Source organism: Anopheles cruzii, chromosome 2 (genome assembly GCF_943734635.1).
Source record: "Anopheles cruzii chromosome 2, idAnoCruzAS_RS32_06, whole genome shotgun sequence".
NCBI lineage: Eukaryota > Metazoa > Arthropoda > Insecta > Diptera > Culicidae > Anopheles > Anopheles cruzii.
The window spans coordinates 17963177-18031766 of record NC_069144.1 but is presented as its reverse complement, the minus strand read 5'-3'; the positions used below and the strand labels follow the sequence as shown (position 1 = coordinate 18031766).

The 68590-nt window shown below is 49.5% G+C and overlaps 1 protein-coding gene across 1 annotated transcript; it reads right to left on the bottom strand.

The window, feature by feature from the left end:
- Positions 1 to 7919: 7919 nt before the first annotated feature.
- LOC128278159 (somatomedin-B and thrombospondin type-1 domain-containing protein) lies at positions 7920 to 25224 on the bottom strand. Its single transcript, XM_053016827.1, has 4 exons — positions 24789 to 25224; positions 13672 to 13866; positions 9887 to 10007; positions 7920 to 8983 (listed from the first exon to the last, which is right to left on the bottom strand). Exons 1-4 carry the CDS (start codon positions 25045 to 25047, stop codon positions 8647 to 8649), a joined length of 912 nt encoding a protein of 303 aa, XP_052872787.1. The 5' UTR covers positions 25048 to 25224; the 3' UTR covers positions 7920 to 8646.
- Between the last annotated feature and the right edge of the window lie 43366 nt (positions 25225 to 68590).

Below are 68590 nucleotides of genomic sequence, written 5' to 3'. Positions count from 1 at the left end.
TTCGTGTAATTTATCATTTTTTGCCTCAATTCTCGGAAGCACTTCTTTACGGTGCTGAAAGTTGGCGGCACTACAGTGGATGTGTGCCGCCTTTTCGGGATTCCGCGGATCGTTTGCAGATGCATACCGCGGCAATGGTTGGTAATGTCATGGTGGCGAAAAGCGATGATGATGCCGATAGTTTTACAGACCACCGCCTGTCGTGTCAATTCATTTTGGGTCCGACACTCCGAAGCAGACGCTCCCTTCGAAAACCACATGGAACATGTATTTGACTGATATTATATTGCTTTTAATGTAAATGCAGCCTGAAGTAGTAAATGAGCATCATTTTGGTTGTGGTTCAAAACGATAGCGGTTACATTTTGTTTCTATGTTATGGAGTCTTGAATGAACTGACATTCTACAGGGTAATATTATTATTTAAAAATATAGAAAGTGTTTGAATCTTATTGAACTGTTTGTAATCACAAACAAATTGAAACATTGTTAACAAATTCTGGAGGAACCCAAGCATAATCAAACCGATGTAATAGTTGTAGTCTAGATGTGATAGATCCTGGTTCCATAGATAAAGAGAGAGAAAGACTGCGTTGAAATATTTCATCGCAATGCAATATTTCAGTAGCATTTCCGTTGTTGTTTCCCGATTCTCGACAAGGAAAGATCGAACGTTCCAGAGGGTTTTCCCTGGTTTATTAGGCCCGTTTTATGGCCCAACAAACAAACATGGCCTCATAGCATAGATTTTGTGACATGGATGTTTACACGAAACAACCGCAGACCAATCCTACGCCGAAGGAGCCCCGCCGTGGGAAGGTAAAAACAGCTTCCGATGTAAAACACCGGATCAACCGGGACACCGAGAGCCCTGGTTCGCTCGAGGATATTCCGTCCCGCAACCACCGGAACGTCGATGGAAATGATGGAAATGGTTCAAAATTAATCACGACCCCGACCATGGCCCGGGGCCATTCTGGCGAACACGGGCAGCTGCGAGTGGAGAGCTTCGGCTCATCCCAAGGTACGGTATTCCTCGAAGATGGAGCACCGTCAGGCCCGGTCTCTCGTCCGGGCCGTAATGCTCTCATGAATAATGTTCAATCACTGCACCCGGACCACCCGGTGGAATCAATAATGAGAGGATTTTTATTTTCCATTTTAGAAAACATTCAAATTATCGTCGTGCGGGAGCGTCTTTGGCACTCGGCAGCGTGCGCGCACTGTTCTGGTTCCGATCCGATCCAGGCACTCGGGGTCAACAGTAGCAACCCATCAGCAGCAGCATCATCCTCGGTCGATGATGAATAATTTACATTGTAAATCCGAAGCTTCCGTGCCGAATCCGTTCCGCCAGGAGTTCCGTAACACAAATTTTGCTCCGCAAAGTAGCAAACCCAATTGGGTGGGATTTGCTTCCCGTCGATGGTTCCGTTTTAAGCGAATGATTATTTACAATGGGATTATCGGCCGGAACAACGTCGTTAACATATGCCATTGGGTGCGTGCTTTCAAACGGAAGCGCCCAGCACGATTCCGCCAGATGAGCAGGAATATTACCAAGGGCAAGAAAATCGAATTATCCCAAAGAGCTTATTCTTTGCCATGCTACACAGTGAACTGCTTCTTGGCCTGTCTGGCAGGCTTGAGAAAGTTTTGCTTTCAGCGGTACAGTTCGGTGACCACTTCATTCTAATTATGCAAATGTCTGACCCCGTTCCATTATGAATTGCACTCCTGATTGCAGCCTCGGCTGTGCGTTGGCCTTTACAGCGTTTTAATTCGATTCGATTCGACATGCATAATGCACGCACAGTGCTGGCCGTGTTATTAGCAGCCCGGCGGATTGGATTGCAAATGAAAACGCATTTGAAATGTAGAATTGAAGGACTTGAAACTAGGTGCCATCCGGTGCAGGGTTCGATGCGTTAACATTCCCGGACCGTCGTCGTCGCCATCGCCGCCCGTTCGTGGTTGGTCGATAAATTGAACCCAAATCCGTTCGCTTATTTATGGATCGAGCCGTTTCGCTGCTGCAAGGCCATCTGTTGCACCGATCGGCGGCCCCGCGAGCCGACTGCAAGCTGTTGCCACTACGAAGAAGATCGCTGCAGCATCGGTCACTCCGATCGGTCGGTCGATAGGTCGTAATCGAAATGAAATACGACGGCACCGACGAAGATACCTGCGATTCTGGGCCGGTTTCCACGAAAACTGTAGAACCCAAATCGCACCGTATGCATTCCTGGTGCAGGCGTTTCTCCGCTGTTTGCTTAAGCTGCTGTCGTTTGGTTTTCTCTCTCCCCGTTTCTTACTGCTTTGACCTTCCGCTGCAGAGAAGGGCGAGCGTCTTCGGTGCCAGGGGCCGCCGCTCGAGGACAACGCCAAAGGTTGTTAATTGCAATACACGAAACCATCGGAGCAAGCGAACGAATGGAGGACTGCAAACGAGTGCCCCTGCCCAAGCTGCTTCTGGCAGCTTTTCTTAATAATAATTTATCTCTGCCGTTGGTGCATCTTTGCGTTGCGATTGAGAAACTGTTGTCGGGGGCACTGCGGATCATCATCCTTGAGTCACTGCGGTTTCTTGCTCACGCCCTCTGTGGCTTTCTGTGGTATTGTTTTGCTTTTTGGGCTCCGTTTCTTTGGAACTGTCTTCGGTCGGGGCCTTGCAGACGGTTCCCAGACGGTTCGCTCTCTTGGCTGGCCTGTTGACGAGGGTGAATCGGGAATTATAACGTCGCTCACACCCACTGCCCGCCGGACCCTATAATTAAAGCAGCAGCAAGGATCACGTCGGACGCCACGGTCGGGAGTCCACAGTTTCGTTTTCAATCTGTTGCGCTGTGTGCTTTACGCTGTGGTAATTCCCAGCGAGAGTTATGTCTGCGATAAGAGCTGTCGATGCGACATGTTTCGCCATTTTATTCATCTTATAATTACGTCAATAAATTCAATCGGATTAATCAACTGCATCCATTGGTTGAAAGTGGGTTGTGCTATGCGTGACATAATCGATTGATTGATTAACGTGTCGAAAGGTTTCGAAAGCTTAATGGTGTCTTTCTGCTTGGGTTTTTATTGATCTTCATTCTGGTTACAAATTTTCCAAGAAACATTTCGAGGATCTAGAAGAAGCGCCTGAAGTTATGCATTTTGAATGATTACACATTAACTAGGGATGCTATGTTCGCTCGTTGCTTTCGCTAAATTGACAAACAAAGAGGTCTGTGGTTTGACTGGAATCTTGGAAGGACAAAATTTGCAGCCAGACTCCAGCTTCGATTAATACGTTACGCATCGGCAATTCAACGTTTCAATTATGCTCCCCAAGTGCCGCGAAGCCACCACAAAAGCGCCCACAGAGCTCTAACGCTAATTGAGCGACATGACGGGCGCGATTAATTTGAATATTTTGTTGATCGAATTTCAAATGAATGTCCAACACGGCGAACGTTGCGGCGCATAAAAAAGTTACTGTCTTTCTCTCTCTCTCTCTCTCTCTGTCAATGGAGCCTTCCACCAAATCAATCACCCGACAGCCGCCGACGAGTACATTTCTCATAGCCAGCGGGCCAATTGCTTCACAGTCTGTGGCCGCCCCTGCTGAAGTATGACAGCTCCATGACAGGCGCTTCGATTTTCCGCAGATTTCGTGTTTTTTCCGCGCCAAATTGCGTGCCGAAAGACGGACAAACGAGAAGAAGCCCACAGGAACCGCGATTCCACAATTTTGTGTGTGTTTTTTTATTGTTTCTCTACCTTAGCACACGACACATGCAGACGACCGTGCCTCAAGTGCCATTAGTCTTGTGTCTTGGTTGCGAGGATTCTACCGGCGAAGGTAGGTTTACCGTCTCTCTCGCTAGCGCGCTCCGTGAGGGCCAAGGATCGTCTTTATTTCGCCTCATCTCGGTCGGGGCCGTTTTTATTTGAATGAAACATTGACGTGGTAGGCAAAAAAACCGCCGATGGGGCAAAAATAAAAATACAGCCCTTCGAAAACACGGACCACAACCAACGAGAGCAGCACGACGACGCCTTGTGTACGGGGAGGAATTAAATTGATTTTAGATTTATTGACTTTTCGGTGGGTGGGTGGCTCATGGTGGTTGGCCCGAGTGAGCTTAAAGAGTCTGCCACGGGCGCACCGGTGCGGATCTGCGGTTCGGTCGGTAAAGTTGCGCACAAAAGCGTTCGCCAACTTTTATAACAAACTTTTACTCCCGACCGTGTGGCCATCCCTCCAGCCATGGACGTTGTGGGAGGACGTTTTTAGTGGCGTCTGGTTTCGATACCACTTAGAAGCCTGCGTGAAGAGCGCAGCGCGCCCTAGTGGCCCTCGGCGTGCCGCACGGAATTTGGCAATTTGTGGTCCGTGGCACGGGAAACGGGAAAATTCCTGCTTCTTACCTATTATTTTTTTCTTCACTTCGTTCAGGCTTTCAACCTTCTGAAGGTATGGTTCTAAAACTCAACTGGAATCCGATAGCGGGAAAGTGCCGATCGATGGCACATAAAGTGACGCTCCGGCCAGGCCCGGTGCGGAAGGTGTGCGAAAGCTGAGATAATTTTCGCACCCAGCCGCGAATGCGAAAAAGAAAAACACAGAAAAGGAGAACTTTTTCCGTGCGAGTGTTTTACGAACTGTGCGCGCCCGGGGGCTGGGGTCGTCATGTGGCATGTGTGTGCCGTGGCGAGCAGAATTAGGGACGGAAAGAATTATTTTCATCATGTAGGGGCGTTGCAGGATTGTGCCCAAAGCAGGTGGGTCCATTGACGAGCACGAGATCGAAGGGCAGACCATCCTCCATAATCCGTTTTGTTATTTAGTTTAAACACACAGCGGTAGGGTACGATGGAAAAATGTGGTACAACATCAAAAAAGTTAGAACTTGTGTTTATTTAGCGCATTGTTAAGTCTTCAAATTTTAGATCCATGCTTCAAACCGATCACTAAATTACCGCCTTTGCTGGCCAGTAATATGGTCACTTGTGATTTCTAAAAATTGCTCACCAAGTACCCAAAGTGAGTTGTTTGCGAGCAAAACAAATTAGGCTTTGTGACGCTTTCAACACCCAGTTTCGTTATTTCAACGAAAATATTAAACAACTTTCAACAACATCGCCACACCGGGGCTTTCGGTAATGCTTGGGCTCGGTAGAATGGATGCTGTAAGGACTAAGAAGTAGCGGGCTGGAGTTGTTCGGTTCCTGCCGTGTGCCAATATCGCTTGCTTATGCTGTGCTCATTATGCTATGATTTGTTTTTTTTGTACGTTGTAATTTAACACACCCCGCATGAAGCAGAGTATCCGAGAGATCCGAGGGCGAAAAAAGTAGAACCATGCTCGCGTTCCACGCGGCACGCTTGATGAATTCACGAAAAGCTTTCCACCTTTTTCCCTACTCCCCGGGAACTCATCACTCCGGATGATGGGGCTCACCGACCCGGGCTCGTTAGACGCGTAATTTTCGTTGTTTTCCACACTCTATTTTCCTAGCGCCCCCCCGGTTCTATTTCGATCCACTTGTCGGTGGATGTCGGTCTGTTTCGCTTCTTTTTCACGCGCAGAAAAATGAAACGTACTCTGCACGGCCTGCGAACGTCGCGTATGGAAAGTAATCATATCCTCTTCTCGTACCGTCAGCGTACGTAGCAATTGCAGCGCACTGCGGCATCAGCGTCAGCATCCGTGATCCGACCACCCGAGATCCGACCACTTGTCGCACCGGCGTAACATGAGCAGCTCCGTTCCGGCCCCTCAAAGTGCGCACGATATTTGCTTTTGGTGAAAACGTAAATAAAAGATGCCCCGGTGGATGCTCGGTGAAGGCGCAGCGCGCACGTCGGCAAACGTCGGCAGCCCTACCTACTTAGGTAAGGTGGGGCTGGGTAGCCGGGTTCATATTTTAATTTCATTCCCCCGACTTGGCACACGGGGAGAACAATCGGGAAGCGTCGTGGCGATGTGTAGTCAAATGTAGGCCAACGGGTTGGACCCGCCGCGAGGGTCAACACCACGGAAGGCGTCGCCGTACCGTGGACCTATCCCTCCAGAGTGGCACCAGTTTGGCACCTTCCTCGCCGGGTGCGCCAAGTTTTCTCATTTCCCTCAGCCCACCCTCGTGTGTGGAAACCACAGATCGGTCCCCACAGGGTGTCCGCAGTGTGTTGATTCGGTGTGCGGAAGCAGCAGCAGCAACAGAAAGTCGAACCAACCCATTGATCAAGGTGATAGTACAAAGTCCGCCCAAACTTCCGCCAGCACAGGGGACACTTTGCTGCCTTCGCCACTGCAGGGTGCATAGGCACTATAAACTTTATCCAGCCACAGAACTGGAATAGGACAAATGTTTGCCTGCAGTGTTTGAGACCGACGAGAAGTCGAGCAACACGTTGGCGCTTAGTAATTTGCTCGGCTGGCAACGGAGGAAGTTTCTTGTGAATTGTTTAGCCCGAAAGACTGTACTGTTTATCTGCCGAGCCATACCAAGCTACGTGCTGCACAGAGAGGCTAGTAAATGGTCTTTATTGCTAGATAAATCAACCCATTCTGGTGAATGATAACGGTGGTCAGACCAATTAATTATGCACCCGTGCTTTTTCCAGAGTCACAATTTATACCGAAACTAGTAATGGGGGGCCTTCGGGTCGTATTCTGCAGCTCCTGCAGCTCAAGGTACCTAAATGGGTGGACCAATGTGGCCCATCAATTTAAACGAGTAAGGGAAAAATGTGACAAGTATCGAACAGTGTCCGATGGCCGATTTCAGCCGTAGCGGGGAATCTGTACTAAATATGAAGTTTTTGTACTAAAACCATATTCCCGTCGGGGTTCTCCGTCATCAGTATTTATGAGGCCAGAAGCTAACCCAGTCCCCGAGGTGAAACCCAACCGGTGTAGAATTTGTAATGCCCGCATCTCTCAAGGCTCGTAATCCAGCCAAGCCATAAGCCACGGTCCACGGCTAATCGAAGATACATCCTTATCTGCTCCGAACCAGATACTTCGGGCAAAAAACAAACTAGTTATCCCGAATCAACCTCCCTATCGATCGGTGCCGTTCGCCACTAATCGACATCGGACCGTTGATGGCACTGATCTCCCCTTCGCCGACGCCGGAAGTGTTGCATTATCGATTATGCTTGACACTCCATCGAGCAGCTGACCCCATCCGGTTCGAAGAAGGCTTCGTGCATTAATTAACCCATCACCGAGGGACCGAGCGACCATGGCCAGCCATGGCTTCGTGGGTTTGTCCCTATTTCGTGGGCTTTGCCAAACATATAATTAGCATAATCAAATCGTGTGTATGCATAACGGTCAGAGACTGGTAGTCAGCGAAAGAAGACACTTCCCCAGGCGCAGGTGTTTTGCCTTCGTCAACACTTTAGTGGCTGGCGGGCTAACGGCGTGCCGTACACCTCGTTTGGGGGAGGTGGTTCGAAAATCACCCATTTTCCATCATTTCCGGTAAGGGCCTCGCTTTTTTGTGAGGTCTAATTGAATTGGGCGTGCAAATGGGTTTGGCCCACTTTTTGGGCCCAAGCCGAGGCGAAACAATAGACTCCAGGAGGAGGCCCAGAACAACCGATGATAAGCGTGGCGATGCTAGTGAGGTTTTAAAACGAGGTATCACGGCCGGGCGGCGAGAAAGCGACGCTGAATAATTCGCCCATAAACTCTACCGTTTTTGGCCGTCCATCGGCCCGAAATGGGCAGGCCTTCCTTTGTCGGTTCCAATCCACGATGGTCGTAAGGGGAAGTTACTTTCGGATTTTCGACGGCTAGGCACAGGAAGTAGGAAGTCCATAGGTTTGTCTATTTTAATAAATACTTCAGTTTCTTATTTAACCGGCTTAATGGCATATAAAAATAGTCTAATAAAATACTATTTACATGTAAGAGTGTAGATGCTGCCATGTACGTGTGTGTGCGTGTGTTCGGGGGAATCGTGTTCACGTGTTCGTGTTCTTCGATCCGATTCTTCGAAATGCAGATTTGACAGGATTCCCTCCGACGGATGCCTGGCCTGGCGGTCGAGTCAAAAGGCCGCGAAAGGAAAGAACAGAACCCTTGCGCCCGTGGTATGCCACAAGGTAGGGCACCTTTTCTCCAACCTCCTCTTACACACGCAACCTGCCGGTTTGCGATGAGGATCCTTAACGGATGTGTAACGTGTAATAACGCATCGCTACCGTTGTGTCCACTCCCTTGACTGTTAATGCTTTTCGGAAAGAGTGTTTTTATGGTATATATGTTGTAGCGGGTTTTTCTGCTTTGTTTCGCTTCCTGTCTTGCGCTGGTAGAGAGATGTTACAATTTACTTAAACGTGTGTTAGTAATATTATTTATCTATACACCTATAATACGCCTTGCCCCCCGTTTTGGGGGGCCCAAAGAAGAAATAAATTCGAAATTAAATTCGAGCGCAGTGCTCCAAGTGAAAATGGCCAACCATTTGGTGGCCAGGCTCTGGAACACTGCCCTGACCAAACGTAAAAAAAATCGAGCAATAGACCGCGTCGGTCAGTTACTCCAGTGTGTGTCTGTGCGTGTATGTGTTGGTCAACATGATATGGCGCGATCGGAAGGATCAGAGATAGCGGGTTGGCTGGGGCTGGGAACGCAAGGACCGCACTTAGATGAAGATAAACTGGGCATCACTCGAGGGACACTTTTTGGGCTGGCCCACCGTCAGGCGCATCCACTTGCCCCGGCAGGCCGGCATGGCCAGTGTCGTGAAGCGGGTGTTCCGTCCGGTCAACCCATCGCCCCGGCAGCGGTACTTTGGCGTGTCTTCCGGTTCGTCCTCGTCCTGGACCGAGTTGCTGGCGAGCGTGTCGACGGTTTTGTCCTCGTGCAGGGCCTCCAGATCGCAGCGCACGATGACGCGCTCGCCCTCGGCCAACCCACGGTAGGTGGTGTCCTTGTGGCACGCCTTCGTCGCTTTGATGACCTCGAACTCGACGCAGTACCTGTGGCGGGGGGTGAAACAGAACGAAAGGTGAAACGTGTGTGTCACCGGGCACGGCCACTAATCATCTACCAAAACTGAGATGAAATTTCAATATCGCAACACCCGAGGTGGACATGAAGACCTGATACTCCGACACTCGAGCGTCGAGTTCCACCAGCGGACCATAACCTGCGACCTGGCGGGGCTCACAGCGTGACCACGGGTCGGTAAACACCGCAGTATCGTCTGAACCTCGTCGGAGTTCCAGTCGGGACTAGGGAAAAGGAGTACCCAAAACCACGCGGGCCAGCCACGAACTCTTGGACAGAGTGCCGATAGTAGACTAGATAGTGGACCACCACCGGGTGTTGGATGGCCGCTTCAGAGTGGTGATTTGTGAGACTGCAGACTCCAGACCACATGAAACGGTTCTGGGGATCGGATCTTTTGTTGTGAAATTAATTTTCCAAATTCTTTATCAAGTTGGGATTCCGGTTCGGACTTTATCTGGATCAGCTCTTGGAGAACTAGTAAATTCCAGTTTTAGTTCTAGTTGGTCTTTAAACGGAATTGAGTTCTACGGGCATGGCAGCTTCTGTTACCCCAGGAAGGAGAGTGATTCCAATCCGCGCTGAAGTTAATTAAAGCTCACAGACTGGCCTGTGGCCCTTGGAATAACATCCATTAGAGGTTTGCACAACGAACAGGCCGCCAGAATGGCCTAACACAGCCCTCCCGGAGTTTATTGCAAAATAGATCGGCTGAGGGATCCGCCCATGTCCGACCGTACGCAATATCTTCAGCGAGCAGCTGGCGTGCTGGTTGGTCAGGGTGGTCCACTATCGGTCGTCCGCCGGTCGAAGGCTCGGCCAGCGAATCGGCCAAATTGATTGAACCGCCACCGCCAACACTGGACACTTACTCATTGCCCCGGTTGTGCTTGAAGGCGTTCTTGTAGCGCAGTCGTAGATTCCGCCGGATGTCGCTGGTGTCGTTCTCGTGACGGCTCTTGGACAGGGCCGCCGGCAGCAGGAGGGCCGTTTCTGCGAATAGAGAGCGAGCGAAAGCGAGAAAGAAACAGTGAGCCAAGTCAGTCAAACTGGAGGATGTGTCGGAGGTATTCTCGGCCGGCCGGAGTTGGAACCACTCGCGTCGCGTGCAAAGTTTTGATTATTTTAGAAGCCTGGACGGTGGGGACGGGTAATTCCGGGCGCGCCGGTTCCAGTACCGGTTCCAGAACGTCGGACGAGAGCGAAGCAAAGTTGCCGTCGAACCGAACGCTGGCCAGCCAGCGTGACTAGCCTTCGGTGGCTGTCGTCCCGATAAGGGCCGAGAATCAGGTTGCGGAAAACGTTGCGTTCTCGCTTATGATGTCCATTTTTGGCGAACGTCATGCACAGAACCGACCGACCGCACGGGAAGTTATGGGGGCTCGAGCGGATCACGAGCGAATACGGTCCACGGGGCGCTTACTGCACCGAACTGGACCCGATGGCATTGGCTCAAGCGTTTGTGAGTCGCTTTTGGGCTCTGCTGGCCCCCGAACCCCGGGGGCTTCTGTTTTGGGGCCGATAAATTCTCGATAAAGGGTTCGCCGAGCGTCAGGAAGGGAACACCGTTCTTTCGGAGGCTCGCTTTTTCACAGGTCGTAAAACGTGAATGGCTTTCCAATCTGCACCGCGGTGAGGCGTACAATATTGCGCATCATTTGTTGCCACCGTTCCGTTGTCGCTTTTTGTATTATTAGTAAATTATCGCCTTTCTATAAATTGCATACGAGGATACGCCGTTGGGGGTTTGGCGAAACCAATTTCATAAATCACTGGAGCCGACCGGCCTATGCCTTGTGCCTTGCAGGGGATCATAAACAGTGGTTACGCGAATGAGAGCGGCCGAATTCTAGAGGTCGGTTTAACCCTAATACGTACAGAAAACAACATGATCAATTCCGTGGGTTGTCTGCAATATCTGCAAAAATGGTTATATTGTTAACGTTAGTCGAAAGGTAATCGAAGCAAACCGGTTAACTGATTTTTAAACTACCCATTTAAGATTACATAGATTGAATAATTCAACTGCTAGAGATGTGAAACTCTTTGTAAAACAAGGATAAAGGATCGAGTAAATATTTATTCGATTTTTTATCGAGTTTTGTTGGTAAGCAACTAGACCTTCAGTATACGATAGCGGCAAAACGGCTCAACGACTATTATTAACATCATTTGGCATTCCGAACGCATATTGCGGGCATGAATTCTTCCTCCAACTACTAACAGTCTCTCTTCTGAATTAGGTTCCTTTCGGTCGAAAATATCATATTCGGTTCATTGGGGTTCAAACATTTGAGCCATCGTCTGTTTTCGGAATGCTTAATCACATACACAATGTTGCACAATGCACAATAATTTCAACAAAACTCGAACGGTTTTCAAATAACTTCAGCCAAACTCTGCTGGCGCAAGTTTTGCCATGTTCGCAAGGGGAAATGAAAAGGGAAGTTTTCGTAAATAAATGCGATGAATCAATAACAAAACACACTCCATTCAATTCTGAAGATCCATTGAAATGCTCCAGATAGAACGTTGCTGTATTTTTTAATCAGGATTTGGTCCCCCATTTTCATTAAGCTTTTACTAGATCCTTTATTTAGAGTAGAGTCTCTTGGCTCCATTGCTGTGTAGTACAAAGTACAGCGTCTAATTGGCAAACCTAATCGGTACCAAAAGATCCAGGAAGTTTTCTTGATTAAGTTGTCGATGATGAAAGAGTCAATTATGAAGAGAAGCAAATAAATATGTACCCATCAAACTAGCATAAGCGCGCTGAAAGGTGGTCGAATTGAGGCGAATAGAGTAGGTTGTGGCAAAACAGGTGGTCCGGATTCTCGAGCCCCGGTACTTTTGCCGCGTATGGATAGACAAATAGATAGATCGTTTAAGCCCTCCTCCCAAAAGAACCGCACGCGATGGGAATCTGTGATGGGAGTCCTTTCAAAATTTACTTTTCAATTACTGTGCGGAATACATCCTCGTTAAAAAAAGTGTGTAAACTCGGCGGCGATAAGGAGCGAGAAATCTGACATTGCCCACCGAGGAACACTTCAAACAGCTTTATTATCGCCCGGCCAAACATACGGTGGGCGCTCGCCGAGGTCTATTAAAATGTAAATCCCCATGTCGTGCTCCGGAGGCAACTCCACGGAGGCGGAAGGGCATTTAATCACCGCCCAACGGACCTTCGGACCGGGACGCGTCACTCGGGAGAGGCGGCGGTATGTTTACTGTGCACTTCCGACGAAAATCCCACTTTCAAAGAGTTGCCCAAAGGGTTGTCTGTGGTCCTAAATTCAATCATAAAAACAGAGGAATCAACCATATGAGCCAAAGAAGAAAAACAAAAAACAAGGCGGAAACATTAAATATGTTTGTCAGCCCACCCGCTGTCAGAAAGGGCCTTCGGCTTGTTGGGACCGTAATTGCGCGGCCGTTCCGACAAACCGTTTACTGCCCAGAATAAATTCCTGCCCCGGGTGAATCCTTTTTTGCGACCTCGCGAGAGTGAAGGCACCACATTCGCGGGCTACTAGAGGCCAGAGTCGCCCGGGCCCGAAAGTACGACTTTGACACCGAATATCGCGGCGGCGGTGGACATCAATCATCCAGAGTGCGGCCGAAAATAGCCGACTTTGCCAATCGAAGCAGAACAGTGAAAAGAACCGTGGCCCGCGTTGCTTCGAAAGGTTCGATTTGAAATGTGTACCGGCAGCGGCAGAGCCGGCCACGCCGGGCCGGAAACGAGCACTCTCGCTATCTCTCTCTCTCTCGCTGACAGTTATCGATTGTGGCGAGCGATAAAAGGTGTTTGGTAGACCCGAGCCAAGAAGGAACCGAGCAAACGCTGAACTCCGTCCGGGCCGGGGGTACGTTTGGGACTACCAAAAATGTAGAAAATAAAAACACCACTTTCAGTCGCGGAAAAACGAACTCGTTTAGCAATCGAACATGGACATGACGAACCAGAACCATCGGACTGGTGGTGGTGGCAGCAGCATCACCCGTCAAAATGCTGTCAAAGAGATTGAAAGATTCGGCGGCGGCTTCAGGCACGCTACGGTAACGTACCACAATAAAAGGCGGCCATTGTAACGGCAACGGAAACGGAAAACATAAACTGACACATCGGAAACAATATCTGTAGAACTCGTCCCGTGACCGGGACATTTACAGTCCCGCCTATCGATTGATGACGGACCAAACAGAATTCCCGGCGGTCTAGGTCTGGAATGTGGGAAAAATAAGAACAATGTACACGCCACACACAACTGGCAGGAACTGCTGATCCCGATGGTTTGGGTTGTCCTGTCGCCTTTTTTCCGGGATATCCACAGAACACACCGGACACTGGACGAAACCAATTTCAATACGACTACTGCCACTCGGAGCTTTAAGAGCTTTTCGGGAGCGCCGCCAGTCAGTGTCCGGTCGGCCAATTAAAATCCATATCTGGATTTCGCGAACTTACTTCGCTGACCTGACGCCCCGGGACCTTATATCCGCTTGACGGTTGGCGTTCCACCTTTCTGACGTTTCGTTTTGCACGTTTTCAAATAAAAACGCAAACCGACCGCCGAGCACCGCGAGTTACAACAGTCCGAACACGACGGGAACGCAAACCGACCGCCATGGTACCGAGGTCAGCAGGACTTACCGCGCAGCGCCTTCCGGTCGTGATGGTTGTGGCACTTCAGACCCTGGCAGCCCCGTTTCTGCACCAGCGACGGACAGTGTTTGCCACCGTTCTGCGGTTTCTGCTCGATGACGCGAGTCCGGGACATCATACCGTTGCCGCAGGCCGTGTCACACTCGCTCCACTGGCCCCATTCGCTCACGATGCAGTCGATTACTGTGAAAAGGAAACGAACAGAGGGAAAAAAGAAATGAGAACCATGTGAAGGACATCGTTGCGTTGTTGCAGTACTTTTAAATTACGCTTCTAAACGCGCACGGCACGAACCGACCCATGGTGGCTGAGGTTTTTGCTATACCCCTTTCTGGTCTGGCCAATGGTTTCCGCTAATGACCGGAGATTGTTGGGGTCTCGCGCAATTTTCTGCTTCTCTTGCCGCAGAAAAAAAAACCCTGGACTTGAACCCGGTCCTGGACTGTGGACTGCAATTGCACTGGGCAGCAGCCACGTATTTTTTGTTCTTTCGCGGACGGTTTTTGATCATGCAGCGTGCAGCAGGTTAGACGCGTTGATGATCGCAGCCTTTTTTGGGGAGGGCGGCCTTTTCAAACAACGTGATGAACTTCACGGCCAATTACAGTATGACGGATCGCTGAAGGATGATTCAATTATTGACAACAGCCAACGGACCCAAAAACCGCATGGCTAATTGGCAATCGGATTTTGCACATCAATATCGGATGCAATGATCGTATTTCTCTAGTTTCTGAGTTTTTTTGGCAAATGCTGAACCAATTATGACTTGATTTTATATGACCTTAGGGTACTGGATGGGTGCACTGTTATAATGGTTAATAATCTATCGCCTACAGACAACCCAAAAATTGTATAGATCGTTAGTAGCTGGCTTGATCGGCTGGCAATGGCTTCTGAAACAGAATGAACTGTTGAGCCAGGGCCTTCAAACATGTTATTAGGTAGAGCAGCTACTTCGAACAATTGCTTGCCTTGACTGGGCACCAAGAACGACCGAACGAAAGGTCCTTAAAAATTACCGTCGAACAGAGAACTTGTACGAGTGTAGCAAAAATGTAAAGTTAGTAATTTGGTGTAGGAAAATCGTAATAGTCATTTGAATAACCGTTTACCGTCCCTATTAAACGTTTGATAGAACACTTATTATATTCGAGAAAGTAAGAACTCAATTTAACTCAATTCTTCTCAAAGATAGCTCAAATTGTTCGAGTCCTAGAATCACAGAGAGATGGGTGCCTACCATGTAAAGTGCAAATCCCAAAGTAGACGATAATACGAGTGCCTTAGAGACGAAATAAATGTTAATGGCCATTTAGATATGTTTGGTCGACAGCGAATTGAGCCAAAAACTGGGTCCAGTCCTTCAATCTGCTTGAAGTGTGTTGAAGTGTGCTGGTTACACCATTTCGTTACACGCTGTCGCTACTAATCTCGTAATCGATCGTGTCGTTAGATTCAAATCTAATCGATCAATCGAATCGGATCTAATCGTCTAAAACGGCTACCCCGCAGCCCTGATGGCGTTTTATATCTTCATCCATTTCGCCCCGCGGATCCATTACCGAGTGCAATTGCTTTCGAACGACTCCGAGACGGTGAAAACAATGAAAACACGGAAGCCCTGCCATTTTGCGAGGACACACCACACCGTACTCCGGCTGGGTTCCTGTCGGGATCACCGGCAGTGCACAATGCTAATACAGTTCAATTTATATTCCATTTTCCTAATCGACTCAGGTGGTTCGGAGAATGGCAGCAAACGGAACAACAACGGGCCCGGATTGGTAATAACTTTTGATTTGATTTGATTTTCTACGCCCTCGGTGCCAGATGGCACAACCGGCGGGCAGGTCCTCACGCCATCTCGGGCGTTCGGATCAATAAAGCGGCCGTCGCCGGTCCCGATCCGAGCCGATTTCGCAATGAAAATCCAACCCAACTTTTATGTAACGGCAGCCCGATCCGGCCAGCTCCACACTGGTCTGACGGCCTTCTATGGTGCCTTCTAGAGCGTGTGTGAGATGAGGTCTCCGAAAACCGGTACGGTCCATCGTGGACTGCCGGGCCATCCGATGGCGGGCATGACGAGGTGCATTTTTCTCCCGTCGGGTCGAGTTGTGACTGGCGCTGGAACGGAACATTGTTGTGCCACGTTTTTATATTATTCATGTCTGGTGAGTGAGCTGCCATATGATAAATTGGGCTTCTGGCAGACCCGAAGAACCTACACCAATCCACTCGCATTGTCCTTTTGCAAATAATCTACGAAAGGAGCAGCCCCCGTTCTCCGCAGTTCTCCGGACCAAGCCAGTCTCGGTCTCGCAGCTCGGCCTTGTTTTTGTTGTGCTCTATAAAAACCACTTACACGCTCCGAGCACATCCTACCCGGACCTGGACTGCGGGGTATCTCCGAACAGATGCGACCTCCTGCTGGTGCTGCTGCTGCTGCTGCTGCCGGAGTGGCTTGGTGGAGTGGCCAAGTGTTTGCTCGCCATTGTTTGTCTAGTTAATTTAGTACATAAACAAGGCGGGATCGCCTTCGCCGGTCCGGAGGCCACCGGTCCTCCGGAGAGCGCTCTAATGGCGACTGAAACACAAACAACGGATAACGGCAGTTCGCCGCTCGATTACATCCTTATCACATGCACATACACTGCACAAAGTGCTCTAACACTTGCCAATCACCGAGCGTCAGGATAAGGACTCAATCGCAGGTGTGCGCTTGGGTCCGTCGGTATCCCACGTTGAATCCCGGGTCAACTAGTCTAGCTTGAAGCTGATGGTGATGGACAATAATCGACACTTGCCGCACTGCCCTCTTACCGGGCCACTTATCAGAGCCAGAGGTAGACCTGATTCGAGGTCCGCCACAAGGGCCAGCCTTCGGGAACCTTCAGCATGCAGAGCAGCAGCAGCAGCAGCAGCAATGACAGATATAAACTTTTATGATGCGGGCCAACGTGCCCGGTGTCGGGGACTGCTGCAATCCGCCAATACGGGAGCAACCACTAGAGACACGGCGCAGAGGGCGAGACCGCAGTTGAAGTCCACCGCAAACAGCGCAGAGCTTCGTCCGTTTGCGGACGAAGCTTTTACATTTTACGAGGCATGAAATATTATTACCTTTATGGGCCCGTAAACATCCGCTGGCCTTGGGCGGCGATGGGCGAGTCACTTTATTATGATTAGCGTGTGCCCCTCGCCCGGGGATGTTCCGGGTGCGGCGATATGCTTGCATGCGAACGGGTGATTGACCCGCAGAGGGCGTCGCGATTGAGCCACGGCGCGATGACGATTCCTGCACTCCGGGGTTTCCGTGCACAGAGGGCCTTGATGGGGTGTTTGTGGGATCGTTACGGCCGTGTTGCGGCGTGACGGGCGGCGCGCACGCAAGGTGGGGTTCGTATAATACATTGTGAACTCGCCGCATTGTAGGCAGGAGGCAGCCGGTAACACTTATCATGATTAGCGTTACGATACTGTCACGCACGTTACGCGAACGAGATGGGAATTTAATTCTTTGTAAAAAGAGTCACTCCCCGGGGGGCCGTGATTAAACGCCGCCTGGTTACCACGGTTACACGTGTAAAAGGTGCACGATGTTCGCTACTTCCTCAACTAGACGGCCCGCGAATGTGGCTTCCGAAGAAATTCCGTCCAGTCATGCAATCCATATGAAGGAATTCGCCGTTCCACCGCGGTGACCTTTGCGGAAGGTTGCAGGAAGGCAGACAGGTTCCTGTGCCACTGCTTGCGTCATGCCTGTGCCATAACATGTCAATCACAGTGTTTCTATGCTACCTCGCGAGGGCGATTATCCGGGATGTCCGTGCCAGCATGACAACGGACTGGCAAGTTATATTTTGCTCAGCATTTTGCTTGGATGTAACGAAGTGTTTGTTCAAATTCGAATGAGCGTGTTACGTTACGTGTGCTCTTCACTCAAGGCTCAACATATGGGTCACTAAGTACTGAGGCTTACGTGAAAATCAAAGAATTTTTGAGACAAGCACACATTGAGTTTGTGGAGAGATTTAGTCAATTCAACTTCTGGTCACAATGTATCATTGGCTTGTGATGCTACTGTTGTAAGAACTGAATAGAAAACTGTTGTAAGACCTCTACCATGGCGCAAACAAATTATAATGGATACTTAAGGAGTCTCAATAAGGAGGCTTTCCTATAAAATATTGAACAGAGCCACCATGGCCAATAACTACCTCTTCTGAGGTGCCAAGTTGAAAGGGAGTAAAATCGAATTTTATCATAACAATGTGCGTTGAAAAATCGACGGTACTCAGCTTCGGAAATCATTGACCGACGTGTCTTCAGCCACAAACCAACAGACTGCGCCATGTGCGGGGATAAGGGTGATCCAAACATATTTTATAATCCCTTCTTTTAAAGTTTATATTTGCGAAAAACGGTAAGCTGTTGAATTTACGCTGCTATGAACTAAAAACCATAATAGTTTTGTTTAGAGAAAGTTCAACCGGCAATGCCACACGAGAAACTTCTCGTTGATTGGCACCCAAAAAACCGATCGATGATTGCCATCAGTCGGGAACATTTCATTGAAGAACCACCTCCGAAGCACCACCGGGCAGAAAAAGGCAATGCTTTTGGCCCAACGAAAGTACACTGATGCGATCACCGAGAAAGAAACCGAAATCTCGACGATCACTTTTGTGTTCTGAGTGTTTGCTAAACCGAAAGCAAAAGTAAAGAACAGCACAACAGATCCACGACAAGGACCAGGGTTGACACAACAGGGACACAATGTCCCTTTTTCTCGCTGGCTCTATAATCGAGTAGCAGAGCTACTTGAAGGTCACCCACAAAAAAGACGGGCCAGTAACCGAGCGCTCCCCTTTGATCTTTTTCGAGCAGACGAGACGAAACTCAAAAGGGCTCGAGAGCCCGGGCAGCGAGGACCGCAACGCCATCGATAGCACGGCGAACCGCTTTAATCCGCTTTAAAGGGTCCGACAGGATTTTGCTTTTCTGGGCGACATCGGACGCTCCTTTTTCTGTGTAAACAATATTCCGATTTCCGTGATCCGAGGGGATGTATTGCAAGCGCAAGAAAAGCGATACCCGAAAGAACTTATCGCTCAAAATCCGCAGGTTGCGTTGTCCGTGCGACCGGGGCTTAAGTAAAAAAGGTAGTGGCCGCCGTGGCCAAGTATAAAAAGTTCATTGTTGCTTGCGAAATCACACGAAGCGTGGACGGTGGGAAACAACATGTTCCAACATGTGATGGTTTTTAATGACACCGGGCCACCGGGCCCTGGAGCACGGAGCACTAACTTAATCCTGACATCGCAGTGCCGCAAACTGTGGCAAATGAATGCTGCATAAGCGGCACATTTTCTATGAATAAGTAACAAGTTTATGGAAAAAGAGCGAGAGAGCGATTCAGAAAATACCATCGAAGAGCAGGTCCCGCCCCGAGGCTCAACAAGGCACAACTTTTCTGCATCGGAACGTTGCCGGACAGAGTGTCCGCGTTTGTTTGCTTCGTATTTTAGTTGAGGCGATTTAAAAAGGACACTCTTTTGCACTTCATTTCTGTGTGCTCACGGCACGGTTGCAGGCTATTTTGGGTGGTGCAGACCGTAAATTATTGGGTGTACAACGTGGTTTCAATACTAAGTTGATGGCGATTTTGGGTAGCGAATTTTGAAATTATGTTAAAGGATTGAGTGAATGAAGGGCGTATTTCTTCCACCGCGCAGGTAATGTTTAGATCGCTAAATGGAAGAAGTATCCTGTTCCCGATGCTCTTAATAGATAACCCTCAGCCGATCCAACCAAAGCGACACCAACGATAACCCTCAGCCGATCCAACCAAGCGACGCATCGATATTGATAATCTCTTAAAGCAAGCATAAAAAAAAACAAATAACCCTACGAGAAGACGACTATTTAAACGGGATAGCTTTGCTGTACACCTAATACGTGAGACCACAACATAACCGGCTTCCAGTGAAATGAACCAGACAAAAGTGAGATCAACATTGCGCCGCGTAATGTAACACCACGGGGAATGGTCTCCACATTGCGGGTGCCAAAAAACTTGAGCCGCATTATCAGACTGCGAATTGTCACCAGAAATAATTTGAACGTTGCATTTCATTAACGCACACAACTCACCAGTGGCACTGAAAAGAGTCCTCGAGCCTCGAGAACCCCAACGCTCCGGTGGGTTGGATTGTTTCGTGGAACAGTCTTTCTCCGCTCCGCAGCGGGAACCCTTTACAGCGCACCATCGCCGCGTATTCGCATTTTCATGCATAATTCAGCCGATGCTCGAGTCTCGCGGAGTGCATCGGATCGCCGTTGGGGCCAACGGCCCACCTTCGGGTGTGCTGCAGCTAATATTCGCGCATACTAAACATTCGCCCCAACTTACGGGAACTGTAAACGAGAGTCCCGCCCCGTAGCTGTCTTTCTATTCTAATGAAGGCGGTCGTCGTCGCCGTCCGTGGGAGTCGCCGGTGTTGACTGTACAGCATCCTCGGGCACACTCCGTGGGCGACCCCTGGATTTGCGACCTGCCCGGTCCCGCAAATCAGTGAAGCGCAACTTTTCAACGGCCGTCGAAGCACATTTTTGCGCAAAGCTTCTTCGTCACGGGTGGCCGAGCCTTCGCTCAACCATTTCCGGTAGCCTGGACCTATGGCCGGAGCCTTCGCAGGGGCTTCGGGAGTTGTGTTTCGTAATTTTCTACGAAAACGTCTCCCCGGGAGACACCGTTTCGGGCGGGATCTGCGGGCGATCCGCCGGAGCGCCAGAACAAAGTGTAATTTAGATGTTAAATGTTTTGCACAGACCTCCGCCAATTTCAATATGGCTGTGGGATGGTAACTCTCACACCACAACGAAGAAAACAGAAAAGAAATCCAACAAAACTTCACCTTCACTCGTCTTGCGCTCGTGTCCCGGGGCCCAACTTCCGACGCGGTATCCCGAGTCCGGACAATCTTCATTATCTCCGAGTTAAACTGTTTGCCCAACAAATTGGCTACCGGCCAGGAAGTCGGTGCCGGAAGCGCACTGTCTCGGCCAATAATCGGTTTCGGGGGTTTGTGTGTGTGTTCGTTGGAGTAATACAATATTGAGTTATTAACTATTCTTGTCAAACAACAGTCGGAGAAAAGCAAGATAAGAGCCCCCGTTGCCCCAGACTTGTCCTCGAGTCGGGAGCGGGGAGGCTCGCAGCGGGGATGCCCGAGCGATGAAATGCACTGAGGCGAAACCGACCTCCGTACCGTGTTTAACCCCGTCCGCCTCACAGCCGACGTTAGTGTTAGGCGACAGAGTGTTGACAGCGACCAGGAGGTTGTTGAACATTTCAAGCACGTCCGACCGTCCTATGGCAGCATCTAAAATGCATCGAAAGAGACAGAGAGAGAGAGAGAGCGAGAGCGGGACAGTGATGGCCCCCTAGTGACGCAACACGAGGTCTCCCTCGGATCTGATGGACTGCTTCTTATGAATTATTGAAAATTTGCATTTCCTTCGAGAGAGTGTTTGCATCGGCGCATAGTTTAGTGTGACCGGTCCACTGCAGTGGATCCGAAGTTAAATTCCATGGAGCATCACTGGGATCCCAGGAATGCTGCGCAACGCAACGCAATCCGGTGGGTCCGTTCCGAGTACGAGGGCTGGATTTTAATGAGATTGATCTCTCGGCAGCAGTCACTCGGAAGCTGCTCGGGTGGATGGAGTTTATGCATTCCGGGCCACAATCAGTTAAAACATTCGTTCGCCTGCACCGCCTTTTGAAGTGTGATTAACACAAATTCAATGAATAAATCAGATGACTCTTCTCGCAGGCGAAGAGCACCAATGTTTAAAAACCCGTGTCCACTCTTCGGTCCCGGTGGATCCATGAAATTGTTGAAATAGAATAACGTCAAGCTGTATGGATAGCGTCATGTGAATGGCCTTTGCGGTGGGTTTTGAGTTAACCGAAAGTGATTTCTTATGGGTGATTTGACAGTTCCATCGGAACTCATAACCGCTTTGGTTTATCGATGACGAGAAACCGAAGGATATGTCAAGCCCAGTTGGGAAGATCGCAACCATAGAGTGAAAGTACCCTTCCATTCCATACCTTTTGATCCCTAATTTGGGCTGGATCGACTTCAATTCAGGAACCAACCCAATATGGATCACTTTAGTCTTTGAACAGCGATCTTAAAAGGGACTCCAAATTGGGAGTTACCGACGGATTATTAATCCATTGGTGCCTTGGAAGTTGCTTTAGCTCAACCGATCGGAAAAGGCTGGATCGAACGAAACTCAATAACTCGCTCGTGCCATCCAAGTGTCAGCCATAGCCTGAGGACCATCAACTATGCATAAAACGTGTGTTAGTGTACACCAGCTCTCCATAGTTGACAGAAACGATGCCTCTTGTTGTATTTACTCAATTGTTTAAAACTATTAAACGGTGAGGCCTCAAATTTCACCTTCCCAAAGGAGTCCTGCGTATTGTCTGTAGCAACAACCAGAGAAAAATAGATCTTAAATGGCTTACTAACATAAAAAAAACAGTAAAGTAAAGTTTAATAAAGCCAAAGTAAATAACATGAAACAAAAAAAAAGATAAAAAAGCCAAAGTAAAAGATGTAAGGAAGGAAGATGAAGAAAGTAAACCACGAAAAAGGAATCGAAAAACACTGAAACCAAACAGAGCCCACAAATTGGGTGATTGCGGTACGCTTTTGTGCGGCATCGCTGCGTGCGGTGACATTTCGGAGTGATTGCGAACCGCTTGATGAACTTCTAAAGTCCTGCCCAACTCCTGCCTTGGGTGGGTTTCATATTTTTTAATAAACCCCCGCCCGGCTTTGGTGCCAGAAACACAAACAGAAAATTGCGTTTTCCCTCCGAGGACCCCCTCAGATTCCGTTGCACGTTCCGTTCGTTCGCGCTGCCCGACATTCAATCTAAGTCTCCTGGCCGGGCAAGTTTCGCACTTGGGAAACTTTGGAGCCCACCAACCCGCCTCCCACCGGCCGTTTTCGGGACTCCTTTCCATCCCCAGTCCACCGATGTTTTTGGTTCGTTTCCCGAGTTTCCCGAGTGGTCACCGAGCGCGCGGATGGGTTAGCTCTTCGGTTTGTTTGTTTTATTTGGGCTCCGGCGCTTCATGCTATTAGTTTCCTTTCATTCTCTCTCTCTCTCTCTCTCTGTCGGGTGAGTGCGTGGAACACATTACCATTTTCATTTGGAATTCCAGTTTTTCGTCATTTTGGGGCTTTGGCTGCTGCGCGATGTGTACGTCTCTTGCGGTGATGTAAAAAGTTTACTACAGCGACACACACACACACACACACCCACAGCCAACCAGAAAGCGGTGTGTTTCATGAATTTCATTGCGACTTTCTGCGACCGAGAGAGGACGATCGAGGACGCTAACGATGCGCCGGAATTTGCGAGGCTCGCTGACTCGCTCGCTTGAAAGGAAGCTAGTTAGGGGCACCGCCGGAAACTAGGGGCCAGCTTTGACGTGCTGGCTGTGGTTTTCGTTTGCATTTTTATTCTACATTAGCCGTGCTGAGGGAAAACTGCCAGGCCATGGATGTGGCATCAACTTATTCATAAACTATGACAATCTCCGGTGCTGTCTGAACTCTGATGTCTGGGCACCGTCGCGCCTGTCGCCGTCCACCCGGTAAAAGGGAGAGACTGTATTTTTTTTTGCCACCCCGCTGTTTCCGCTCTGCCGTGACGCAACTGCCAACCCAGCCCCGGGAAAATCCCTCACTCGCGCGCGCGGAAAAACTACCATTTTAGATGCAAATAAATCCCACCCGTCGATGGTGGCCCGTTGATACAAATTTCAATAAATAATGGGCTTAATGCATGACAACTAGCCCCCGGCCCGATGGCCGGTGGCCCGATTCATGGTTTGCTTTTGGGACCACCTTCCGAGCACCGTTCAGCGAACTCATTCATCAAGCACCGGGAAGCGACTGAGTGTCGCAATGTTGGGCATCACCGCTCGACGGCATCGACATCGGTTCCCCGAGAGGGCCCTAAATCAGCTGGGCTGTTGAAATAATTCCCCATCGAACCCGGCGGTGGACCACCATTTGGGGGGTGTGGGGCCTCCTAAAAATAATATCCCCATCCCCGGGCGCATCCCCAGCAGTGCGCCAACAGCGGCCCGATGTGAGTGCTTGATTTATGATCGTTGGCGTAGCGCCGCGCTTGGATTCATAGAGTGCAGCATAACGATTAATTACGCAACCATTGCACCACCCTAAATCGCGCCCCGCGTAAACCCAACCGATGTCAGTCCAGGCGAGCGAGCGAAGAAAGCGGAACCAAAAACCCGCCAGCAACTTGCCTAATCCGCCGCTCCGGACACGGATTGCGAAGAATTTATGGTGCGCCGGCCGCATCACGCCTAATCCTGCTCGGGATTTCCCCGAGAATCCTTTCTCCAATCAGGTCCCCGCTTCCCAATTACTTACTCCACTGAGGGACGAAGCCCCGAAAAAGGGTCTCCCGAAAATCGGAGCGCGGATTAATGCGGATCCGGCAGGTTTCGGATCGGCCGGATTGGTGGGGTCCTCGGTTAACTTTCTGGCTGACTGGTTTATTTATCATTGTGTGGCTGTGTGTGTGTGTTGTGCGGCGAAATCTCAGTGACTAATGGTCCCCGGGCACTGCGTGGAGCGCTGGATTAAGCGTGTACTGGCAGCTCCCTGAAGGTCCGAAGGTTCTCTTTTTCCGTTTTCGGGATTTGCAGCGGGATGCAATTCGCTGATTAATCACCATCGATCGAGTGATGAATGGTCGGGTGAAGCAAACAGGAATGTGTCGGGGCACTCGAGAGGATCGATCGATCAATTGGCGATTGGCGATTGCGGGGCGACCCCTATAAGTATCCTTAATGGAGGAATAATCGGCCCGCGGGAGGGCCATCGTTTTAAATTGTCAACCACTCCCTGGTGATTCGTAATTTGCATACGTAACAAGGGAGCAACGTACCGCATGATTGCATACCATCAGGCGTTTTTTTTAACTTCCAAAAGCTCAAGTTTGAAGCAAAGAAACTGCAAACACCATCGGATACTTACCGCCGCAGTGCGATTTGAAGTCATCGCAGCAGTCGCCCAGCTTGAGGCAGGCGTGATCACAGTAGCACGGCTTATCGTTCAGATCCTCAATGATGGCATTCAGTGGGGCCTTCTGCACGACGCACGACGAGTCACGCCCGTTGCAGCAGAGCGTGGCCTCCCGGCAGGAACCGGCCGCAGCCCCGTCGGTCAGCAGCGCCACCAGCACCGCGGCGACCGCGAGCACGTACCATACACCGCACACTACCTTGGCTCCCATGTTACCGCCCGGCCGCCGTTACGCTGTTGCCAAGAGCAAGTCTACTACTGTCCACTGGATGCGCTTACTGCACTGGCGTGCGGTGCAAATTGAACCAACAACGGTGACGCTCAGCAAACCCGCTGTGTCTGGTACGCCACCGTGCGTAGTCCTGCAGGATGCTCGTCCTGCTGTGACGGTTCTCTGTAACGGGTAAAAAGGGAGAATTAATCGAAAAGGATACAATAAAAAAGTGACGTTAACAGTGCGAAGTGAGAATGATAACAAATTGCTTTCGCTTTTTGAGAGCGATTTGCAATCAAAAGGAGAGCATAATTGCACTTTACGTTCCGGAAAGTGGAGGCACCGGACGACGACAACGACGGGCCGGTGGTTCGGTGTAAGAATTGTAGCCAGAACGGAACGGACTAGCCAGATGCTTAGTTTTGCTGTCGCCGTACTCTCAGCTTCTCGCATCGATGATCCGCGCGCCGGGCAACGCTGTGCTCCTTTCGGTTTCTTGTTTGTGGAAGACTTCCAGAACTCCGGCCCGAGAGAGTTCGAAGAAGGATTGAATTACGGGCCCAAACTTTTGCCCGATTGATCATACCGCTCGGCACACGGTCGGTTCCGAAATTCGCACGACTTGCCACGGTTTCGGAAAAGAAATCGAAAAGAATTTATTACCTTTCGCTCGATCCCAACAAAAAGGAAGAGCCCAGCAAAAGAAGCCGAACGAAGACCGAGTCGTCGTCGGAAGGAGTCGCGCAGGACTTGAAAAATCGAATGCCAATGCCAATTCATTACGCTACGGGTTGAATTATTGCTGACAACGCCGATGCGTTATCGTCGAAAGGCACACCCAGGCCCAGAATTACTTTTCGCGTCCCGGATTGGATTTGGAATTGGCCGCCCGCTCCCCGGGTGACGTAGCCATTTTTCCTGCAGCTGATTTCCGGTCCGTGTTTTGAGGTTCGTCGACACGAACCAACATGACAAATGGGCCCAACCAGCGGAGCGCACGGCGAACACAATCGTTAACGCTAACGGCTTCTCGATGTATAGAACATCTTAATTTGTGGCGAAACGCGAACCGCGGAATTATGGCACCCTTGTCAACGCCAGGAGCTGTCAGCGAAAGGAGAACTTAGCGATGCTCTCGAGCGGCTCGGTCGTCGTCGCTTTGAATCCTCAAAACCGCCCGCCGAGAAGATGGATTACGGACGACGCGAACTCCTTAAATCTCGACGCCCCGCCGAGGGACTACTAACAAGACCGGCCCACAAGATACAGTAACCCATTAACCGCTGAACAAACACGTTAATGTGGCGGTGCCAAAAAAAAATCTGCACAAACGAATTACGGTGGGCTCAAGATACTCTATCTTCGCGCTGCCGCATCGGTGGTCCTAAATTATACCCTGGAAAACTCCCATACACACACACACACACACACCTTACAAGGCGCCTCTAGGAGATAGCTTCTTCGGGTCGGACGACCAGCTAGCGAGCGAGCGAAGGAGACCAAAAGTAATGGCGGTAGAAAGTCGCTTCCGCTCGATAGCCAACTTTAATTCTCGTCCATTCATCTCCCGGCTGGGGAACGCCGGTTGTGTGTGGGTTGCGCCGCCCGTGATTTGTCCATGTCCGACCGAAAAAGCTGGGCGATCGGGGGTCTCTTATCGGGTGACAGTTCCCGATAGCCGACCCGATAGGCGGCCACCGGGGGCCCGGGCCGAGGCCGCTGGTGAGCTAATGGCCGGACCAGAGCTGCCGACCAGATGTCAGATCAGGCTAATCGGTATTCCATTCATTTCTCGGACCCGGCCGGCCGGCTACCACACCGCCCACCGAGAGCGCCGGGCAGCGTCCCCCTAATAAGGTATTTATCGACGAAACGCCTCGCGGTCCGAGGTTCTCAGGTTGCTGCCTCAGGTCCGGGGTGTTTCGGGGTCTTTCTGGGAGCCCGAACTCCGCAGCTGTAGTCGTCAGAGGCGGAATTGTTTTGGGCCCAATCGTCCACGACGACCTGTGCTGTGTTGGGGCCGTGTGTAGAGAAACCATGAAAACATGGAAAGTTAATCTACCCCCGACCGCCGGTCCCGCGGGAGATTTATGTCCCCGGCACCCCGGCATGTCAGCAGATCGACGGGCCAGTGTGAGAGTTTGTTCATTTTCGGCCGTAGCATTCAGGGTCCTGCAACCTGTATCATCCTCCACAAGGAGCGTCAGAAAGATGTGTCCGATAACCCATCACACAATCAGGCGCGGCGCGGATCATCATGCGTCGTCGGCATCAAGATCACTGTGTGGTGTGCAGATCTGCAGGTCCCGTGGCGGGAAGCAGATTTACAATTCAAATTGCTCGGGTAAAAACGGGCCCCAGAAGGGTGTAACTTCACGCCCACGGCCGCTGATGACCGACGGAGGCGAGATAGGGGCCGAGAAGAAAGTGTGGACCATTATAGGGCCACGGGTAATCCTTTCGGGCAACGATCGGACGGGTTCGCCGTGACTGGGAAGTGATCGGATTAGTCGACCAAATGAGCCATGGGATGAGTTTTGAATTTCTTCGCGTTCGCCTTCATGTTCGGCACCGATGGACCGTGTTATTTGAAACGTAGCAGAATACGCCCAGACTACGTTGCTGATAATCCGATGCTGATAATGTTTGGTTCTCGGAGACAGGTATTGAAATGTGCGCGCTGCTTCTCAGCATGGTACCAGGGGTCAAGGAAGGCTGAATGGCTGGTTTTGGCGATGGGAATTTGGCGTGAGGCTCGAGGATATAGAAACCAGAGACCCGTAACAGTAAGCGCACATGAATGATTTTGCATTACCAGACAACCGTTAATCGTACGGCACATAGAACAGATCCTGGCAGGAGATAGTTTCGGGCGAAAGCAAGTTTTAAGGTCAATCAGAAATTGATGCGGGTTTCATGATGAAAGCTTCGGCTGTCGCTTTGATGGGCGTCGATTAAATCTTCTTACTAGTTTATCGTCGGTCAGTTTGGGATGTGGGCTTCATTACACAAGACGGGACAATTTGGCTCGCGTCGTGTCGTGAACAGAGAATACTGTCTTTTAATAGTTTGAATAAATACAAAATTAGTATGCAAACATATTTCTTACCATAAGAATGTTACGTATTTACAATTTACTCTACAATAAAAGAATAGTAATATTTATTTTCATTTCGTTTTTTATGCTCAAGAGTTTCTTTTATTTACTAAAGCGGCAACCTCCGAGAGCATATTAATTCTTCTTACTTATGTGTCATTAGGGTAGAACCATTAGGGTAGCGTATATTTTGATTGATAGGCTGTTCATTAGTTTTGATGAGTGCTGCTGCATGAAAGGCTCTTAAACTAAATTGCTCCCAACGACCGACAAGCGGAAAATTTAAATGAAAAACTAACCGAACCGAAGCTTCATGGCAGAATGGCGTGGCTTCATAACCGATAACGCTACAGTAACTTTCAACTATTTTCTGCCCTGTTCTGTCCGCTGCTCGGTGCCCCCCCCAGAAGAGCCGGAAGATAGCCCGCCCGGAAACAGGTCGCTTGCCTTTCGCTTTCCGTTGCATTCGCGCGATGGCAATCTCCGGCCCCGATACTCAGGTGTCCGGATGCCGGCGACGTTGTCTAGCTAAGGTTGTTTGAATGTTTTATTTCCCGCGTCTCCCGGCCACCTCGGCCAGAGACAGCTCCTTTTCCTCCTCCTAGTCCTGTGCCATTGTACCATCCGCTCCTTGCAGTCACACCGGAACGGAGGTCAACGGAGGGAACGAGAACATCCTGCTATGCCACGGGAGCGAGAATGACAATAATGCACCGGGACGGGGGATACAAAAAGGCAGCAGAAAGGAGGCACAAAAAAACGTGAGGCCGGAAAATGAATGGAAAGCTCATGCATTTTCAATTCTCGAAGGAAATTGACGTAGGAAAAGGAAACACTGAACCCGGCCCACGGACTTCTGGCGGGGTGCGGGGTGGTGCGGGGGGAGTTTAAACATTTTCCGCTCCGGCAAACACACTGCACCAACGGATCCAATCCGGAAAAGTGTTCCACCAGCCGGCACCGCGGCCGGCAGCTGCTTCGCCGGAGGGCTTCTATTGGATATTCTATTGGGCTCCATTGTTTGGTTCGGAGGGGTCCGTGAGGCCTTTCGTGAGGCTGCCTTTTACAGGCGCAGCGCGGTCCCGATGGCCGGAATCGATGATCGCGCCTCGACATGTCACACTCCGGGGCGACGCGAAGCTTTTTATGACGGATCGACAGGCGGGTCGGGCCCGATCGAAGAACCGGTTCGGAATCGGGGCATAAACGTTATTATATCACCGCCGCCGCCGCCGCCGTCGTCGCACACAGCATCAGCCCCACGGCAGCCTCCGATGTTTGACTTATTGATGCATTTGATTGACACATTCGTTAGCGCGAGCATTGAAGTGAGCGTGTTGTCTGAAGCCCGATCGCGATCCTGAGCCCATAATTGGTCAACCGATTGTGAAACCGTTCCCGCGGCGCCGAACGGAGCCTTTAAACGTGTCACGCGCGTTGCGGGTTTGTAGGGCTGGTCGACAGAAATGTCGAGAAGCGCTCCGCGAATAGGGCTTCTGGGGTCGGGTTACCTGCTCCCCGACACCAGCCGGCAGAAGTGTTTGAAATGGGGCCGTGGAGTGTGCAATTTTCAACACCCCACAACCATTCGACACCTACATGCGGGTCGTGGTTCTGTGGTTTCCCGGCACTCGGCGAGGTCAGAGGCTAATGTCTCCCGAAGCGATTTGGTAAGGCACGCTGAGTCGGGCTTGCTCGGGGGGGTACATCCTCGGGTGCTACCGTGCTTGCTCTCTCACTCTCACACTACGAACGATTATGTTCGCCTCGGGCGGGCTCATCAAACGATCATTATTCAAATTTGTCTTTCGAAGGTGTCAATTGATAGTAAGCCACCGCCGACACTAATGATCGGCCACGACCGACCGAGAGAGTGGCGTTGAGCGGTTCCTTTCATGGACCTCCGGTTGCGTGTGTGTCGCAAGGATCGATTATACAATGGGCTGGTGATCATCAGTCCATTGCGCAACACTGCCTCGCCACGTTTGCCTCGAAATGTTTCGTAAAGTATCGTTTGAATAAAACGGCAAGAGAGCATAGGTCTTTGATATAGCGCCTGAAAGTATGCAATAAAATAGCCAGTAGCTGCCGATTAGGCTACTGTGCAAAACGTATTCATCGGACCAATAAATGGAATCTTTCGAACCGGAACGTGGTGCAGAATATTTCAACGAATCAATCAAGACCTTTATCACACTTCCATCCTGTGGAAGTTTTACAATAAATATTCAGATCCTGGCAGTAGATGAATAATGCTGCAATGTGACGCATTTTTGCCCACTGCATACTGGCTCCAGAATTTATAGCTTATTTTTATAGCCCAATGGCTGTCATTCACCTTCACGGTCGTTCACCCACCTCCGATGTGACTCATATCAGCAATGCCGATGTCTTAATCAGGATTGCTACATAACTCGACACGCGGCCCCCATAAACCTTCCAACTTTGGGTCATATATTCTCTCTCTCACTCTGTCTCGCCTGATCATCATCGTTGTCGGCGATGATTTACTGCGACTGACCACTGTGTGTGGAAAATAAAATCGAACGCCACACTCCGCACGGGCGGCGAAACGGAAACGTAAATTCACCCATTAACGAGCGCATATTTTATGCTCCGTGCCGGGGTGCACTTTTGGGCGCAAACGCCACTATCGGTGGCTGACCGGGGACCGCCGATTGTGCGTGGCCACCTCATCCTATCCATCGGGCTGCGAATTTGATTGATAATTTATGCAAAGCACGTTTTATTTCTCATTTCCTGGGCCTCGGGCCGCCACCGGGAATCAATTAATTAATCGAATCGTCCCGGTCCGCGTGTGTGTGTGTGTGCGGTTGGTCCATAAATTTCGCGACCGGTGGCGTCGCGGATTACCGAGAAGCGCTTTTAATTAAATCCCCAACCTGGTTGGCACTCCCTTCGTGCGCCGTGGCTCGGGGGCCGAGGTGTGTTTGCTGAATCAATATTCTAGGCAGGGTTTCGAGGGGGTTTCTATACTCCCATTCACCACTCGCAACCTCGTGAGGGACACCGCGTGCGAAATGGACACCAAAATTAATTGATAACCCGTCGCTGGTTGCGCCGGACTAAGAATTAAATTTACACTTTTACTGTGGGACTTTCCGTGGAAGCTTTCTCTCTTGTGTTTTGTGGATCGGGTTGCACGCCTTGCGTGGGCCACCTGATCCACTTCTGAGGCTCTTCTCCGGATCCGACCACAGAAAAAGGCTCGCCGGTTACACCGCTGGTTACATTAATAAATTTCCGGCACCGAGCCGCAGCGCAGACACGGGCAGCCACGCAGGGTGCGCCCGATTATGAATGAGGCGCACGCTGGGCGATCCGATATCCGATGCGCCACCCCTGGGAGGCTTCACCAGAAGGCTGTGCCTGCGGTGGCTCCTAGAGTTACCGGGGCCCCAGGGCCACAAGCAGGGTTCCTGGTCTGGCTAAAGTTGGAGCCAGAACCGGCACCACCCGTCGTGAAGGTTTTAATCACCCAAGTTCACCCCTCACTTGCCGGCTCGTTGGTGGACCCTTCCAGCGGGTTACGGCTCGTGTTTCAGGGCTTCCCGGAGCCGGAGCTCTCGCGGACTCCTGCGGTCGTGAGTTGGCTTCCCACGCTTCCACGAGCCCAGCCCGAAGACGGTGACGAAAACAACGTCCGTCTCGGAGGTTTTCCGTTTCGCTTCGGCTTCGTCTTAATTCTATCACATGGCCGCCCGTTCCCAGAGATCCCCCGCGCGCCCGTCGCCCCGTGCCGGACCGGGGGAACAAGTTTTTAATTTGATAACAAACCTCGGGAACCAAGACCGCAGCGAAAATGAATTAAAAATCACACCGACCAACCGACCGACCGACGGAACGGAACAAAAAAGAAAAAAAAAGCCGTGGACCCGCCGACGGGATTCGGGATCCTTCAAACTTCTCCCAAACGGGCGACATTGACTTTGCTGAAGAGGCGTGACTTAATTTTGTCTGTGTGGTTTTGAACATTTCTCTTTGGTTGCGTGAGAACTGAGCACGTGGATTGGTGAGTCCGACAGATCATTTGGAAAACCGTTGCAATTTTTCATATGCACTCTTCTCAATTTCCAGAGATTTCCAATCTTTGTAGCTTTTACCTTGGTGCATCCGTCTAAGGACCAGTAGACGCAGACAAAATCTATAAAATAAAACGAAGATATCTCAAGTAGGAAGCGAATTCCTGATATTTCTGCGACATACTAGTATGTGGCATCGTTTGTACTTATCGACCCACGTGGTAGTACCGTTTCGCCAAGGATACAGCAGACCTGTTTGGGCTCTTTCTTCAGTTTTAATTTATTTTTAAGTACAAACTTCACGGATGGTCCACCGTGAAGTAAGCCTTTTCCCATTTTAACGATGATGATCGTGATTTAGGGGGTAGTGTCGTTGGGTTCCCGTTTGTTACGGTTCTAAAATAAACCCACCAGTGCACCTTGCTGAGCTGGTCACCGTCACGGAACATTTCGGCCGAAGCAGAAAGCGGCCAGCCGGACCTTGCAAAATGAAATGGCCTGTAAAAGTAAGGCAACCCCGTGTGGGCCCAACCTTTCCTTCCTTCTTCGAACGGAAAGTCCACCCATCGCGTATCCTTGTACCCTGAAAAATGGACTTGCTGCAGTGGCCGTTTGGTGCTTAAATGAAGTGAAAACTTCTTTTGGAAAATACTTTCCAACTATTCAAAGTTATATTGAGGAGCTACAGAGAGTGAGCTGCACCATGGAGCGGATGCCGGTTGCCTTTGCCGATTACAACGAAAGTTTTCGACTCGAGAATAGTTCAGCCATGTGCTTGCGCCATGATTCGAATTTGAAGTTCCGGGGCTGGGATGAAATTAACCGACAATTCGGCAAATTAAGTTCGTTAACAATCAAGAAGACGGCCCAATAACCTGTCCGAACAACAATGGACGCCGTGTTTGTGCTCTTCTCAACCATAAAATAAGAAAATTGATCGCCGGTCGGCAGGACTTTCGATTGGCCAGCCCAAAGCAAGTACGGTCGGACTAATCCTTGCCTCTTGTCGGTGTCAGCACCTCTCGCCAGACGGCTTCAACGGCCCCCAAAGGTGAAGCACAAATTATATTCTCTAATGAATGCGACGGCCTCCTTCAGACGGGGTTTTTATTAAATCCAATCTAAACTCCGACTCCCCGTCGTGACACTAAGACCGGAGCTCTAATCTTGGATCTGGCGGGCCGGCACCGAAAAGGCACCCAAAGGGAGGTCTAGGTACCCGTGTCCTGATGCCAATCTTTCGGGTTTCCGGCGTCCACGTTCGGAGATTAGCAGTAAAGCGAACGAAATAGAGAGAGAGAGAGAGAGAGAGACTGGAACAAGCTGGAAAACGACCGGATATCAAATCTCACAAATGAGCCGTATAAAAGAAATTATTTTTTCCCATTCCTATCGCTTTCGGTGGCTTTTGCGTACCGCATCGTTGTTGTGTTGTTTCCTTCCTCGAACATTTGGTTTTTTTTGTTGATGTTTTTGCTCGTAATTCTCACCGAGTGTACCGGATCCCACGCCGTGATTCTTCGAGCTAACCGCGTTACATACCAACTTAAAAATGCGGAGGCAAAAAAATCAACCGAGAACATCCCTCCTTGAGGTTGCCGTTTCATGCGTTTAAGTGTTTCCGCGATGAGGGCAAAAGGAAGCACCAGCGGACGGCCGCTTTAGGCCCGCGAAGCGAGAACGAAAGTGAGGCTCTTCGCTTGGGGATTGCACTGCCACTCGAGAGCGTCGAGGTCAAGCACAAGAATCCGCCGTCCCGGAGGCCAGAGGAACAGCCCGCGAGAGGTCATCATCGCGCCTTCGGAACGCTCCCCGAAGGCTGCGAGTCCGTAATCCACATTCATCAACAAGTTGCCCCGCCAACGGGCCCTAAAATGAAGAGCAGCATAAGAAGGCAGCTCTACAAAAAGGTGAAAAAAGGACTCGGAGCGCGCCGGTTCCGAGTGGCATTCCGCAGCGGCACCGGGCAGCGACGCGCGCATCAAGGGTTTGCCGAATTAATTATAGGCTTTTGGTTGGCTGGTGAAACGGACCGAAGGAGCGCGCGAGCGAGAACGAAGCCGAAAAGACGCCAGAAAGAACGAAAGGAACCAGAGAAAAATAAGGGTAAAACACGCGGCGCAAGTTAGTTGAGAAGCAATTAAAAAAGGGTAACTAAAGTCAGATCATCTCGCAGGAAACGGGCCTTTTGAATAATCATCGCTAATGGAGGTGGAATAACTTATGGGAGGATCATAAAAAAAGTCTGGGCCGGCCACTCCGAGGTCCGAGACCACAGGCGAGCGATGGGCGGGCGTTCGAATGCAGCCCAGCCGAGCGCGGTTCGGGCTCGTCTCTGCTGGCTAAGAATGCAGCTCGCATGAAATTAAATGCTCATTGAGTCGTTAGCTAAACAAACAACCCAATGGGCCAATTAATTACATTAATCCGATGCAAACACGGGCTCGGCGGGGTTGTGCCTTCACCAAAAAAGATCTGTCAATTCTGTGACACATGCTTTCCTTACATAATTTATGCTCTTTCTGTTTAATGGATCACAAGTCCAATAAATTTCATAGACATCGAACAACGAAAACATTTAGTGTGATGTGAGCTAGAAACATAACTACTCGAAACTGCTCGAATGTGGTTCTAAATTGGTAATCATGGTCCAGTATCACCATTAAATAATTCAGTAACCACCGTTAGGACCGTTTGCTCTCCGAGCTACGCTAGAGCCCCACCGTTTGGTTGTGCTGGGCTCTTCAAGGCGAAGCCATATAGCTTTCCGTTGGGCGTTCGTCTTCGCCCACCATCGGCGGTTTGGCCGTGTGGGTTCCGAAGTACAACCCATTATCTGGCCCATCATCAACGGCCACAGCAGCAGCAGCGCCCACAACCTACGGTGCTGGATGCTGCATTGCGAGGGCTCAGCGCTGAAGGTGTTTATCAACATTGATGGTGGTTCTGGCACTTTTTATTCTCCACTCACGCCGCGCCGTGCCGTGCGGTGAAATGAAAACAATTTCTAGGTAGCCCCAGGTCGCCCCTAGAAGCCCCGGGATGGGTAAACATTGGCCCGAGTTCGGATCGCTGCATCACCTTTGGAACGCACTGTGAGGTGCAGTCGAAAGTGTTGAGCGAACGGGGACTTCCAAACATAAATCCGCCCGATTCTCGCCCGGAGGCCCCCGCCGCGCGAAGTGGATCGACTCGAAAAGTGTTTACCTCTAAACGGGTGCGATCCGTGGCGGGGCCAGAAGGGCCAAAGCGCTATGGAAGAGCTGGAGTTGATGAAGTCAAACCAAAGAAGCAAAAAAAAATGAAGGGAAACATTCCGAAACGTCCACTCAACGGCACCGGCGCAATCAACACTCGTCCTCGTCGTCGTCGTCGTCGTCGTCGCGGTCGTTGTCGTTCTGTAATCCTCTGGAATGCGTCCTGATTTTCGTGGTCTCCTCTTCTCGGTCCAGAGAGAAGCGGATTTATTTATTTAAAGGATTTCGACCGTTAACGAACGTTAACATCCTCGGCCGCCGACCGTGCACTCACTTTAAGGCAAAACAATCCACCGGTACCGGTGCCGCTCGGTGCAGTTGTGGGTCCCTTCCTTCCGGGGATGGTTCAGGAATCTTAATCTTGCACTTCGGGTTTTTTTTTCGCGGCGGCACTCACAAACTCAAAAACACACTCTCGCAAACACTGCTGGCTAGGTGCCGTTTCCCTCCACCGGCACCGGAAACAATTGTGTCGGAAACTGTTGTAGACAATCAATACACAGCCGCAGCTACACTCGAGCACGCACCACACGCGCGAAAGGATATACGCGATTGGCGCACCTTCGGCGAACGAAGCGCGAACATAAATCACTCCCAATACCGTACGCAATTCTTCTCCTCGAACGGATACGCGACGGGGTGTGGGCGTCTGGGTGTTTTATGAATATTTCACCACCGTTCGAGGCGGTTGGCGAATAATCGGGTTACACACACTTCACACTGGCGGCTTCGGAGCGCCTTCAACGAATGATCTGCGATTCTCTGGCAGCGCACAGCACACCGACGATCGCGACCGCACCGGACGACGTACGAAAGACCAATGAATGTTGAGTCCGTTATGCTGCCGAGCATAAGCGCATAAACGCAGTGGCGAGTTCATCCGAGACTCTCACGGCGAGGCGTGCGTGAGCTCTCCATCATGTTGCATGAACCCTTTGGAGCCAGCAAGATTCGCACAGCGAATCGTCCGACAAATTTGCAATCAGCTGAAACTGGGTAAATATAACGATGGGGAAAAGAAAATCCATGGTTTTTACGTGAATTTCAAAACTTTATTTAAGATGATCCGATTTGGGTCAAATGTGGACCCTTTTTGGTCTATAATTTGGTGCCATTTTAAAGGTAGCTTCATAATAATGCCTCTCTTATAGAAGTCTTGGTCGTTATTGGCAAAAACTCTGGCAATTTTTTTTCCCAATATTGATCTCCATTTCTTATCACTCGGGAAGTTGTGCAACACGTGAGAAAGGTAATAATCGCTTGGTGATAATCGCTTTATGAAACACTTAGTTTCAATCATCGCCCAACTTGTCTTCCTCTTAGAGCCATTTAGAAATAATCAAATTTACTTGACATGTGAAAAGACATGTGAGCTGCAAAGAAAGTTTTCCTTCAGAAACACCGCATCCGATGGCCAATGGAAAAACTGAGAAACTTTTGTGTAAGTTTTTTTCGGAGGAACTTAAGCATGTTTGAGATGCTTTTAAGAGTTGACAGTTGCTGTTAATGGAAAGTTATGGAAGGCATAGCATTTTAAAACTATTTTTCAAAATGCATTTCCGTATGTTCAGATCAGTAGACAGAAGAAATGAATACAATAGGCGCTGCTCGAACTGCTCGAATCTGCCCGGAGCGCGATTTTAATTGATATCCCTTTAGAGTTTTAAAAACAGTGATTTTCATTTAATTTTCCCTGCCCCTGTTAAACGTCTTACCGGCGCAAGGGATAAGACACTGCGCAGTTAATGAACTGCCGCACTACGTGGACCGGGCGAAACTTTGGCCCCAAAGAGTATTGAAATTTCATTTTTAAACGCTTAAACCCTTACGCGCCCGGCCCGACCGCCTAATGGTGTAATGATACTTCCGAAACGTGGACCACTTTCTTGACTGGAACCTGCCCCATGTTCGCCCCCTTTCCCTACCCATAATGGCAGTTTAAACGTCCTGCGCCACGGGGTTTATCGAACCGAAGCGCACCCGTAAAAACCTCCCGGAGGGATAACCGAAGGGTCCTGCGGCCCCGATTGAATATGCATCCGTTTGTAATCCTGGGTTGCCGTGTTTTTCACTCCACCTTGTTCACCTTCCGGCGAACTTATTTTTTGGCGAACCAAAGGGACAAGGGACCAACATATCCCGATCGAACGAAAAAATTGCACCACCACCACGGGAAGATAGTGGAAACAAGGAAATGGTGCCACAAACGATAACACAAAAATAACGAGCCACAAAATGAAATTCCACTTAACTTAGCAAAGGGCCGGCCGTCGGGTCGGTGTCGGTCCCGGTGCCATTAATCATTAGCTTTTACTCCGGTGCATTCGACAGAGCGAGGTGTACGTACGTTCGTCGGCCAGACGGGAAGTGACGCTGGTGAAGGCGATTCAAATCCTACCTTTCGCGGGAGTAACACGGGGCGAGAGGATTACGGAGAGAAGTTACATGTCCGGTGCGGACCGACAAAAGCGAAAGGATGCGACCGAGCCACGAGATGGCCGCTCGGGGTTTTTGAAGCGTGCCGAAGGCTAAAGACATTGGAGGACGCGTTACACCGTGGAAGCGAACAAAGCGAGCCCGGATCTCCGGAGATCCAACGCTAAGCGACACCGCCCGTCTGCCGGGTTTGAATTTAGTGAGCCGATCCTTCTGTGGTTCTGTTGGTCGCCCCAAACAGACTGCGGCACCGATATGGTACCGGTCCTGAAGGTGAGTGCAATCGCCGAGCTACTACAGCTTCATTCGCAATTTCGACCAGCGAATGGAGTCCCAGCGGTGGCCGACCCGTGTAGTAATTGGTGCTGTCGGCCGACCGTTGAAGTGGAAGTGATGTCTTTACCTTACGAAAGTGGAATAAATTATCGTCCGCGAATTGTTCCATGTCGTCGCCGTGGGCTACCCTAATCAGTTGGCGCCGCGTGGTACAAAAGATGGGCTCAAGTTTAGTTGGGCGGCCTAATGGACTCCAAAAGTACTGTGCGGCACCAATTAGGTTTCGTTTTTTTCTACCTTTTTTGCCGACGATGGCCCACGGTAGCTGGCATCTTCTACAGAAATATAATTCAAAAATTTAAACTTACTGTAAGTTGAAGATCCACTCGCTCTAAGTAAGGTACGATAATGAGGACCCAAAAAATACTTGAAGTATGAAGTACTTTATAAAACAGTCAAACAGAATCCACGACTTTAGGTCCGCTTCAACTTCTCAACACAGTTCTTACCTTCCTGGATGCCTGTTAAGTGTGCTGTGGGAAGGCGTAAGAAAAAGGTACCTTCATTTTATCGCCTCTACATTCGTTCTCCATTTTCGGCGCTCGTAACAACAAGTTCTCGTGACCAATGCCGCCGGGACAGAACCGGGAGACCTACCGAACAAGCCGAGTCAACGAGTAATGCTCCTCCCGCAAACTCCCGTGAACTCCCTCCCATCTTCCCAACAGTCCCGTGCACCGGTTTGGGGCCGGCAGTAACCAAGAACCCCGAGTATCGTCGTCTCTGCGCATCACTTCACGGCGTCTGCAGCATGTATGGTGGCGGCCGCTGCCAAAAATGGTACATTGTTTCGGTGCGAGAGATCTTCTGGTGCGCCTTGACTGGTCTCGTTCCAAACCGGGGCGCTACCGGTTGCTATCTGCCACGCAGCAGCAGCGGACGGACGGACCGTTTGGATATCGATTTTTAATCCTCTCGCCGGTCTCGCTGGACGACTGGCGCACTCTGCGGCTCTGAGGCTTCCCGTTCCCGGGAAGTGTCACGCGGACGGGACAGAGATTTATGTTAAACGCATTTGCTCCTCACGCCGCGGGGCGCTTTGCGCGCCGGAGGGAGCCGCTTCGCACCCGATCGCCGATCCGATCGAACACGATAATTGGAAGCCTGTGGCCTTCGCCAGGCCGCAGTTGGGGTGCTGCAGTGGCAGTGACTAATTTAAGAAGCGCATCGCTGCAGCCGGCGGCTCGGGAGAGGAGAATGTTAAATTTGGTCGGGACATGACATGTAGCGTCTGCTGGGTTCTCCATCCCATTCGGTTCTGACGTAGCTGGCGGAGCATATGGAAGCCATATTCTAATTTGGTGCGCCACCGTCCGTTCGGAGTGCGCGTCAAGAAGCCGATGCCGACGAAGCAGCAGAACTGGGCAATTAGGTGCCTAAACGATGGGCGGATCGGATTCGTGTAACGGCTTCGTTTTGTATGAAATTATTCGGGGAATGGGGCCTATGAGGAAGCCCTTTGGGGCAGTGAATGTAACAGAAGAAGAACATATCAAACAATAGATAGGCTACCTGTGCTAGAACTTGTGACAAGAATTATCAATTTAATAAAAAGTGATATCGACAAAAATAACGCCGTAAAGTATGCAATCGAAACAATTTGTCCAACTTTTTTTGTATGGTGTGCTGTTATTATTGGCGGACTTACTCCAAACTGGGCTGGAAGCCACAGTGATCCAAAAACCGACACCAATTGGATGCTATTCATCATTTTACTAAACCCTCGACTCTGTCCTGCTTGGCTCCATTCTTTGAAACACCCATTGATCACACGGCTGTAAGTGGCGATGACAGGAGCGCCCATTGAAGTCGACTGTCCTAAACTGTTTGCACCCCAAAAAACAGGACAGAGAAGTTGTCATCCAGAGGCTGGCATATGCGGACTGTTCGGTCCTCACTGATGAATATTAATTACTCCTAGGCTGCATAATGTTTTCGCACCGAAAAAGAACGAGCACATGTGCTTCGGACAACGCAAATCGTCCCGGCCGTTCATCGGCCCCGGAGCCTCTGCGTTCCCATGGCCCAATGGACGACGAATCTAAGTCCTCGATTGTGGCCTGTACTCGGGCTGCGCTGTGTGCGTTCCGCCCAATTAGTCGGGCAATTAAAACACTTTAACGCATCCGCGACGCTTCCGGCTCCGACCGCGACCGCGGATGAGTTTGCGTCTCTCTCGTCCGACTGACAAATTGATTAATTACAATTTTCATAATTGCCCCGATGAGGTTTCGACGCACGCTTCTTCGGACTTCGGTTTGGGTGTCAGGCGGAAGGCCTCCGCAACGAACTCGGTTCCCTCGGGGATCGGTTCGTTGAACCACAAGGGCCATGGCCAGGGCGCTTCCAGCAGCGTTTTATTGCCCAAGTCTCTGCAGTCCAGTCCTGGCTGCAGTTGTTGTACTGCCACTCATTAATCGATCCGATCTGGCGACTTCTGGCGACGATCGTTCGTTTAACGACCAAAGAGCCTGTCACAACTTTGTCATTAAGAGTCGACCCGCACCACCACGCACATCGTGTGGGTTGCACAAGATTGCACTGCGTCGGCCATCAATCATGGCGGCTCCAAAAGGCTAACAAGAGGTACGGCCTCGAGGCCCATGGGTGCCCTTGCCCGGACAAATGGCAAAATAATGTTTCGTAAAGCCCTTCGGCGGACAGAGTGCATCCTTCTGGAGGCGCAGATCGCATTATGGCGACGGCGACTACCAAACCGGGAAGTACACAAACAATTGGGTAGCACGTAGCACCCGATGCAGGCGCCATCACCATCGCCGCCACCACTGATGATGATGATGATGATGATGGTGATAATGGTTCCTTCTTGTTGACCTTGTAATGCCCATTTCTTTCACAGTCCCCATCCGGAATCGGAATGGAAGCGCGCACGCGGGCTAATTGGGGCTCTTGGATAATCCTCGCGTCCTCCGCGTGACGGGTGAGATCTTCATCGGACGGTGCGCCCACGTCTGGCTGCCCGGCTGATTGCCGGGCTTGGAGTGGGCAGGACGCACACCTCGAACCATCCATCCATTCTTGAAGGATTTCCATATTTCTTTCCATTAGCAGGCCGAGGCGGAGGCGACAGGCCGCCCAGGAAACGTGGTGGTCCGGATGTGGTTCGCCGCGGGGCCGGTAAGTAGCGCACTCTAGCGAACCCTCGGCTGGATGATAAACGATCCTCCGCCTAATCGGAGAGCCTTGGCGTCGGCGAGTTGGCGACCCAACGACGTGGTTTATGGTCCTAATTCGAACCACGGGACGTTTCTGGCCTCGACGGTGACCGGTTTAATTCTTGGCAAACTGTAAAACCGAACTCCCGGAATGAAAAGCCTGCGGAAGAGTAAATTACGCCATTTAATCAAGAGATAGAGCGGGATGCCCTTCGGAACTGCCATCTGATGTCAGGATCGTGTGCAGCGTGTCTTCTGGTGTCACTTTGCTCGTCTACAGATCAAAGAGTTAGGTCCCAACAGTGGAAGACCACTCGAAAGGACGGTTCGAGTGTCCCGAAAGTGTGTGCCCTATCAGGTCGAGTCAATTAAAATCTTTCTCTCATTCTCTTGATTGGAGGGGAACGCTCGCGGCTTGGGGTAGACATGAGACGTGCGAAAAGGACTGTCAAGGGCAAGTACGTCCGCATGGTAGCAACCGATTTTCTGTCTTGTAACCGCTCCATATGCTCTCCCTGAGCGACTGGGAACGATGCCCCTGGTTTTCTGTACTTTAAAAACTGCATTTATATCAGACCAATCCTCAATTCGCCCGGTACGCTACTGGTACGCAGGGAAGGGTTCAGCAAAAAGTTGTCTGCCCCTACTTTGCTTCAGTTTACTGCTACCCAAACGGTTCGCACAATCAGCAATGATAACACTCATCAGGGGGTGCATTCATCAATCGATTGATGCACTTTGGTAGCCGTCCGTCTAAAGTTGCTGCCAAACCAGAAATTGCAACTACAAACGACTAAAGTGTTCGGCAAGATTCGAACCGAACCACGGTCGAGATTTCTACGCCAGTGCCTCCCGATCTCTAACCAATGCTTCGCTTACGTTACGTTAATCTATTGCGGGTTGCCCTCCGGAATGCCGATGCTTGATGCCGAGAACAGTTACAATGCTGCGTGGCGAATGTGGCCACCACTGTGGGAAGTGCAGCTGGTCAAAAATGGGAAATTGGGAAAAATGGTAGTGCATTAGGCTTGACTTTAGAAAGAAAACAGCAAATCAAACGGGAAAACATATCAGACTGGCCTAGACCGTGGTTTAGAACATACTTCATTTTTAGTTTCAGTTTATTTTTAAAGCATGTCCTATTTTTCCCCCCATGCCCAAGGTCATGCCTTAAAATGCATATAATGAGCAGAAATTGGATCTTCAAGAAGAAAGCAAAAGAGTCCTCCTTAAGCGAGAGCTCAAAGGTCAAAGGGTCAATAAAATCATTAAAATCGTCAAAGGGTCTTTTGTTTTTTGAAAGAAGAATCAGTGAAAGAATTGCTTAACTTGATCTGCGAACCGTGTTAAAACAAACATTTATTGTCTTCTGGTTTGGTACGCAGCGATCCCAGAAAGATGTCCAGGTGAATCGGATTAGAAGATGATCCTGAAATCGTTCTACATAAATAACAAAAAGAAAAGGTCTTTACCAATAGATCCGTTGGACTCATTGATCCATATGTTATATTCTTCCAATTGAGCACACACAATTTAACGTATGTTCATTAAATTCGTACCAGCGACTTTCCTAGTGACACGTTCCGGTACGATTAAGGAGGATCAAAGATTGTTACGATCTACCTACGCGACGAGTGTTCACTGTTCCGCGTGGCCTCGCGGCGGACGTGCCGTTATGCCAGCCGCGCGGATTGCGCATCGAATTGTACCGGCCGTCGGTGGAATCCTCCGGTCGGTGAAGTGGGCGAACCGCGGACGCCGAGAATGCGAAACCTGCACCTGATTACATCTTCGCGAAGGGAACGACCCCACGACCTCGACCGCGAGACCGTTCGATCGTTCGGAACGCTGGCTGGAAAACCTTTTAAAATTATGAAACAGCATCGCAAACGGAACATGTCGATTGTTGTTGTTGCTGGTGGTGGTGATGGGGCTGCGGGATGTTATGAAATTCCCGTTCGAAGCGGGCGCTCCACTTCCACCGGTGCATCGGAAATAGACGCGCATTGCAGCAAACGGCTCGGCTATCGTAGATCTTGGGCCCGGAGATTGTAAAGCGCTCCGGTTCGGATCTGATTGAGTTGCTACATCAAAGCGCCATACCAAGACAAAAGCATCCATAGGGGCGTAACGCGGAGATAACGACGATAACGTGCTGGGGAAAACGTCAGAACTTGAGCCTCCGTGGCTCCTCGGTGGCTCCCGCGGGAGCATGTGCTTTATCGCTACATCGCGCCTCTGCACATTGATCAATTTTAATCGCGTAAATGCGCGCACGCGAGTCTCTGCCAGTCCGCCGGGTTCTGCGTTGAAGCTCTGCCCGACTAACGAGCAGCAACAGCGAAACGTCCATTTGCTGCGTCCAGAACAGAGACCACGAAGGAGATGCTCCCAGTTGGGGGTAGGTAATTTATTTCGGCTGCCCCGGTGCACGCGGTGCACGCGCAGCAGCGGCGGCATTTCGGCCAAGACGTTCTAACAATAGGTCGTTAATCTTGCACTGCGTTTGCAACATCTCGACGATGGAATATATATATTTTACCTGCCCCGGCGTGACGGCACACAAGAAGCGCTACCTTCTTGAGAACAATCTTGCCCGATTGGGTTGGCCCACAGGTTTGTTCGGGCACCATGGATTGGACACCATTTTAAGAACTATTTTGCACGTTTTAACTCAACTCAATCACATCCGGTAACGTTTTTGGTGAGAGGTCGAAACGTTTGAACTTTAGAACAGTTTTTCAAATTATTTGTCAAACTAATTATCATTAAACTTGTTAATCGTTTTCAAACGGCATATTGTTCGACTGTCCTCTAGGATCTCTGTGTGATCCTTGATCTTAAATTGTTTATTCCCCATAGGTATCATATTTGTTTTATGTATTAAATTGATTTTTTCTCTTTTGAAGCTGTTTTAATTTATTACAACTTATATTTATATTTATAATTTAAATTTACAATTTTTTAAATTTGTAACCACATAGTAATGCCACTTTTACTCGCACTCTCTTCCTTTCGCTGATACAGCCGCCAACGAACTTATGACCGCACCGAATGCCACAAAAGCATAATCCTATGCGAAACTGAAACCGATTCCCGAACTGCTGCTCGTTACTATGCATTTCGGGATTTTCGCTTCACGGCTTTGCTGCGCTTCCACCACACTGGTACACCCGTTTCGCGTGCAACACGTGCCGTGTGCCGTGTGCCGGTTTAGTGCACTGCAAGTGTGTCTCGATTCCAAATCCGCTGCAAATCCTTTCGGTTTAAATTTAAAGGATATAAACTCACTCGAAGAACCGTTCTGGCCACCGCCACGGGCGTCGGTGCAAAGTTTCGAGGCGCTTTTACGAAGTTTAAACCAAGAAGTAAACAATCGGTGCCGCTCCAGCGCGTTGTGAGCTAATCCTTCACACGTCGGTAAACTTCCGGTTCCCATTTTAGGTGTTCCGAGCGTCCTGGTGACGGTTTTTACACTTCACGGTCCCAGGACCCACTTGACCCGACCTCTGAGGGGGGCTGTTTGGGAAGGCTTTCGGGGCGGGTGTAAAAGTGCCTGCCGGCACCGAAATGGTCGCGCGAACATGAAAGCGAACCGTGTTGTTGGGTACCCCAGAGGGTACGTGCCACTCGTAGTAGGCGCTTTTGCTTTTAGGCCACTTTCTTTAATGTTCGTCGCCTGCCGATTGCTTTTGTGGGCGCTGCCGTTTGTGATGAATTCACCGAGCACCGAGTTATGCTATCAAAAGCCAGCAACCATACCGCTCTTTGACTGCCATTAAACAATTTGTGGTACAAAGTGTAGGCGTGGGTCGTTCGCTTTCAACGCGGCCGACCGGCAATCCGGCCCATTCTCCGGCCTAATGAAACTCACCAGCGCAAAGCATAGGCCGTACGCCAGTACGCAAAGGCTTATCCGCAGGCATTTGTTGGTTTCGGAATCAAACCAATCTCAATTAGCTAACCTTATCACAAACCAATGAGCCGCACTAATGAGCATAACGTGTATTCAGAGTACTGATCGCCACAGCTCGGTACACAAATAATTTCAAAAGCCATGTTTTGATGGCTTCAGCGTTCTGTTGCATCGCATAATGAGAGCGAGCGCTCTGTTTTATTATGCCAATCGTGGCACATTTTGTGCAACTCCATTTTGTAGCTCCCGTAGTTTTTTCCGAATACTATGCAAATACCTGCCCGTCAAAAAGCCATTAGAACGCGAGCGTGAGAGCGAGGATTTTTATGTTTGAGTGTCGATACTTGCGCTTGAAATTTGCAACATTGCACAAATTGCATAACCGTGTACGGCGACGGAGCTTGCATTGTTTTTATTTGCATTTGGGGTCGTTTATGATTTTAAGCTGCATGTCTATTCGTTCTCACTCTCTCTCTATCTATCTCTTTGTTCTCGTAGCATAAAAGCAGGGCACAAAAAAGCATGAAACCCCATTTTTGGCACCGCGGCCATGGTGGGGTTTTATTTGAACGCTCGCCATAATTTGACACCACGAAGCAAACGAGGCCACCAAATAATTGAAACATAATTCAATCTGACACCGATGCGGCAGGACCTTGGCTGGGTGCCACCTTTCTTAATGGCATCGCGCCGCCGATTGACAGGCTTTTCGGGCTTTAGAGGAGACCGAAAATGATCTTAGCACTATGATTTCGGAAGATAGAGCATAAATCGAGTTGCAATCGATTTGGCCGCTTGGCTCTTTGATTTACACCCGTCACGTGACGGATGCTGAATTTATAATTTTAATATTGCCATTAGTTGGTACAAAACATTGCAGCGCACCGGTCCTTGTCGGGCGTCCTTGCGGTGCTTCCGGAAGCAAGGCCGGCAACCACCGGCAACTTTATGATTTCCATCATGTCACGACACGTCACGTGGGAGTCCCGGCAGACGACGGTCGACGGTTTTCCGAGAGAGAGAGAGAGAGGTGCTACATAAATCATTGTAAGGAAAACAGGCCGGTGCCGTGCGGTGTCGTGCCAGGAAACTGTCACTCTCTTGGCGAACCATTGTGGCATTCTCAGAGATTTCCCTTTTTCGGCGTCCGGCGACCAGCACAAACGAGGCGGCATGAATAAACATCATTGTTAATTCACACCGTACGGGCGAGCATACCGTTTTGGCTGCGTATCAACAACAAACAATGAAACAATATGTAAACGAGGGAGCATAACAAAAAAAGAAGAAAGGAAAGGAACCACATGCAGCCCACAGTGACAATAATCAACATTTGCTTCCGTTGATGGTACGATCATCTGACTTGCGCGGGGAACTTGCGCTACATTTCACTCGGGAACCGTGGCCCAGAGAGGTGAACGGTGTCATCGTTTTCAATTCGACACCACACGACGACAGGTTTGGACGAGGGTAAACAGGGCGCGAAATGGGGCGCGAAGTGGCGAAACCACCGTGGAGACACCCAAGGAGTCCTCACGCACCGGGCTCGTGGGTCCTTAGCATCGCGGTACTGCGCGCACGGGCTCCCGTTCCGCCCCCCCCGGGGACCGATCGCTCATGTTGGTCGTGTTGATTTGGCAAACAGCTTGCTGCCGTGCTGGCAGTTCGCACCTTTTCCTGGTCTGGCCGCGATACCTTTGCTGGAGGCGCACAGGAAGTGAATAGGAATGGAGTGTAAGTACGGAAAACGAGGTTGGTAGACAAAACCAACATCACACGCACCACACGAGGCTCACCACGAGGCCGTGCTGCTTTCGGAGCTGTAACTGATCACCGGCGTAACAAAGTGAGAGTGTCAACTTTGACGCCCGTTCGACGCATACTTATGACCCGATTCGTAGTCGCATCCTGTGGTGGTACCAATTGATTTTGAAATTTAACCGTTTCTTCGGTGATTGTTTATCAAATTGCTTGATTTCATTTTCTATGTTTTCTATTCTCTTATCTTCAAATTTAAATTCTTTAATGATTCTGTTTATGTTCTATGTATAGTTTGTAACTTTATATTGTTTATGCTTACATCTAAAACTTAGAGTCAATTTTACTCGAACTAAATTTGTTCTGTTAGTTCTGCTCAAGGTTTCAAATTTTATTTCTGAGAATTTCCAATTTCTCACTATTATCATTTCTGCTCCGTTAGAGATCTTTATGCCAAATTCGATAAAAAAAAACTTAGTTGAATAATCCACCGCGATGCTCGGCTGCGTATGCAAAACCAAAGCGGTTGGTCTATTTGTATGAGGGATTTAAACTCCGAAAGGAGATTTGAGCTGAGAATAATGCAGCCAATGCAGCCTTCGTCGCCGTCGCCGGGTGCCTCCGCGGGCTCGGGATTGTCACACGATGGAAATGTAAAGCAGATTCCGTTCGGGCGCTCGAAAAGTTTCGATTGCCCCGACCGCTCCGCTCCGGCTACAATATTTACACATTCAATCAAACGTTCCCGAGCACCGCTGATCGAGTTACAATCATCATTTGCTCGATGGCAACCCGATGCGGAAGACGATGGCTGTGTGCTGTGAATATGTAAATCGCAGCGACGACTCCTCTTTGGCACCGTGCACCGGAAGTGCCAATATGCCACACGTTACACACGGTGCCGGACGATAAAATTGCATTTTGCGATAGAAAATTCGGCGATCTCACGCCGGTGCTGCCGATGCCGTGGCAAAAGCATAACTGCCACGGACGAGTTCGCCTGGCTGGCCTGGTCCGGTCAGTGTCGGGTGATGTCGGGCAGGTAGCGCCGAAAGTTGAACGTAATTTACGGGAGTTCCGAAATCGCCCGGTTCCGCATCCACTGTACGCGGGAGCTGTGGAATGTGCACTTCGATTCGGTCGTTGTCAGAGCTAGAGGTTGGTTTTTCGCCAGATGCTTGCCACGAACGAATTGCGCAGTCGAGCAGAAGTGGCTCATTACTCCGTGTTCGTCAGGTAGGCGGCACGATTACGATGCGCATACATAATCAAGAAACTGTATGATTAACCGGCCCTGCTCACCGACGTCTGCCTGCTGGAATGGGATTCGTGTGATCCGGCACATGATACTCGCTCTTTAGCCCGAATGGAAGCACCGGAGCCTTTGAATCCGTATGAAAATTGACAATTATGCACTTACGCTTCTTCGTAAGATTACTCGTAAGCCGCGTGAACTATGGTTTCACTTCTTTCCTTGGATAGTGAGAGGGCGAACCTAGCTCCAAATTAATATTGCAGTTGTTACGCACCGTAATGCGAAAATTAGTATTTATGCACTGAATATACACATCCAATGGAGAATCGGCCGGAAAAGTTACATTATTTACGATTCTTGCTCTTCGCTTCCCGTTGCACTGGCGAGAAATTTGAAAGCACAGTTTGCCTACATTTAGGCGCCAAAATGCGCCTAAAGTTATGCAATACTAACGAAAACGGCACCTTTTACGCATCTTAAACCGATTCAATGCGGAATTTATTCACTGTTAACGTTCTACATTGAAAAGACAAATGTTTCACTTGGCAAAACAAGATAATACAGATAAAAGATGCATAAATAATGCCGGAGGATTTCCATGATTTGAATTTGAAACCATTTGCCGGCCATCCTGGCCGGCTCCAGACTATTTGCATTCGAATGGCGCTGCAAATAATAGTCCCCCTCCAGAAGGCAGGAAGCTTCTGTCCCGCGTCGGACTCGTTCGAAGAACCGGACTCGAAGGAGAAGCGACGGATTCATTACCATCCGGAGCGTTGGTACCGCGAACCGCCGGTGTACTCGTGCCCGTTGCCACCTCGCATCGGGCGCAGCAGACCACCCAGGCAAAACTTTAACCTCCGCCTCCGCCCTCAACGTACTGCGGTTGACACCGGAGACAGCTGATCGATGACACCACCACCGCCGCGCTCCTTCCGCCCACCCATTTTGCGGCTTGATTGCGGCGGGTCCGACACTAAAAAACTTTGCGGCCACACTTTTATGATGGCCACTTTGATTAATGCGCCATCCGGCAGGGTCCCCGCGCGACAGGGCGTACCGAACCGGGGGATGTTTGGGGGATCGTAATCACGTCGCCGATGCTCAGGTAACGATCCTGGCGGCCCGGCTCGGCCGACTGCCCAGTGAATCATTGTGTCCCGGTGCCAGATCGGCGTTGGATAATTTATGACGATGTCCGTTCCGCTACATGCGCCCAGAGTGAGTGGCCAGACCTCCAGAGAACCTCTGCTGCTGTCGCACGGCCGCGTTGTCGTCGCACCTCAACACCGTGAAGGGAGACTTGTGTGACCGCAGCCTGGGACCAGCCAGAAGTGTGGACGGGAATGAGCGTGAGTGTGTGTAGGCTGCACATATGTTTCAGCATTGCATTTCTGTTGCTAAAGCTTCGCCCTCGCAATACACAAGATGGTGTCACCTGCCCCGCCTGCGTGTGTGTCCTCGATAGAGTTGCCCTGCCCGATGCCCGGCTCGTAAATGATGCTGTTTCACGTCCGAAATCAAACTGATTCATCGACTTCCCGGCAGGACCCTCCCAGGGTCTGCTGTGACCACTTGGTGTACGGCATCGTGTCCGCAACGTTGGTTCGCTACTTGCGATGTGGTTTTTTGCCTGCCTCGGTCGGTGGTGGTTGCCACGGTTCCTGCTCCTGTCGGGCGCTTCGATGTCCGGGCCGCAGGGATGGGTCCGAATTTCAGATCAGACGTTTCGGCATTCTTGCGGGTTGCTGGTTGGCGCCCGGTCCGGTTGTGCACGTCGGTGAAGCACAAAACTAGCCACTACTTAGACCGATTCGGGCACCGGCAAATGGTCAACCGTGCAACGGGAACCGAAGCCGGCAGCACCATGGCAGAGGAAAACCAGAGGAACACCAACCACACAAAAAATGCGGGAACATCGTCGAAAACCGAACGCGGCAACGGTACCCGTTGATCTCTCATACCATATCCTGTCTGCGGTGTGGAGCCTTTTGGACGCCGTTCACATCTTTTCGAAAAGCGCTTCGATTTGGTTGCCGTCCGAATGCAGTCCGTTACAAGACCGAGAACCGTTGTTGGGGTCGGGGTCTTTTTTTTCGTGTGTTCGCTATGTTTGATTTGTTTCCACTTTTATTGGATGTTTCATCGTTCTAGGACTTTTTTGCGCCGGGGCCAGCAGGCACCCCTTGGATCGGCAGCGCTCACCACAACGCTGATTGGGATTATTCGGTTCGACTCGGTGTTGCGAACTAAACCACAGCTCCTTCGCATGAACGGCGGACGGACGATGGTCTGTAAGTATGGTATTTTTGGTCGACTTTAACGCTTATCTGTTTGTACGGTTACACTGGCTGTGTAAAGTTGGTTCTTCTTTTTCTCGGTATGTCATTGGTTTTTATCATCTGCACGGAATTAGTCATTATTTGAGACTTTTCAAAAGCTGTTCCGATTTACAAACTAATTTTCTAACTCAGATGTTGTTTCGATTGATTTTCACTCGATCGTGCCTCAATCGTTGTGTATTATAAAACCCAGCCCATCGTCCTCGGTAATGAATAAACCATAAAGCGTTCGCCCATTCGAAACACTTCGATCGCCAGTCGAACGATTGGCCCGGTTTTACTACTTAACGGATAGCTTTTAAAACAACACACCTTTTAAGACACGACGACGGTAACGCAATTACCGTCATAAAGTGTCAGCCCAACTCGAGTGTCGGGATGCGAGATTAATGGTCGACGGGCGAAAAGTTATGGAAACGTTGAAGTAAATCTACTTCGACGACAACGGCTTAGTGGTGGCGGAAGCACTTTTCTTCTGAGGCCGATGGCGTCAAAGATGCTGAAAACCAGGGTGTACCCAGGAGTGTCGGGCCCGATGTAGCAAGGTGTTGAGTAATTGAATAATAATGACGAACAGACTTAAAAGCATTGCCGGTGACAACCGGTGTCGGTCAGCGTTTTTGAGAGGCCTCGGGACATTGTGATGGGGCCGAGCTATGCAAGCGTTCAAAAATTCAAGCCTCATTAACCATTTAGCGTCTAATAAGTACAAAGGTAATAGAAAATGCGCTACGTAAAAATTATTTCATTTTATCGAAAAAATGAAGGAAAAACGAGTTTTCAGAGACATTAAATAGATTAAACCGAAAATAAATAAGAAGTACTTAATTAATTTAATTAGGCCCACATAGTAGATTCTCCTTAGAGAGACAACGCAATAAATGCAGTTGTTAAATGGCCGCAGTGGAAAGTCATAACCTGTACGAAAATAGCCCTTTGCTACAGTCCGCCTGTCGTGGGGCTAAGTGTACATCAACAACAGCATGAGATGGTAGACTGAAACACGAAAGACACATAAATTTCATGTAAAAACATAATTAATCCCACCGCAACAGAGAGAGAGAGAGAGAGAGAGGGAGAACAACCTAAAGCAGTTCACAAACAAGAAACAAATCCAAACTTTTCAAGTTCTCTCGCTCGCTCCCGCCGACATTTGCTTATCCGAATCACGCGTGAATAAATTTGTTAATTTTTCGTATCCAACCCTACGGATAGGCGTGCCGTGTCACCGAAATGAGTCACGTCCCCGAGGTGGTGGAGCCATATAGTAATTTCATGTGAACCCGAAATAATGAATTGCTCGTCTTTATTGAACCCTCAAAAGAAAACTCTGCGTCTAGGTTATAAACCCTAAGAACAAATGTCCCCTTTTGCCCTCACACGATCGCGGCTCGCGAGCATAAGAACACACCAAACGAACGAATACGATCACACACGGGCACACGAAACATACAGGATTATTTATAGCTCCCTCTGCTCGGAACGGCTTGCGAACGCGAACGGTGACACAGCATTCGACCATGTTGTTCTTTGGCGGGAATTTAATTTTCTGCCTGCATTCGTTTCCGGTTTCACAGGAGACACATCATCAACACTCTGCAAACGTGCCCGAAACGTGTGGGCGAAGGAGAGTCTTCAGTCTCTGCGAGGAACTCGACCCGATCTTCACACTTTACACTCATTAATATGACGTAAAAATGAGTAACATTTCACCGTCACCGCCGCCGCCGCCGTCATGTTAGCACCCAGGACAGGACGGAAAAGATGAAAATTGTTCGAAATTTATGGCCCCTGTTGGTAAAAGTGGCCCCCGGTCCGTGTAGAGCCGACCACGGGACTTGGACGCCTTGAGATACCATTTTCGGTCCCAAGCCCCAACATCTCTAATTCACCGACGCTTTTATTGCATTCCCGGGAAGTCCTCTGCCCGGTTTGCAAAAGCGGGAACTGCAATCGAGTTGATTTGCAGTAAGATTTATGACAGAATTCCTTTCGGCGAAATACGCCGCGTTGCGATGAAGTGCAGCGCGGCTGCGACCCTCGGACGCAGTACAGCAATCCTGATGCGACTTGCCATCGTACGCGTCTGTTGTGGCCATAAAACCGAGCGCAGTGTAGAGAAAGTTGCAAAGAATTCGAAATTAAACTCACCCGGTCTGGGTCCGGTTCTGAACATTGTAGGTATGCAGCATGGGAATGCAAATTAAATCATTTTGCGTCCCGGAACACACTGATGACATTGCGTAGCACCGTAGAGGCGAAAGGAGATTTTTTTGTTCATTTGCTGTAAACATTGCTAACACGAAAACATCCGATCATACTTTTTTTCAAGTTAGAAATAATTTTAATGCAGTTTCTACTTATAGTTATTGATTGAAACGTTTTGTTGTATTATAAGAAAGGAGTGTTGGTTTCGGTTTTCCTACCAATATTTGATTTCTCTCAATATGGATCCGTAAAAATTTACCCAAAAATATGTCAAACAGCGTAAGGTCAGAACTTTATAATGGATGTAGCTTATTGGTCTTCATTAAATAAATTTTATCAACGACACGATAAGTACAAAGAATTTTTACTAGACCCAATATACTAAAAGGGTGAAATTGTAACAAGGTTTCCAACTAAACACTTCACCTCCTTTATTATAATTAAGAAACTCACGGTTCAAAACTTATGCGGCAAGCAACAGCTCGCGTTACATGTTGGATTCTTGATTTGAATTAAAATCTTTCAACTAGCACTAACATTTACCAATGAAAGAACTGGGATGGGCCTAACTTCTTTGCAAAACTAGTGAATGAAAGTCTATTCAAAGTATTTTAACTTACTGCAAATTTCTTAAAAAGTTCTCAAAAGATGTCCGCATCCAAACTGATTATGCTCAATGAACTGGATGAAAAGAAACAAATAGGACGATAGAGAGAAACTACTGACTGGTCCCTCAGTTTCACACTTTTCATGCTGTTACGTCTATTTTGGAGCACGTGCCACGTGTGCACCACGGCGCGATGATAGTTCATCAAACGCCACCGTCCACGGTCTCTTCCTTTCGGGACCCACCTTTTTCCGGATCACACTCTGGCACTGCTCTGTGTGCTGCTTACTTTCGGCGACGCCACAAACACAACACCCCACGCTAGAGGTAATCTGTTCTTGCTTCTTGCTCGGCGGGGAAGCTAAAGGCGGTCTTCCGGGGGGCACGTTTCGCGCGTTCCTTGGCCAAATCCTGTTTGCCGGGCCCATGATGATCGATGTCGGCGATGTGATCTTTGCTACCGAGCGAATCATCCGTTCGGTTTCCGGTGGCGGTTGGTGAAGAAAAATCGCCTCGAACTGCACAGAACATAAACTGTGGCCCCGCAGGGGATGGGAAAACTCACGCAAGACCGCAGGAGCGCGCCCCAAACAACTATCGGCACGCCGCACACATGGGGCCGCAGAGATGTAATTAATTTTCTGCTAAACTCGCTGTCAGTGGGCCACGATTGGAGTTCTGCGAACGAAGTGTCACTACTTCGCCCCTCTGTCTCTCTTTCTCAGTCTTAGTCTCTCGTTTTCTTCTCAGTCGTCAATGGTTCGGGACTAAGTGTCGCCACGGCACCGCTGCGATGACAAATTCCAGTCACCACTACACGGCTCAATAAGCGCTGAGGCTAATTTATAATCAACGTTTGGTGGAGAATACACGCAAATGAGACCAATTGATGAAGTAGAAGAGAAGATGAACTCATAGCAAAGGCTGCGAGGGAAAGTATCTCAAAATAGTAGTACAATTGATGGCACTAAACTGAAATTCGAGGATCTAGTAGCTAGCGCTAGAGCTCACTAGCCGACCTGCTACATCCTGCAAAGCCAGCAAGACACTGAGCCAACACTGGTGACTCAGCACGGCAGGAATGCCACCGCCTTGGGTCCCATACTCCCGGTGCATTCAGTTATGTTGCCCCCGTTGCGCTGCAGCTGCACCAGATTCCCAGTCCGGTGGTTCCGACCAAGAAAAGATTAAAGTAGAATGGAAACACGCCGCACGTCGGGTGTAAGAAATTTTAGACGACGAAAAATTCCAACGATTTGTTCCGTTTCGGATTCGCCAGACACGCAGCAGCGCACACGATTTATGGACAGCAGCACCAGCAAACTTCGCTCGCTTCGCTGGCCCAGGTTGCACCCAGCCCAGGTTGCACGATGCAGAACCTTTCGAGGCGAAAAAGAAACGAAAACAAGAAAAGGAACGACGAACGTTCTAACACGGACACGGTAAGCTCGCGTTCCCGTGACGTGATCGCGTCCACGAAATATTCATGCATATATTCCATCAAACAGCGGGCTCCGCCAAACTCTGTCCAGTAGATGCAAAATCCATCAAAATCTGCATCCGCGTATTTGCATTTTTAATACCATTCGTGCGCTTTATTTCCGGATCCGGTTCCGGAGCTTGGAAAGGAGCTATTTTTCTTCCGTTCCGGGCTTTCGATCGCAGTTCGCACGCAGACTATACGAACCGACTCGGCGTCGGTGAACGGATAAAGATTGAGGGCTTTCTTGAGACCGAGACGGATACCGAAGAAAGTGAATGGTGCCCAGGAGGTACATCTCGGTCGGAACAGGACTCGGTGGTAAGTAAACGGTACCCTTGTGAGTTATGAAGTTCGCCAGCCAGAAATTGGAGAGATCGAGAGAAGGATGAAGGAGAGTAGAATTAATTTCGCACTGACTGGAGTCGACGGTCCCGACGGGCAGGCAGACAACCATGGCGACCGAACGCACGGTTGACCGGGGTGTCTCCCCGAGGACCAATTCACTTCAACCGAGCCGTAAGCTGGATGCTGACAATTGGTTTCAATATTAAATAGGTTGTAAGAAAATTACTATATTCGGAAAAATCCTATGCTGACTAGAAATTCATTTTTGGAACTTTCCTTTAACTTTGGTGACAACTCCAAGGTATTACGGCAAAGTTCCTCGCTGTTGGACCCGTTTATGATCAATGATCATTTGTTTGTGTTACTTTGACAGCTTTATTTTGATAAGTTTTGCCTTATCGTAAACGAGTGTGGCAAACTCAGATGCGCTTATTCTTTACTCTTATAGATAAGTGTTTCTGTTTTATTAATGTTTTTTTTTTCAATGTTGCTTTCAAGATATTTTGCCCAATCACAATTCGGTTGTTTTGGTAAAGGTTTCTTCATAGAGAAACATCGCTTAACAGACAAGATGAGCCGCCAAAGTTCTCCCATGCTGAGCAAAAGGTAAATCCCACACTCACGCTGCTTTGTGTAGTGGAGGTTTCGCAAAATGCTCAAATTGAAAAGCCCATCGGCCGGGGCAAGGACCCAATTGAACCCAATTTGCGAGGACACTGATTGAAAGGTAGATCGTTTAGCGTCGGCCAGCATAAGCGGCAAGAAACGCAAACCAAATAAATTGATACGGCATTCGCTTTATGCCAACACACACACAAGCACATGCGGCTCGCAAATCATTACGGTCAATCAAACCCGACCCATGCTGCGTCCGGACTTGGCGACCGGCGACATCTTCTCGATCACGACTCGATCCGGTCCGGGACGAATCCTCTTATTCCGCCAAATCAACTTTTCCCAAAACCCCCGGAGGTGAAAATGAACCTTCCAGGGGGGCGGGCGACGGCCAGACGTTGGGCCCGAGCAAGCGAGGAAAAGGCCATGCACATCCTCCCCAAAATGGTTTCCTGCTGTTTGGTAATGAACTGTATTTCGTCAAGAGAGACATAATAACATTACGTCCCCGGCGACTAGGGCCCCTCCACATCAACAGACCCGCCATGGCGGGGGGCTGGCCCATCCTTCCCGTGGCGTGGGACACCCAAAAAAAAAAGTAACAATTGTCATGGCGTGTTCCAATCCTTATTGATTAATATACTTTCCATGGAAACACGACCACACGCCGACAATCGAAAGAGACGCACCTCAGCAAGTTGGACGACGAAAGGAGTCTGGTTCTTCCCCACGGGAGTGTCCACCTCCCGAAATCAACCGGAAAGAAAGAAGCGAAAAAAGGGGAAGGAAAGCACAGCTGATAACGAAGGAACATATAATCCCAACGCTCGGCATGGAAAGCTCCAACAGTGGAGAAAACTGTTACAGGACCCTTCTGGAGTTGATTTGGGTTGCGATTGGCCAGCCTGTTTTGGCCTCCCTTCGAGTCGTAGGTGAAGGCGAAATCCGGTGTGGATCCTTTCCCGTCGCTTGAGGACATACAGTCGTGTCGTGGTCTTTGTGTGGACATTTCGCCTTTTTAGGTTAAGTTGAGCGATCGAGCACTGTGTTCGGAACTTTTGTAGATTTACTACTGTGCTCTAAAATTAACGGGAATTTTCTTGTAAATCAAAACCATTTCATTCCCTTCATCACTCTCAAAGTAGTCTCTTCTGGATGCAATAAACTTGCGCGAAGGTTTTGTTTCAGTTTTCAAAACATGCCGTACTTTTTGACCAGTGTTAAAGCTAAACAACGGATGAAAAAATTAATTAAAGATTAATCAACAAGCAGCTCAGACGTATGATAAATTAAAGGATAGTATTGATAAATAATTTATGACTACAGACAAAGACAGGGCCGATTCCTTGGTATTGAAACATTCAAAAATAAATAAATAAACATTGAAGCGAAAAGGGCTCGAAGCTGCTCAAAGTAATGAAAAGTAGGCATTCTGGCTGCGCACTTTAACTGAACGATTGGCGGGGCCCAAATCTCTTACTTACTTACTTTACTTACAGGTCCTGTGTCCGCCGTCTTATCGGCGCGACAATAGGGATGAAGTTAAATTTCTCCACTGCTGACGGTTACCCGCTATCGCCTTTACCTGGCGCCAGGAAAGGTTTCCGTCAGCAGCCCGGATGTCGTCGGCCAGGCTTCGCCGCCAAGAGCCTCTGGGCCTGCCCCTCCTCCGTTGCCCTTGCGGGTTCCAGTCCAGTACCTCCCTACAGATCTCGTTTGCTCCTCTTCGCAGGGTATGTCCGATCCACCTCCACCTGCGCTCCCGGATTTCAATCTCAATCAGTCGCTGCTGGCATCGACGGTGGAGTTGCTCGTTGGATATCCAACTGTTAGGCCACCATGCCCGAATGATGTATCGCAGGCAGCGGTTGACGAAGACTTGCAGTTTTTGCGTTATTTCTGTGGATACGCACCACGTCTCACAGGCGTATAGCAACACAGATTTAACGTTAGAGTTAAATATCCGGGTCTTGGTGTGCAGAGTGATCTGGTTTGAGCGCCAGATATTTCGAAGACCTGCAAATGCACCCCTGGCCTTCCTGATCCGCATGGCTATATCTTTCTTGGTACCTCCATCAGGCGTTGTCTGGCTACCAAGATATTGAAAGGTTTCCACCTGCTCAACTTGTTGGCTCGCTACTGTGAGGCTGGAGGGGTTGTCAGCGTTCACTACCATTGACTTAGTTTTCGCAACATTCACTGTTAAACCTGCCGCCTTAGAGCAGTTGGTGAGGTCATCAAGTTTGCTCTGCATGTCAGTTCGACGTTGCGAGAGCAAAACAATGTCGTCGGCTAGGTCGAGGTCATTTAGCTGCTCCATCGTTATAGGGTTCCACGGTAGTCCTCGATTAGGTTTGCTGTCAATAGCTCCAGCAAGAATCTCATCCATCACGACAAGGAAGAGTAGCGGCGATAGTATACAGCCCTGTCTCACGCCAGCAGTGACCCTTATGGGGGCGGACAAGACGCCGTTGTGCAATACCTTGCACGAGAACGCCTCATACTGAGCTTCGATGAGATGGACTAGCTTATCTGGAACTCCTCTGCGCCTGAGTGCGCTCCAGATGTTTTCCTGGTTGAGTCGGTCAAAAGCTTTTTCGAAATCAACGAACACCAGTAGGAGGGAGTCCTGGAGCTCGTTGATTTGCTCCAGTATTATGCGGAGCGTTGTGATGTGGTCCACACATGATCGGCCGGCACGGAATCCGGCTTGCTGCCGCCGGAGAGTAGCGTCGATTTTCTTTTGAATCCTATTGAGGATCACTCTGCACAATACTTTTTGTGCAATACAGAGCAGCGTGATGCCGCGCCAGTTACTGCATTCTGTAAGGTCCCCTTTCTTAGGAACCTTCACCAAGATGCCCTGCATCCAGTCCACCGGAAAAGTCGCGGTTTCCCAGATAGTTGTGAATAGCCTATGCATCATCTGGGCTGACAAGGCTGGGTCAGCTTTTAGCATCTCGGCCGGAATGCGGTCTACTCCTGGCGCTCTGTTGGATTTCATACCCTTGACTGCTGCTTCGATTTCTGTCAGTGATGGTGCCTCAGAGTTCACACGGTTGATGCGACGCACTGATGGTATCACTTGCTGCTGATTCTGTTGGTCTGTGACACTCGAGACTCGGAGAAGTTCTTCGAAGTGCTCAGTCCAGCGATTAAGTTGGTCTGTTCGGTCAGTCAATAACTGGCCAGCTCTGTCCTTCAGCGGCATTCGAGTATTTGTCCTGACACCACTGAGGCGGCGAGAGATATCGTACAACAAGCGGATATCACCATTGGCGGCGGCGGTTTCTCCCTCTTCGGCTAGGGAGTTGGTCCAAGCTCTCTTGTCCCGTCTACAGGCTTGCTTAACACCTCTCTCCAGTTCGGCGTATTTTTGACGGGCTACGGTCTTAGCCGCTCTGGTTCTCGCTCGCTCAACACTGGCTTTCGCCTCTCTCCGCTCGTCAATCATTCCCCAGGTTACATCCGAGATCCATTCTTTCCGTTCACTGCGCGCCTTGCCGAGGATTTTATCACTCGTCGTGATGAAGGCGTCCTTGATACCGTTCCATTGCTCTTCGACAGATCCGCCTGGCGACATATCCGCGGCACGGGCTTGAAGCTGATCGACAAAAGCCCTCTTAACCTCCGGGTTCTGCAGCCGACGCGCGTCATAGCGGCACCCTACTTTCTCTTCTCGTCGCTGCACACGTGCGACGCGCAGGCGTACCTCGGCGACAACAAGATGGTGATCAGATGCGATATCAGCGCTACGTTTGTTGCGTACATCAAGCAAGCTCCTTCTCCACTTGTGGCTGATGCAGATGTGGTCGATTTGGTTTTCTGTTCGGCCATCGCGAGATACCCACGTGACCTTATGTGCTGGTCGATGGGGAAAGAGCGATCCACCAATCACCATGTTATTATTGCCACAAAACTCTGTGAACAGCTCACCGTTTTCGTTCATTTCTCCTAGGCCGTGGCGCCCCATGACACGCTCAAGGTCCGCGTTATTCGAGCCTATCTTTGCGTTGAAGTCGCCTAGATGGATCTGGATATCCCCTTTTGGGATTTTCTCAACCACGCTGTTCAGCTGACTGTAGAAACTCTCTTTCTCGTGTAGGGCGGCAGCGTCTGTTGGTGCGTAGCACTGGATGACTGTAAGGTTTCTAACCCGCGTTCTGAATCTGGCAACGATGATTCGGTCGCTTATCGGTTCCCACTTCATCAAGGCTGCGTGGGCCCCTGGACTAAGTAGGAATCCAACTCCACGTTCCCGAGGAGCGTTTTCGCCTCGTATGCCAGAGTAGAGCAAGACTTGTCTGGACAATGCCTTGTGCTCACCAGTATTGGGCCAACGGACTTCGCTCAGCCCCAGAATTTCCACTTTAAGTCGGCTAGCCTCCCTCGCTAATTGTGCTAGTTTACCTTGCTGGGCAAGGGTCAGTATGTTCCAAGTTCCAATTCGTGTCCTTGTTTTCATGCTCAGGGTCGTTGCCAATAATCCAGATCGAAATTTTTCTTCATTTTCCGTAACGTAGTGTTTTTTTCGGGTACAGTAGGTTGTTAGCCTAAGGTCCCTATCCCACGGTGGGGCTGCCACCTTAAAGCGTGTGGGAGCCGCTTGGTTTGTAGTCTCTTAGCGTTACCCAGGGTGCGCCACGCGGAGGCGAACTACAGTCGCACCCCCCTCTGCAGATCTCTGCAGCAACATATCTCTGCAGCCCAAATCTCTGCAGCAACATAAACCGCGTACAATTCGCGCTATCGGTCGGCCCTTCGGAGTGATGCCCCCTGCGAATTTACGAGCCGCCAGTTGCGTGCCTGGCATCGCCCGAAGGTCTGTGATGGGCACCGCTGGCACTAATTTAAATTCTCGAGCAAATTAGCTAATTTACTGTACCGCGCCGGCCGACCGAACGAACGGATAAGCCCCGGTGTTGATGCGCCCCGATCCCGCCGGCAACCCCAACCCTACCGCCAGGGATGGCTCTCATCAAACATCAAACTGCTGACAGGTGTCGGTGACTGCCGCGGTGGCGATCTCGGTGACAAATGAGAAGGGAATATCATCATCTTCCTAGCGCACGTTGATGATGATAGCGCGTGACGGACGGATTCCGCTGACCCGCCGACGGACGGATAAACAAACATCCTTCGCCGCCTTCCTCCCGTCGCCCGGGTGGGGAGTCGCGATAAATTTTCCAATAAAACTAGCTAACCTTGCGCTTGCCAAGGTGATTTCGGTGGAATATCAAAGCGCCCGGCTGGCCTCAAGCACCACCATCGATTGCTGCTGCTCGGACTAGAAATAGTGCCGTAGGGAGGATTTCATGCAGGCAGCACGTAAATCTATCGCCATTCTTCGCCACAACGCGGGCTCGTAACGCGGAAGATGATGATGATGATGCGTGGTGGCGCTGGTTATGCTTGGTCGAAGACACCTCGCGACACTACGGGGCTTGGTATTTTTAGCAATTTACTGTCGACCGTGCACCGCTCGGTGGTTTGGCGGGCCCTTTACTGTGCCAGCATGGTAAAGCCCTCAGCGAGTTTGAATTGTTTATTGGCCCACTTTTGTATCGGCTTGCAGTCTGTTGTTCCACTTTCGTTTGTTTGTTAACTGTTTTCACATTTCTGTGTCAAGTCGAAAAATTGCGGGCGAACGAACGAATTTGTTTTATTGAAGTTAAAGGCTCTGAGAAATTTATGTAAATTAGAATTATTATAAATTAGAAGAATACCGGGTGTAGGTCCAAAAAAGGTTCTACTATTAACGTTACAGCGTTGAAGTGTTATAAATAATAGACAAAAAACTATTCTTCATTTGATCGTCTAAAAGTAAGAATCTTCAATAAAAATAATTGAACCAGTGTAGTTGGAAAAAATGTGAAAACGCTCCGATGACTCCAACAATTAAAGTAGAACGAATGTAACCAAGTCGGTGAATAATTTGCAAGACGCTTCTGTTGTGTGCCAATTTTGCACAAACACGTTTTTCACCCACATCCCACGTGAGCGGTGCATCCGGTGCGCATCCCCAGAGCAGAGCATTGTGCAGCATCTCGGGCCAACGAACCGACCGCGGCACACCAAAAGAAACAGACACCAGCACCTTATCCGACCGACCGGAGCTTCTCGGAGGCTGGTACTGCCCACGGGGGCCCCATGCGGGTTGTCGCTGTTTAATGTGTGCTCCCCTCTCTCCCGGGGTCACCCCCTTCTAACACCTTGCTGCGCCCAGCCGCACGTAACAATGGCCACCCACGCTAATGATGCCGCGGCGCGCGGCAAGGAATTAGCGCACGCTACTCTACATACTTGCCGTGGGAAGGATGGCACAGCCGTCCCAACTGCCAGAACGTGTGTGTGTGTGTGTGTGCCTGCACACCAAAAACCAAGTGTCTGCGTTCGTCTGCGTCTCTGGGGTCCGCGGTCCACGCCTTACCCCAGACGCCAAGACATTGTCCTTTTGTGGGGCGAGGACGATACTGCAAGATGCAAATCGTTGTCTTGAGCTTGGGCGGGCGCACTATGGCGGGAAAAGGCGGTCATAAACCAACTTAAAAACGTGAAGATTTTTAAATAAATACAAAATAGATAAGTTAGCTATGAGTTTGAACAATGATTGATAAATCTTCATCAGGAATACGGGGCTCAATAATAGTAATACAATTCAATAGGTTATTTATTATACTTGAACGTGTGTATTGCACATAAATTGTTTAATTTAATCAAAACACATGCAAAGAAAAGAAAAATGTTGAAAAATGTCCGTAGATTCTTTCTATGCAGTCATATGTCCGCCTGTACTCAACAATGTCCCCATAGTGCGGCGGCATGAATGCGAAGGTTCGAGCAGTGAGTGTCCCTCAGAGAGTGGCGAATGAACACGCACGGTTTACGAGTCTTGAGAAAGTTTTCCCATTCGAGCACTAAATTTTTCTCGACTTGACAATTCGTTTTCTCTAAATTTTAAAATTTATTCATTCAATTTTAAATAAAACCAGTACTAATGAATTTTTGATTAAATACCTAAAGGTTGAAGCAGAGTATTTCGTACCGAAATGTCAATCATACGTGGTAATGCTGCGTTTATGTTTCTATAGTGTCCTTCGTCGTTGCAACTTTGTACACATAATTTGAACAAAACGTGGGATAATGGACAAGCGTTGCTCAATTTGTCCAGCTCATAGTTTCTCGTGGCATTACGAGTATCGTTGGCCGAAACGTGCGGGCGAATTTCCCATAAATTTTGCCGCTGCTTTCGGAGCGGAACCATTTTGGTTGTGTCCTGCTTGTGGGCAGCACCTGAAGTATCCCCAATTCTGCTGGCCGGCCGGCCCAACACAGTGGTATCAGACGTTTCTATTTATATACCTCCCGAATCGTATCGAACCGAGCGTAACCAACAGCCTATTACCCAAATTACGTCGCAAGTACTCACGCGTCTGGCCGCGCTACCAATGCCAGCGGTGTGGGCACATCAACGTCCTAAGCAATTTAGTCAATTAACACAAAACGCTCACCTGTTCGCACAGCCGTGAACTGAGCTCAGCTTCCATTAGCACTCGCCCCACGCCCAGCGAGATGTGGAGCATAAATAATAAACGAATGATCCACCGCAGGGCCCCTGATAAAGACGGCACAAAACTGCCCCGGCGTGGATGGCGGCATCGCCCGGAACCCGGCACTAGTAATTAACCGCTCGATTAGCTTCCAAGCAGACTGTAAATTGTTTCTCGCTCCGTGACAAATTGATTAATCAAAGTGATCGGCTCGGACGCCGAAGCGCCGAGTTCTGGGCCGACCAGCAGCGGAGTGGTGTGCAGTTTCTTCTTATGCTGCAACCGCACCATTTGCGCGCAGTGTGGCGGAAAAAAGCCAATCACTTCCCATGTGCAGTGGCTCCATCAAGACAGGAACCACCGTACCGTGGTGTTCATAATGAGCTTTCTTGTCAGAACATTGGCCACCGGTGCGATGCTTTCCAGCTCAGTAGGGTTAAGAAAATATTACAGCAGCAAACGAGAAACAGGGAAGGGCCGTCCTGCAGCCAGCGCCATGTGGTTGGCTATTTTATGCACTCAACTAAGCAGCAAGCCGCCCGGGCTCGGTTAAAGAGCGTTTGTTTTGAGAAATAATTCCTACGGCGGTGGAGAATATTTTCTTTCAGTTTACCACTGCCTCGGATAAGACATTATGGCATTATGCGGAGGATAAACTTCTTAACGTGGGAAACGCAAACACACCCGAGCAAGGATCGCTTTTACCGCACACAGGCTTGGTTTTCATTCAATATTCACGCAATAATAATTGCTACGCTCACAACGTTGTTAATTTGTTTTAGTACTGCGTAACGATTCCCAACGGTTGCGGCACATCTTCGAAGGTACAGACGGAAAATTATCCCAAGAATCGAAAGCCTGATGGAACGGAAAACATTTTGAAAAGTGTAAGATGTGTGGTGCATTGCCTACCTTGAGGCGTTTTAAAACATCGATCCAACTTTCAAACCCAAACTTTTACAGTTTGCTTATGATTTCGAGTTTCAAAAAACATTCATACTCACGGAGCACCCGTTTAGTGAAACTTCGCGGAGTAGGAAATACTACAACACGGAACCCCACAGTGGAAGCGTACCGGTGCCGGTTCGCCGGCTTTGATCACCATCCATAATCCGGGCAAAAAGCGGATCACACCGGGAGGGAGCTAATTGATCAAACAAGATGAAACAAAATTAAATTAGGTGCGCTGTGACGGCATGGCACACGGTACGGTGCCCCACCTGGTGTCGTTCTCTCAATTCAAACGGTGGCGGTTGTAGTAAGAATTTATAAAAATGGAAAACTTTCTCCACCAAGCATTCAGCGTTTGAGAACATCAAACGACGGAACATGCTGCGAGCATGATTTACCTCGGAAAAGCTTCCAGGTGCGTGTGTGTGTGTGTGAATGTGTCGGAATGCTTGGTGGCATAATCGATAGCATTCGGAGCGAGGTTATTAAATAGCTTGAATAATTATGCGTTTCATTACCGAGTTGCGATGAAAAGATTCCTCATTGTTAATAAATTTCCGTACGCCCCATGTGTTGGGAAAGTAAAATTGCTTTCCGTAAAATGCGCTTGCACACAAAATAGTAAGTGCATAGTGAATATTATAATAAAATCCAAAACCGAGCAGGGAGGCAGTAGCAGCGAAAACTAGTCTTCAGCCAACCTGCCAACGAAAAGGGCAAAGGCTTGCCGCAAAGTTGTTCCACTCGAAAGCGGCGTACGCTTCAACACCAACCAGTTCGATGAAGTTGCACACAAGAGCTGTAAGAAAACAGTGCACCCGTTCCGCCTTGACGGCGAAAAATTGTTTTCCGCCATCATCGCCGTGTAAACGTAATGCACCCGCTGAAAGCGGCATTCGTGGCATTCGCACTGCATTACGGTCCAAAAGCCAGCGGAAGTAGCCCTTCCTTTTGCCTCCTGCAAGCTATGCTGTTCGATGCTGCGAACAGGAGGCAGTACGAAAGTTATTGATACCCATCTGTCGTCTACGAACCGGTGGCCCGAGTAAGTCCGTTCGATCGGATCAGGAGCAACTTTGCAACAGACCTTCAACCCCGTATGTTGGCCCAAGCCCAGCAGCCATTCCCGAGTGCAATTAATTAAAATTCATTGCTTATGAACACCACGGGCCCACTCCGCCCACTGGCACGGGCCCTCCGATGCGATCAAAATGGATTATTGTTGCGAATTGTTTGTCTTAGCACAAAAAGGCGCAAGCCGGCAAATCCGCCAACCCATGGCCATGTTCTCACTGTTCCACCTACATGCGGGGCGAAGTTATCTGACGCTTCTTGCTTGATAAGATTTGCATTACCAATAATTAAAGGCTGTCAATTTGTACCACATTTCAAGCACAGTGTTTTACGAACTTGCGGAGCCCACGAGGCTGACATTTAAATCAACGCGCCCAAGCTACGCCTGCAAGCGGTACGTAGAAAAGTGCAGAAAGGCGCCAAACTTTAATAATTACATTAACTTTCTGCCAGTGCCGGCCCGGCGGCGAACGGGAAACTTTGTCGCAGCCTCTCGGAAAGTGAAGCGGAACAAACGGAGCCCACCCGACCGGAAGCCGGGCATGTTTTCTAATGGTTCCGGGACGAGCTAGCGTGGGCCACCTCCATCATTACGCCAGCTAGCGACTGCCAGGGATTCTCCACGCTCGACGCTCATTTGCAAACCTTGGGGTTCTGTCGCATCAAATGCACCATTTGATGGGTGGTCTGGCTCTAGAAAAAACAATGGCCACCCAGCCGTGGCCCGTGGCCGTACCAACATTAATCATAATTTCCCAAACTTTTGCAACATCGTTTGATCGATGGGTGGCGGTCGGTCACACGGCTGTCACACGGGGCGCCGTGGTACCGCGTTAACAAAACCGCTCGATGGTGGTCATTAAAATTGGTCGCATCGGGGTTTTCAGTTTTTCCCTTGACATGGCAACATTTTCATGGAAGGTACTTCCCATTTGCGGTTTCTTACCCTTTCATGCGCAGCATTTTTAAATAATTGACCGCCAACACAAATTATGCTAATGAGTGATGGTGATGGTGCACCGAAGAGTTACTAATTCGAAGCAATAACGGGGATGTGAGGGACTTTTTATAGCTGAAAGACAAAGCATGAAAAATGAGTTTTCTGATGCCATACTATGGTATTCATCTGTCTTTCGGCAGAAGAATGGAACGAAGCTTGATAATGTTTTCGGAATTTCGTTAAACGTTGTTGGCGATGAGTCCATCACGAGCAAAGCTGGCACGCCGATTGACTGGAGAGGAATGCTCCCAAGCCAACTGTTGAAAAGTCAAAGTTGAACAAATTATTCGCCAACTTATCACAAAGAGAGATGGCGTTGGCGTACTTTCTGACAAATGTTTGGGCATCAAATTACGACCGGAACCTAGCAAAGTAATTCAAAGTAAATACAACCGGAACCTAGCAAAGTAAATACAAGCTTTCATGTTTTTATACAAACTAACAATCAGCAGTCTGGTATAATTATTTATTGATTTCTTCAAATGGATCCACAAATCGAACCATTGTGGAATATGCTTGTTGTAGAGGCTTTTCCAACCAAAGCCACTACCAGTATTAGGATCGCCGATAGGACACAGTAAAATAAAAGAGCGTCATCAAACGTCATAAAAATAATTGTGCTATCCGCCGGGAAATCGGATTGCAGCGCTATACTGCACTGCCACCACCACCGGTGTGTGTGTCGCTTAATTTAGTAAATTTGTTCAATTTAACTCCTCGCTACGGGGTGTGCGAACATTTCGCACCGCTTATAAAATGGAACATAACCTGAGAACATAACCCGAGACTGAAGGAGCGCCGGCTGCTTCCTTCCGTTGCATTATTTTCTCTCACTTTTTCTCTCTGTCTCTGTCTCTTTTTTCTCCGAAACGTTCTATGGTCCTTGAGTTTGCCCTCACAAGGACATTCGCACAACACAAAAATTGCATTGCCCCGAACCTCGCAGCCCGGGAGCAGCCACATAAAGCGGTGCCAACGCCGGTACATGATTGGAATCGGAGATTAAATATCGAGCGAAGTCGATTTCGTTTCTTCGATCCCGTAGCGCCGAAGTGAAACGGCATCCGGCACCCGGCCCAAAGCTTATGCTCCGAAACTGGAGCCTCCGGAGCAGGTAAATGTTTGTGGCGAAATAATCGATACCTTAAACGGGTGAGTCGGCGCACGGTAAATGAGCTTAATGAGGAAACGAAACATAAACTGCCGATGACGTTGGCCTTTGAAATGACCCGTCCACTTACAGCCTGGCCGGGCAGATTCTTTCGGTTGATTAGAAAGATAATCGAAAGGGTTCCCCTTGCCAACCGATTCGATTCCGTGGCTCTCGTATTGGTGGTGGGTTGCCTTTTCCTTTGATGTTGCTGCCTCCCGCTCTCTGTCGCATTCTGTCTCTCGCTTTCTATCCCTGTCATCGGTAACCTAGTTTGTGCCCTACCGGTTCGAAGTTCGAAAGGAACTAGAGTGGAAACTCTTAAAAGTTCCCGTCGAAAGAGTTGGCATCGACGGGGACCACAAAACCGAGTACACACGACCCATTGGCTTGAAATTTGAATCGCATCATCGTTCAATTGTTGACCCAAAAATTAGGGCAGTTGTCCGGTGGCGTTTGATGCCTGGAACGACTCATGAATCAACAGACTCATGAATGAACGATGAAGCTCGACCCGATCCGATAAGTGTTAAGTTCGGCAGGACGAACAAGATTGAATTTAATTTAGAAGCCATCGCAGAACAAAAAAAAACCGTCTCCAAAAGCCACAACGACCAGGATTCTGTTCAAAGCAACATGCTCTTTTTTGTCCCTCCTAATAAACAAAGCAAACGTTGTAGCCCTTCCGATCGGAACCCAGCTCAACTGCGCGGTAATTTATTCTGTTGATTTTCCTTCCCGTCGGCGCACCGGTGAAAAACTCTGGTTGATTCACGCGTGACCAAAAGGACCGAACCGGCCTCGAGCAGTAACATGACAGGAGAAAACATGAGCCCATGATCCTGTCTTCGGGTTTTTACCGAACGACGACAGGACCAATACCGCCTTCGACCAGTTCCGCTCTGGGCAGCGGAATCGGTAATTTGGCGGTGCTATTTTCT

Excerpts from the sequence above, each read along its gene's own strand:
- LOC128278159 (XM_053016827.1), bottom strand. The coding sequence starts at position 25,047 with ATGGGAGCCAAGGTAGTGTGCGGTGTATGGTACGTGCTCGCGGTCGCC. Across the intron at positions 10,008-13,671 it reads CGACCGGAAGGCGCTGCGCG|AAACGGCCCTCCTGCTGCCG; the intron begins GTAAGTCCTGCT and ends CTCTATTCGCAG. Across the intron at positions 8,984-9,886 it reads AAGCACAACCGGGGCAATGA|GTACTGCGTCGAGTTCGAGG; the intron begins GTAAGTGTCCAG and ends CCCCCGCCACAG.